This window comes from Centruroides sculpturatus, unplaced genomic scaffold (genome assembly GCF_000671375.1).
Source record: "Centruroides sculpturatus isolate CEXI.00-Female unplaced genomic scaffold, Cexi_2.0 scaffold225, whole genome shotgun sequence".
Taxonomy (NCBI): domain Eukaryota; kingdom Metazoa; phylum Arthropoda; class Arachnida; order Scorpiones; family Buthidae; genus Centruroides; species Centruroides sculpturatus.
Window position 1 is genome coordinate 665,436 of NW_019384500.1, and position 52,311 is coordinate 717,746.

At 31.4% G+C, this 52,311-nt stretch overlaps 1 protein-coding gene across 3 annotated transcripts; it reads right to left on the reverse strand.

Moving 5' to 3' along the window:
* Positions 1-12,676: 12,676 nt before the first annotated feature.
* Positions 12,677-49,020, reverse strand: LOC111622033 (SHC-transforming protein 1-like). Of its 3 annotated transcripts, none has more exons than XM_023364332.1 (10): positions 48,608-49,016; positions 46,133-46,203; positions 45,965-46,025; positions 40,457-40,576; positions 40,324-40,377; positions 28,913-29,091; positions 28,682-28,805; positions 28,519-28,606; positions 16,576-16,835; positions 12,677-13,349 (listed from the first exon to the last, which is right to left on the reverse strand). In XM_023364332.1, the coding sequence occupies exons 1-10, from the start codon at positions 48,821-48,823 to the stop codon at positions 13,215-13,217; spliced, it is 1,308 nt and encodes a 435-aa protein (XP_023220100.1). In that variant the 5' UTR covers positions 48,824-49,016; the 3' UTR covers positions 12,677-13,214. The 3 variants fall into 3 exon arrangements, with proteins under 3 accessions (XP_023220100.1, XP_023220102.1, XP_023220101.1); XM_023364334.1 differs by lacking the exon at positions 48,608-49,016 and adding an exon at positions 47,370-47,532; XM_023364333.1 differs by lacking the exon at positions 12,677-13,349 and adding an exon at positions 13,878-14,600 and having other exon boundaries at positions 48,608-49,020.
* Between the last annotated feature and the right edge of the window lie 3,291 nt (positions 49,021-52,311).

The window sequence follows — 52,311 nt, forward strand, 5'->3', positions numbered from 1 at the left end:
TAGTTTAAAATTATTCTAGAAACATTTCACAACAAAAACTTCGTTCTTATCTAGCTTTTATTCTTCTCGGATGTAGAAAATGAAGTAACGGTAGCCAACTACAGCTTTCCGCACTCAATATTGGCCCAACGATTCATCATACAAATACATGACAATATGTGACGTCACATTTGAAAATATCAAAAATTCCCATTTTACCCCAAATCACTCTATATGTTGCAGTCAAAACCAGTTTTTAGTTAGGACGTGTTTTAACTAGTTAAAACTAGTTTATACTGGATGTCTTTGATATAACCCGTTTTGTCTAGTTAAAACTAGAATTTACTGCTAGTCAAAAATGAATTTGAGTTAAAACTAGTTTTAACTAGACAAAACGGGTTTTAACAAAGATATTCAGTATAAACTAGTTTTAACTAGTTAAAATGCATTCTAACTAAAAATGGGTTTTGACTGCAACATATATATATATATTACATGTAACATTAGACACTCAAAAATCGAAAGCAATAGTGATTAAATCACCTTTTCCCTATACCCTATATAAAGAATTCGCCACCAGCGGTGGCGAACCTTTTTTAGCCCACTTGCCATATAGTAAGCATATTTATCTTTAAAGATGTTTATCCGTGCCAAAGTTTTAGCGTTTGAATAACGATATTTAAAGAAATTGAACGAGTATGTTTTAATTAGTTAGAATAAATGTAAAGAAGCTGATTGAAAAAGACAGATGATAAAATCTTATACTTTACGTGCCAGATGATTTCTCCTTACGTGTCACTTTAGGCACGCGTGCAATCGATATAGGGCAGGGATGGCGAACCTATCATTGATCATAATTTTTTTTTAAAAGAAACCATCTAAGGAAAAAAAAAACATTTCTGCGTAAATGCAAAGAATAGATAACACTCCACATTTTTGTGTTGTTAAGAATTTTTTTAAAGTAAAGCTGCGCAGAACTTACTATTATCCAGTCATTAATGCACTTCACGTACTGTACTTGTTATTTTTAATTAAAGGTAGTTTAACATTAGCAAAAAACTATCCGATTTTTGTGCACTTATCTTACCTCATACAAATTGCTAGGCGATAGCCAATTGTCTCTGTCCTTCAACAGCTTTGTGGTGGCTTACGTGTAATCCGTGGCGTAACGTAGTGGGTGCCGCACTTTTAGGGGACGGCAAAATTTCACAATAAATAATATTAACTTGTAAAAATTTGAACCATTTCATTTCATAATTTTGTCGCACCTACGATTCGGACCGATTGAAATGAGCACGGAATTTTTCATTACTTATTCTGTGACGAAACTGAATTTTAGTTTTTTAAATTGAGATACCTAAATAAGGGGCGGAGGAAAATTTCGCCGCCCCTGGCGGCTGACACCCACGCTACGCCACTGCGTGTAATATTTTTTTTTATAAATCATTTATTGAAAAAAAAAAGCAAGGATGTTCGAAAAATTACACCTATTTGATAACTACAAATCAAAAAAATCCCTGTATCAATTTTTATTAGTCGCTCGTAACTCGAAATTCTAACTAACCAACCTTCATCCACCCTTCCATTCATAACAAGTTTCATTTGGCCCACCAGTGGCCGAGCGGACTTCGTCCCCGCACTTTGAGTGGACCAGTCCCTGAACACGAGTTCGGTCGTGAGTTCGCGCCGTGCTCGGGGGGGCTGGTAGTGTGGAGTTTTCCGGGTTTTCTCCTCATCGATGACGCCTGAATAGGGGCGATTTTTCCATAAAAGTCCTCTTGGAAGGCATTCTTTTCCCCCGTACGCGTATTGGCCATTGTATAAGGCCAGCTCTTCGGTCGCCTAGCAATCAAAACCACAAGCTATTTGGAGTATAGTGCCTAACTGTGCCGAAAACTCCATATTAACACTCCTTCCAAAGAAAGAAAAGAAAGTTTCATTTTTCTTTGTCGTTCTGCCCATGTCGTCTTTTGATGAATTAATAATTAAGCAATGTACAGTACAAGTAGTTACGTTTGGTCATAATTTTTGTGTGTCATTTAAAGTGTCCCAAATGAAGTTTAGAAACTGAGTTATGTGAATGGGAAGACAGAAGATATTTAAGATGGCTTAAACTGCCATCTGATACAGTGGATGATACCTTGCTAATAATATCATTTGATATAGAACTTCATATGTGGGAAGAAGTTCCTAAAAAATAGTAACTGTATATAAAAGAGACCTTCTACTGTGCTTAGCAGAAGAATAAACCAAAATTTTGTAATTGAGTACTTTTATAATGTGGTGAAATATTACATTGTTATTTGTAACTGATCTACAAGTCTTTGTTTTATTGTGTGTTTTTATGTTTGTTCAGGAAAGTTGCATAGAACCTTTTATTATTTTCAAACCTGGTGTTTAAATTTAAAAATAAGATGAATACGGTAGTATTGTTCTTAAGTTTTGAGATAAGATTTGTATAAAATGAAAAATTTTAAATAAGCTCCACAGTAGATACACTTGTTGAGCTGTCTTTTCCAATTGTTGCATCACAACTGAAAACTCATCTTTTGTAATAATCTTCAGTTGGTTGGTTACAATGGGTTCAATTTCAAAAATCTCATCAGACCTTTGGCTTTTCAACTGCAGTTTTAATCTTGGAAATAAAAAAATGTGTGAGATAAGTAGAGTGGGTGATCTAATGTTATGACTTGTTTTTGAGCCAAGAATTGTTTTCCATTTAAAATGAAACATATGCAAAGTTTTCGTTTCTTTAAATCCTCAGTTAAAATGCAGAGAACTACAATTTTTAATTCTTCTGTAACATATGGGAAGTGATTCAGCAATCATTATAATTAAGGTGACCGACTATTTTACAATGAAAAGGAGGACACAAATAAATTGAAGGAAAAAATATTGTAATAAAAGAAACATTTTATTCATTACAACAATAATACACTATAATAATATCTGCTGCATGTATATGTGCCATGTAATATTTCAGTAAGAAGTAAACAAAGCCACTTTCATGTGGCATGCTCTCTCAAAGTCTTTTGTGCGGAGCACATGCGTCTCATAATCACATCTTGCCGCACTGTACCAAGCCTTGATGAATCATCACGTTAAATACAAACACATCACATACAATGGATTGGCTTGGCATCAATCGAATATGGAGATTTACAGTCTTCAAATATTGAAAAGAAGGACATGTAGGAGGACACTTTTCGAGGGAGGACAGAACTTAAAAAAGGAGGACAATTGGTCATCTTATTATAATCAATTCTGCAACAGTAGAAATGTCTGTCTGACTTGTTTGGTGTCCGCTACACCCATCATCCTTTATGGATTCTCTCCCTTAACAAAATTTAGCATATCATCAGAAGACATTGTCTGGTCTTAATGCTTATTTGCTATAAGTCTTTTCCACCATATCCAAAGTTTTTGTAGATGATAAACCAGCTTTAAAACAAAATTTGATAATAACACATTGCTCTTCTTTCAAATTTATACACACTCAAAAAACATTTTACAAAACTGTTGACAATGGTTATGAGAATATAGTTTAGATTGAAATGACTAGATCAGTGATTCTCAAACTTTTTCGATCCACCGCCCCCTTTGTTCCATAAAGTTATACCCAACGCCCCCTAACTCATTTTCTCTTGTGTGAGAAAAGGATTGGAAATATTCTTAGGAAAACTTTTCTATGAATCTCACACTTTGTGCCCTTACTGTACATTGTTCTCATCATCTGGAAACCATTAAATGCAATGTTTCCTCTGATCAGCCCCAATTTTACCTTTGGTCACCATTCAATACCCTGCCTCCAGCTCCCCCTAGATCTATTCATCGCCCAGAAGGGGGCGTTATCGCCCACTTTGAGAAACGCTGGACTAGATAGTGCTACTAGTATGACCATAGAAAAAATGAATCATGTATTTGAGGAGTGTGGCGTCCTTAAAGTATATGGTTCTAGGGGTTATCATCATCAAGATAAATTTTGGTCAAAATTTGTCTTGGTGGGAGATGGTCAAAATTTGCAAAATATTGGGTTATGTGGTTTGTGAACATTTGCTAAGTCTAACTTTGCTTCTAGCTAAGTCTAGCTTTGCTACAATTAAGTTCAAAAGTGTTTCGGAAAGTAATTTTAATCTATCATATTATTTGACATTTCCTACAATAGATTGTGGGGAAGTACTTGATCTTTAGAGTATTCCCCCATGCAGGAACAAAGAAAAAAACTTTGAAGAAGTAAATCCCGCACTCTACAACTCCAATGCAAGGAACTTAAAGTTTATTTCAGTCCTTCCAATCACTTCTCTGTCCATTTGCTATAACAGTCTGACACTATGACAAAGGAAACAAACTCATGACTCCCATCTACACATCTCTCTTCACTTTCTCTTTCAAAAAGTCCTGCTTCCTCCCTTGAGCATGCATGATATCTCTCCTTGATCCGGGTTCTTCGGTTGTCATCAAACCCTAGAGGGTTTATAGACTACCTTAGCTACAACAATGCCCATCCAGACAAAAAGCTGGTTATATGACAGAATTATCATTATTAAACTTCTAATAAGTAACCCTAGTGAAAATATCATTTGAAATTATCTCATCTGTTCTCATTTATGGAGACATTTTCTACATTTTTGATTTTCACACCTTTGACATTTATGTCCAGAAGATTTTGAAAATTAGCAAAAAAATGATTTTCAAGATAAGATTTCTGCTTTCTATATAAACTGTTTAACAATGCTTATATTTTATTATTATTTTTTAAATAGTAGAATAGACATGATGAACTTCAATTAACAAAGTTATTCATATCATTCTCAAAGAAATTTTATTTGTTCCTAATTAAGACTTAGCAAATGCTATCAATTGACTATATGATTATCATTTAAAATCAATTGGACACCATTACAGAAATCTTAAGTGAAAAACATCTGAAATGACATATCACTTGTAATCAAGTGACAATGTGTCTTGTCATTTGACTCTTCAAAAATCACTTCAGACCGTTATCATTTGAAAATGATGAAATATTTTTACTACAAAATCACTGGATTCTTTATATAATACCATATTTCCTCAATTCTAAGATGCATTTACTTATTTTTACTTGTCTGAAAAAGTGAGACATCTCATGAAATTGGTTGGACTGCAAATTATATTTGCAGTTCAACTAATTTCATGAGATGTCTCTATGTCCATGCTTTTCTTCAGATACAATAATTTTACATTTTAATTCTGCATCATGTTGTTTATTTGCAGTCCAAGTGTGACAAAATGCTGTGTTATAACACCAATAACATGTTTTTGGCCATACTGTTCAACACTCATATCAGTTCTAATGAACTTTGCTGTTAAGAAGCATTTAATTTAGATTTCTTTTTAGTGTGTATAATACTTCCAAGACAACATGATGCAGAATTAAAATGTAAAATTATTGTATATGCAGAAGAGCATGGACATAGAGCTACCAAGTATTATTTCATAGCATTTCTATTTTCTTACTCAATACAACTTACCGTATTAGCCCGAATATAACGCGACCCCAAATTTAACGCGACTCCAAAATTTTCATAAAGATATTTAGAAAAAAATAATACTCATAAAAGAATTCAAAGAAAGTAAAATTCAATTAGATAAGCATTTATTTAGGTAATTATAGCTAATAACACAGGCAACCTCTGTAGGAAAATGTCCTTGTTTATATTACATTCCATTACTTAAACCCCGAATTTAGCGCAAGTCGAGTTTTTAACGGAAAATAAATGGTCGAAAAATATCGCGTTATATTCGGGCTAATACGGTATATTGATAAAATATGCAAATATAAAATGTTATTTACTCTAATTTCAGAAAATATCACAGATAATATACAGTGGGTGATCGGTTAACGAACATAATCCGTTCCAAGACTTTGTTCGCTATCCGAACTGTTCGTTAACCGATCACCCACTGTAATTAAAATTAAACATTGTCCTAAACTTCAGCTATTTTTATTTTCTGTATTTTAAGTTAATTTAAATTAGATTAAAACTGAGGTTATCTATATATATAAAATTGCTTGTCCTGACTGACTCACTGACTGATTCATCATCGCCCAGAGCAAACCGCTGAACCTAAAGAGGTGAAATTTGGTACACAGTTCGGGTATGTCATGAAAACGCACACTAAGTAGGGATTTTTCTAAATTCCCTCGCGGGGGGAGAGGGAGAGCATTAAGTCTTAACCGGAAAAACGACTTCTACTGTACTGTTTTAGATGCGATTTTTTGTTTTTATCTGCGTTTTAGTAGGGTATAACATGGGAATGCACACTAAAAAGGAATTTTTCGAAATTTCCCTTCAGGGGGAGAGGGAGAGTATTAAGTCTTAACCAGAAGAACGGCTTATAATGTACTATTTTAGATGCGATTTTTTGTTTTTAACTACATTTTAGTAGGGTATGCCATGGCAATGCACATTTAGAAGGAATTTTTCAAAATTCCCCAGTGGGGGCGAGGGAGAGCATTAAGACTTAACCGGAAGAACGGCTTCTACTGTACTATTTTACATACGATTTTTTGTTAAGTTTAGTCTTCATTGAGTACTTAGGCGTATCAAATTGATAACATTTCAGACATTGTTATAAATGTTTTTATATATTTCGATTTTTTAANTTCATTCAGCATACCGACTTCATAGAACGTGCAAAGTGCAGTAGAAACTTTATACGTATCTCATTTCCGGCTGTAGGTTCCTTATATCAAAACGTTCAAAATTTCATCCTCTACAATCCCCAAATTTTTAAAACGTCATTCTGATACACCCTGTGTATGTATATACATATATTACAAACTTATTTCATTAGTAAAAGTGCATAGTTGCAAAATAATTCATTTTTATTGTTTGGGCTACAAACAGTTCAAATCCGCTACTTTTGGAGCACAACCACGCTACTTTTTAACCATCAGATCTGGCAACGCTGAACCAGCTTTCGGATAAACGACGCTCTACTGTATAGCTAATAACACAGGAAACCTCTGTAGGAAAATGTCCTTGTTTATATTACATTCCATTACTTAAACCCCGAATTTAGCGCGAGTCGATTTTTTAACGGAAAATAAATGGTCGAAAAATATCGCGTTATATTCGGGCTAATACGGTAATAAAATTATTATTTAAAAATTTTTCCTGCATAGAAAATTTTAAAACAGTTGTCTTAGAATCCAGGAAATATGGAATTTTTTAAAACTAACTGTTTATTTATTATTCATATATGAGATCTTCATTTAATTTTCCATTAGTAATTTTTATTATGTTTTAATACCAATAACTATTAGCTGCTAAATATGTGCACAAACCTTTTAAACTGGCCAAATTATTTCATTTCTACATTAGATCATTAAACTTTATACGTTCATGTATCACTCATCATCATTGGTACTTTTTTTTAATTTACTGTTCAATAAATGAAACAAAATCTGTCATAACACAATAAACAAAATATTTATTATCAAACATACAACAATTTTTAAAAAACATAAATAAAATTATAAACAAAAAGAGATGTGACACATCAATCAAAATACTGTATGATATACTTTAAATAAAATAGACATTTTTTTTAGATTACTGTTTAAAATTTAAATATAAAAGTTATGATATATTTAAATTATAATTATCATTTTAAATTTTTTTCTTTCTTAAAATCATTCATGCAATTTTTTAATTATTTATACAGGGTGGCCCAAAAGTCAGTTAAGATATATTTTAAGACTATTTTAAGAATGGTTAAAATCAGTTTGGAACAGCTGCATGATGTTATTCATGATTAAATTAAACTTCATTGGAAATAACTGAATTACAGCTAACATGCAGCTGTTTCAAACTAATGTTCACTATTCTTAAAATGTCTTAAAATATGTCTTGATTGCATGACCTTTGAGCCATCCTTTACATCATTTATTGTATACAGATTATGAAATTATATATTTATATTTACATAAAACTAATATTAAAGCTTTTGCTGCGTAATTTTGTAAAAGCAGAAAAATCTTAATGATTTTTTAGATAGTCTTGGCATCAGATGAAATTATTAAAAAAAATGCAAGCTTTGTACTTTCTTTTTGTTAAAAACTGTTATGACTTTCTTTCAATTAAAAAAATTAATAATACTTGTATTATTACCATAATTGAATTTTTATACTGTCAAACTGTTTCACAGTTGATATGTAGCTTAATTTGTTTTAATGTAATGAAAATAGCCAAGTAAACTTATATACAAAAACTTATTTATGTAAGTAAAAATAGCACAAATTTTTGCTGTTTTTAATTATCTAAAATAATATTTCAATAAAAATGTACTGCAGAAAATACTTAAACATGCTTTTCTAATATAGTTTAAAACCTAGTGAGAAATATAATCTTTCATTTTAAATCGTTATATAAATTTGTACACTTCCTATATTAAGGAAGAAAGATGTGGAATTGTATCAATATTTCTATACCATTAATTTTTTAAACAATACTTTCATGATTATTTTAAATGATTCTATGAAAAAAATATATATTTTTTTATTAATTTTACATTCATATTTCATTATTTCTATACTATACATATTTCAATATTATAAATTTAACAATCCATTCTAACTCAGCTCTTATTTTAACTAAATATAAAAACACCTTACCACTGGGGACGAGTAATAACACCAGGTAATATGTACTGTACAACAATATTGGACAGTTGACAATCTTAAATAGTATTGTATTAATTTTTTTGGGAGATAGTTTATTATTATTATAATAATTTAGAATTTTAAATTTAAATAGTCGTTAAATATATTCTTGTTTGAAATTTGAAAAGAAATGTTTGATGATGTTCCGAATTCAAACACAATTTACTTGAAGAGGGCTCATAAATAGAGCTGAAAAGCATTAGTAAAGAAAATTTAAATACCTCATTGGTAAGGTGTTTTTATATTTATTATAAATTTATATTAAGGTTTAATTAAGATATTTAAACATAAATCAAATTTACAATATAAAAATTTGGAAATCAGTTTTTGTATTATAAAAATTAATCATTATTTTACTGTGAATCTACTTTGCATTTATTTAATTTCTTACACTTACATTAAACATGATTATCATGTAAATTTTATGTAGTTCTTGATGGAATATACACAGTATTTTGTCCAACTCTAGTTAAAACTCCCTGTAAAATAGTGATAAATGAGGATTGTGAAAATATTTTATACTGATTCTATAAAAACTTTTGTGAATGAATTAATCAATTTAATTTTAAATGATACAGCTTTTATAACAGCTCATCAAACAAGAAATTTGATTAGACCTAAGGACTTTTATTCCTATAAAATTCAAGAAAATAATTAACACTACTTTTAAAATCTTATTAAAAAATCTTTTGCTTCAATCTGGACTAGATTTCAATTGAAAATCCACAAATAGAGATAATGGAAAAACAATCTCTGTAAAATGAATTATCAAGAAATTAATACTAAAAAAAAATTAAAAATGCATGTACATTCTTCCTTCTATGAAGAAGTCCTATCTGAAGAATTCTTCAGACATGTCTCCAATGTGTAGGGATGAAAGCATTTACACTTTAATTTTCTTCATATTTAATTAATTTCTTTAGAATTTATTTTGCTATTATTAGGAGTGGTTTTTTACAAGTTACTAAAGCTGATGAAATGTCCAGCTTTGAACATTCTTACAGAGAACAGAAAGCTTTATTACACAAATATCTAATTAATAATTATATTACGATACGAATACAAGACAAAGTATTACCAAACAATAAAAATAGCATTACTATATTACCAATATGATTTTAAATTATACAATTATTCTTTAAATGAAAATTATTATTTCTTTTCAGTTCCTTTATAAATATGTAATATATAAATTGTGTAATGTTTTGTAATATGTAATTTGTTGTAAAATCTATACTTTGAGTGCTTAAAAAATTTAAAATGTATGTATGTATGTATGTATGTATGTTAAATTGATAAAACTTTATCAATTAATTTGTTAATAGGAGAGTTTTAAAAAGTATCAATAATACAAATGAAAATTTGATGTTTAACAGACATTACTTTGAGAATGTTAGAGTAGAAAAATATTTTTATATTGATCAAATATATTTAAATTTCGCAGATTTTTCAAAGTGATAACAATGTGAATATATTTATTATTAACTTCAACAAACAGATATGTTATAATTAAACGAAATGTTTAAAAGATAAATTTTGTTATATAATAATGAATGAGGTTGAGGCCGAAGTTTTAAATGCGAAAACGTGTACGTTGGATGTTCAGCGCTGCTTTCCTGTAAGCCTAGAAGTTTGACAATGGTGTTTAGATAGTCAGTGGAATCGTGCTCGACATTCCAAACACCATTGTCAAACTTCTAGGCTTACAGGAAAGTGGCGCTGAACGTCCAACATTCGCATTTAAAACTTTGGCCTCAACCTTGCTATTAAATCCAGAATTTACTTTTATGTAACTAAATTTTGATATTTATAAATATGGACTATTCAGTTAAAAAATATAGTAAACAAATAATTCCAATAAAAACATTCAACAAAATTTAATTTCCAAAAGCAGATATATACTTGTACATGTAATGACATTCTTTTTAATAATGAACTTGATTTTTATGTGGTTTTTGATAATAAAATTAAACCACATATAAAAAATAGACGAAGACATTTTATTCTACAAAATTACTACCACATAATCTATAACCAGTGGTGGATTACCCAATAGACACACTAGGCATGTGCCTAGGACCTCATCATCTTGAGGAGCCTCAAAAATTCATAGAAAAAAGATAATATGCCTCTAAAGATTTAGTGAACACTTAAAAAGCATATATTATAAATTAAAAAAAATTGTCATTATTTAAAGATTTTACTGTCTTTTTAATATAAAAAGAACACTTTTACATAAAGGGCCTTGTAACAAAATTGCAACTAGGGTCTCAAAGGAACATAATCCGTTACTGTCTATAACCTTTTCCCAAAGAAATTCAAATTTGTAAATACAGTAGAACCTCGAAAACTCGGCTCTCGATAACCCGGCACTCCGGATAACTCGGCCACACCCTGGCAGGGCAAAAAAATCCTTAGTTAATTAATTTTCAATATAGACAGCTTTATAAAAGTATAAAAGCTCTCATAAAGTATTTTTCTGAGGTCTGTCTTATCGGGTAAATTACTGTACACAGTGTATTCATGAATTTTCATTTTCATGTAGTAAAGGCTCTATGCCTTCATAAAGGACGTACTTTTCCTTTGTTTAAGGATATTTGGGCAGTTTATTTTCTGTTATATTCTCAAGTAAACAATACATACAAGTAGAGTGCAGTATTTTTTGAGGAAACACTCATACTTATTTTTTTTAACCGCATTCCCAATAACCCGGCATTTTCACAAACTCGGCCACCCTTCGGTCCACATTAGGCCGAGTTTTCGAGGTTCTACTGTACTACCCAATTGTTAGAAATGAAGCAAATACTCAATTCAGTTTCCAGTGCTTTTCAGTTTTGAAATTGTTGCAGCTGTCTGTTTAAGAATGTTCATATTGTTGTAGACTTAAATAAAGCTATCCTATCTCTTGCTATTTTCATAAGCATCAAAAATAAATTTTGCTTAGGGTCTTGCAAATTCTAGGGTCATCTCTATATTGGAATGAGCATTATCCTGAAGGAGCACAATAAATTTGCAAAAAACAAGTGCATGCTGTTTTTGCTACAGGCATGTAATACCACTAATACATCTATGACTCATTGAAGTTGTGATAGAGCTGCTTGGCCACTAATCAGTCAATCATAATAGATATCATCATCTGTAATCTATCAGACACACAATAAAATTTTCTATTGGTGTACATTGGACTTTGGTATGTGTGGGGAAGCTTTACTGGACAACAACAATGATGTAAAAGTTGTTATAGATAATCCATTTTTATCTCATCTTTTGAGATGAGATAAAAATGGATTATCTATAAAAACCTACTGACAAATGACTCATTCTTGTAGCATAGAAACAGAGACAAGCAGGTTTTAAGCTGTTAAGAGATTTTTGTCAGCTGTCAATTCACTATGGAATTCATTTGCTCAACTTCCAGACTTTCACAAGAGGATGCAAATGAATGGTTTCATTTGCATAAAACCTTTCTGCATACTCTTGGCTCTCCTGAAATTATAACATTGAAAAACTGTACTAATTTATTTGATTACCTGATATATGAAAGTCCAAGATTGGCAAATAATGCATCCAATATATTGCAGTTTATGTAAATTGTTTATGAAAGTTGTTATAAGAGCTTTATAACTAATATATAAGACTTATTTTAAATATTCACTTAATAAGCTTTGTTTTGAGACAAAAAAAAAAATACAAAAATTGCATTACAGCAATCTTAGTTTTTCCTTTACAAAGAATAATGTGTCAATATATATATATATATATGTATGTATGTATGTTAAATTGATAAAACTTTATCAATTAATTTGTTAATAGGAGAGTTTTAAAAAGTATCAATAATACAAATGAAAATTTGATGTTTAACAGACATTACTTTGAGAATGTTAGAGTAGAAAAATATTTTTATATTGATCAAATATATTTAAATTTCGCAGATTTTTCAAAGTGATAACAATGNATTTAAGATCACTCAAAAAATTATTATTTTTATGACATTAAGAAAGTAAGATTATTTCAATAGTTAAGAAAGAGTTGTCAATAAGGTCATTTATTCATTATTTTTCATAGTTTTCTTTCTACAAGCTAATTCATTCTGAAACTATAGCTTAAAAATTTTAGAAAAAAATAACATTAAAAGAAAAATTCTATGAGAATATGTCAGTTTACAGTGACTAGTGACTAGATACTATGTGATATATATATGAGGTGCAACTAGACTCTCCATATCAAGATTTTGGACATATTTAGGAAGTAAAATGATAAGTGTTATTATTTTACGACATTTAATAACAACAAAAGGAACTTTTATTATTATTAAATGTTGTTCTTATCAATTTTCTATTCCGATCATAAAATAATAATTTTGAAACTAAAATGGCAATCTCCACAATTCCCAAATTGTTCTACAAGTATGTATAACAAAGGGATTTGGACTTTTTCTAGTTGAACTTTCTGAACATATACAATATATATTCAAATTGTAATAATAATTATAGAATATAATTGAATTATGAACAGCAATGAAATTCTGTCAATACGATGGCCTCCTGGGAACATGGTGATTTAATATGATCAGGCTGTTAGAAGAAATAATAGGATGTTTACTACCACTATGGTAATTAATTAAATGACTGACACTTTTAAAAGTTTTATCTTTAGTTTGAACCTGGAAAAAATATATATAATATTTCAATATCATTTTATAAACAAATTAAAACAAATTTAATAATAAAATTAATACGTATTGCTATTATTATGAACTCTAAGTTATTACTTAGAGTATAATAATAAGAATATTGAAACAAATAGTAATCCACATTATACTTGGATATAACATTATATAGCATCCTATATTATATATAAACACACACATAATAGTAAATAATTTTGTGAGGAAAAATATATGTTGATAGGAATTTGCACACAAGTATTCATTATCATCTCACAGCATTAAAAATATATTTGATTACAAAATTTTTAAAGTTTTTATATAATTTTTTTTTTTATAGATAACAAAATTGGGTTAGTTGAAGACTTTTCAGTGATAATTTCTATATTTAATATTTTTAATAATATAAAACTGTTTATCAGATAACATACAAGCTTATAATGTATTATTTAAGATCACCCAAAAATTATTATTTTTATGACATTAAGAAAGTAAGATTATTTCAATAGTTAAGAAAGAGTTGTCAATAAGTGTCATTTACTATTGAGTTGAGAATTTATAATAGTTAGTTACATTTTCCTTTAATTCATTTTAGATAATCAGAAGTTATTATATTGAACTTAAATTTTCAAGTTTAAAAATTATGCTAATTAGCAGACAATAAAATTACAATAACATACACCAGTTCTCAATTTACAAACTCCCTTCAAAAACCAAAAGATGTGTGCAGATCTCTAGATATAAAGACAGTCAATTGTCCTGAATTTTGATAGTTTGTTCTCTTGAGACTTGTCAATGCAGATTTTTCGACATTTGCACAATCTTAGTATTTCTGTATTTGTCTGATTGATCTGATGGAGTCATATACTGGTATATCTAAACATGTTGCACAATTTGTTCTACTTTGCCTGCATTTTCAAGACACACTCACAGCTTATTTTGATGTCTTATTTGTTGTTTGCCATACCTTCATATTACAACAAGAAATTAAATTAACAATGTATGTTGGAAGTGAATTTCATGTTTAAATAAAACTTTTCATTGTATATTTTATTTTAAATTTTACTTCTGTTTTGTTGTTTGTTCCTAAAAACACTTTCCTAAAATATGTGTGACATCTGTCAATCAAACACGCTGTTCTTTGTGTCATGCTCCTTTGTGTGTATTTTATTCTACATTTAAACAATAAATTAGTGCAGTGGTGTGCCATCTATGGAAGCTGTGAAAGCACTGCTTCCCTTGTATTTTCTAAAAAATAAATACATATTGTGTGATTATTTTCATATTTTAATGATCTTTGAATTACTTAAAATTAATATTTTATTATAACCACATTATTTATTATATTACAAATTTATGTACATGTGAAAAACAATGATAAGATTTGAATATAAATTTGTATAAGCATATTTCCAATGGAAAGTGCTACCAATGGAAAGTGCTTCCATTGGAAATATGCTTATACGAATTGTATTGTCTGTGTTGTCAAATATGGAACAGCTTCCATGGCGAAAATATTTGAATCGTGTAAAGCAGCCAGATTATACACATTCGCACACGTGCTTTACAGAGCACCAACCTCATGCAGTTTAGCTCATGGATGCTTCCATGAGCTAAACTGCATGATATATCGTATAATGCTTCCAATGATTCTATCCAGGGCTGGCACAGCTTCCCTATCATCAAATGTCACCACACACCACTGGATTAGTGACCAGGAGCACTTGTACATTGAGGCATGTGCCTCCCCCTTTTTTTGTCTGGGTTGCTCTTCCTTTTCCTAATCCCCTAGGGGGATTAGGAAGAGCAACCCAGACAAACAACAGAAAATTTGTGACTTGTAGTCTATTCTGCAAATATAAAAGAAACTAATGAACAATATTTGTCAATTACCTCATGCAACTTTGTCATATGTTGACCAAAACCACATTCCTTGTTTTCAAGGCCAAGTTAGTTCTGAGTGCAACCAGTGCTGCCTTGTAGGAGCACTGATCCGACATTGAATTAGAGTTTGAAGCTTCTTGCATAATGTATGATTTCCTTTTTATAACTTGTCCTCCTTTTTTATAGTCTGTGGGTGCCAGTGTTAGTGACTAATAAGAACAACTTCATTTACTATATATTGATATTATTTATCTGATCCACAGTACATCAATATATTATACATTGCCTTTTATCAAATGTAGGTGATAACTAATGCTATCAATTTTTTGCAGTTGAAAACTTGTATCAACATCATACTAGTCAAATATTCTAGTTATTGGGAGTTTGGTCGCGGGTTCGCACCGTGCTCAGACGGGCTGGCCACATGGAATTTTCCGGGTTTTCTCCATGTTTGTAACACCTGAATAGGGGGGGCAGTTTCCCTTACAAGACCTCCCGGAAGGCATTTCCCTTCACATAACATCAAGCCCCAGAGAAGGTAATGGGAAACAACTCTGGATGTAACTTTCCCTAGAAACATCTTGGCACATTACTAACTACTTACTAATCTATGCCAGGTGTTGCTGACGTCAGGATTCTAATATGGCATACAAAGAAGAAGAATAACTTTCTCAGACATGCCACAACTTTGTTTAGCAATGATAGCATTCCTTAAATCTTCTGAAACAGCTTTTCCGCTGGTCCTCGTAGACAAAATGCAAAAGTTCGTAAATAAAACTAAAAAAGCACCTTATATCATTCACAAGATTACTTCAGGCTAACATGAGGCTAAAATAATCAGTTGTTTCAGAAATACTGCGATTGTAACATTATTTAAATGCAAATTATCGGATGGTCTATGTTTATTGACATGGATGACGTAGTGGTCTATGTTTCTTGATGCCTGTCACTTAAGTTTAACTGGCGCAATTTTGTTAAACTTGAAAGATATCAAGTTGATATTTAGCAAAAATAAAGATTAATTACTGTATATTTATTATATAGTTTATAATATAGTTATGTAAATTATGTAAAACATTCATGCAACGAATCAAAGCTACTTTTTTCTGAACTATTCATTGGATGACATGTTAACTGTGGCCTGAGTGGTGACTACTGTAGTTATAATTTGATATCACTTCATACCATACAGGCCTACTCATTTAAAATTATTTCATCAATCAATAACAATCAATATCATTTCAAACTCTGTGATCAAAAATTATTTCAGAATTGATATAAATTGATATTAAATCTTATTTTAAGATAATTCAGAATTAAATAACCATTTGAAACTTACATTTCCTGAAGGATCCACTAATAATAAATGTCTACAAACTCCATCTTGTCGACTTGTCAGAATATATTGGCCTGGAGTTACTTGAGACTCTCGTACTAGAAAATCTCCATTTTCTATTACTAATTCTTCACTTTGTCTTCTATTAATCATACCATGAAACCATTCTTCATATATTAAATATTTCTGTTGTTGATGTAGACTGGGACTGTATTTTCGAAAAGGAAGAGGTGGAGGATTGCAAGAACTACCACCTGACAATTCTAAAAACATATTAACTATTATTTGTTTATAATTTAAAAAATATCTTCATTAAAAAGAAACAAAAATGATTTTATTTGAAAAGAAGTTGATTTAGCTGTAGAATATATTATGGCATTGTTTCTAATTTGTGTGATCACAAGTGCATTCCTATTTTGGGCATAGATATTTGTTATCAGGTTTTAATGGGAAATCATTAGTTTGATGTTGCATACAGGGGCGGACTGGCCCTAAAATTTTTGTGTGGAAAAAATTATTACCGGCCCAGCCCATAAATAAATAAATGTCTTTTTTTTCTATTTATATTTAAATATATTCAAAATACAACCTTGACAAAAATTACAATAAGCACAAGTCTACAACATTAATTTTTTAGTTAGAAGTTTGCTTTGTTGAGCAATAATATTAATGACATCATCAAATTCTATTTCATTTAAAATATCCTTCTCTGCTGACATTAACATGAAGACTTCTAGATTTTCTTGCGAGATCTTGATCTTAGTCGGCTTTTAATGAATTTTAACGTAGAAAAACTCTGTTCACAGGACACTTGTGTTACAGACATAGATAGTAAATATTTATATGCTTGACCAAGTATAGAATAAGTGCCACTTAACATGTTATATCTGAATAATATATTATAACAACAAATAGGGCAATTTTTGCAAGCTTTGCAGTAGGAGGATGAAATTGAATCTTTATCATTTTCTACTTGATCATCAGTAGAATGTTCATTTTCGTTTAATTTTATAAAAGTTTCACTGACATTTTCCTTTAAAATATTCCATGATGATTTAAAATGTTGCAATTCTGAAATAATATTGTGTTTGAATCGCTTCTGGATTAAATTGTATTAAAATACTGCTTAATGTTTGAAATGCATTTTCAGGAGTATTTTCAAAAAAATTTTTTGGATCAAAACATTATAAAGTAATTAGTTTTTTGTAAAACGATTTTCCATGCTTTGAATTGCAGTATCTAGTACGTGATTGTAATTACTTATTTCATACCTCTTGAATGAATCTCTTACTGGTTCGTCCATAGTTTCTCCACTGTCCATTTGCTTTCTTTTGCATATTCTAATATCCAGTAATGTATGTTCAACTTTGCCATCACATTGCATTTCATCTAGTTTATTATTTACATAATTAACAAACACATCAGCAGAGTTCTTTACAATGTTAAATTTTCATGAGATATCCTTTAATAATTTGATTGCATTCATAACAATACAATGAGCTTTGATGAAATCTATGCTTCTTTCTTGCAAATAATTTGAAATCGGTGTTGTAATATCAAATATTTGTAAGAAAAGTTCAGCTGTTAGAACTTTCATATTTTATTAAGGAATCTAGAAAAGATTTTGCTTTTATTCTTATGTTTGGTTGAATGTTTATTGATGTAGCAAAATACTGTAATGTTAATATTAATTCAATATATAAGCCATCTTTAGGATTAGCAAAATTACCAAACACTTTTTTCAAGACTACATCCTTGGTCCACCATTGCGTTTCTCCTATAATATTTAATTTTTTAAGCCTAGTATCTTTACTAAAAGAAATCCATATATTCATTCGAATGTATGATTCTCAAATGAAAATTGCTATTAAATTTAATAGTCTAAATAATGAAACTATAGCAATTGATGACTGAGTAATGTCAGAAATAACTAAATTCAAAACATGGGCGTAGCACCATACATGAACATGCTCCGGGATAGCTTCTAGCATATGAGCAGAAAACTCATGATATTTCCCCTGCATATTACTAGCACCATCAGTAGAATTTCCGATACATTTGGTAATGTCCAAATTATTTTTTCCTAGTATTTTTTTCATAATATTGTAAAAGCTTCACCAGTTGATGATTCCACACTGACAATGGCTAAAAGTCTCTCATTTATGTATTTATTTATGTATCTCACTATAATTGCACATTGATCTTGAACACTTATATCTTGTGTAGTGTCAATCTAAATACTATACATTGCAGCATCATTTATTTCTTTAGAAATTTTGTTTTTAATTAGTTTCAATATTGCTTCAAGTATATAGTTTACAGTAGTTTTTGATAAAAATGTAACTAAGTTGCCATGTCCTTGTGTTCTCTTATCTAAATTTGACCAGTGAATTTTTTTACTCTCCTTAATGCAACTATCCAAATGCTTCTTCAAAACATTGTCATATTTGCTCAAAAGTAATATCATTTCTAAAAAGTTTCCGTGATCTACATTGTCATCATCCAATATAGAAAGACCCTCATTTCATTTGCTTCTATAACTTAACCCTCTTTTGCCAATCAATTTAATAATACAGTAGAGCCTCGAAAACTCGGCCTAATGTGGACTGAAGGGTGGCCGAGTTTGTGAAAATGCCAGGTTATCAGGAATTGCGTTAAAAAAATAAGTACAAGTGTGGAGTCCTCAGAAAATACTGTACTATACTTGTATGTATTGTTTGCTTGAGAATACAACAAAGAATAAACTGCCCAAATATCCTTAAACAAAGGAAAAGTACATACTTTATGAAGACAGAGCCATTACTACGTAAAAATGAAAATTAATGAATACACAGTGTACAGTAATTTACCTGATAAGACAGACCCCAGAAAAATACTTTATGAGGCATAAAGCTGTCTATAATGAAAATTAATTAACTAAGGATTTTTTTGCCCTGCCAGGGTGTGGCCGAGTTATCCGGAGTGCCGAGTTTTCGAGGCTCTACTGTATCAATTATTCATTTTACAACATTACGATTAAAAAGTATTTTTTCATTTCATATGGATTTCAATTGTATAGTAATGCTTGAACAGTTTTTCATGCACATGAAATGGTGAACAGCATTTTCATCATGAAACTTGCTTTTCTCATGCCTTTTGACATATTGATGAACATAATGCCAATTACTAAAACCTTTGATAAAAAATATTGCCTTCTGAATCTCTTCCATATGCTAAGCAGATTGAACAGTACAACTTGTTATTTTCTTCACAAAATGTTAACCATTTACGATTTTGACAATCTATTTTTCTATTATAAATTTTAGTATTAAACAGTGTTTCGGATGATACATGAAGAAATCATCTATATTACTGTAATGCGGCTTTATAAAAATGTATTAGACTTGTTGCCCTCTAGAATTGGAATACTGACTTCCATTGCTTGCAAAATTTCTTTATTTTTCTCTTTCTCAAATTTGTTTTGATCAGTTTGTGCATTATCGACATTATCTGTGTCGGTTGAAGTTGTAGATATATTATTTTCAATTTCTTGAATACTAATATTTTCATTTATATTTCCCCACTCATTCACATCGTCATTGTTAGACATATTTTCAGACTGGCATTTTAAGTTTTTATTAAACATTTGTTGTATACTGTAGCACTGCCCAGCTACTAACTCCAAATCATGTTTTCTTTTTAGTCTCAACTTTTCTTGACCTCCCTTTGCTTTTTTTCCATCACACTGTGGTTCCATTCTGCAAATTAAAAATTATAAGGAATCGAACCAAACCATTTATATACCAAATATATTTTGTTATAACCTATAACCTACTTTTTACTAACCTGAAAGGAAAAAATAACTTTTTTAAAATTTATTATCAAATTTGTAAAATCCTAGTTGTCCAAACCTATAAAATAGACTATTTGTAATATAAAGAAAATAATTATTAAAAACATTTTCTACTTACATCAAATAAATAAAATAATTGTAATTAGCAGTTCATAGCAGTTTAAACCATTATGAAAGCCAGAGAAGAGAGAATTCAGAATTCACTCTTACTGTTTTTGCATTATACCAGGGATGGGCAACCTTTTTCTAAGGGCCACATTTGAAACTTTCAAATTGAAACGAGCCACACATAAGAAGAAAAAAAAAATACAGGTAAATCACAAATGTTTATTCATATATTCATAAATTAGCATAGGTATACTGGAATTGATGTGAATGTAATATATGCCATCGATCTTATAATGGTTACATTGAGCTTTTATTGTAAAACCACATGCAAATCTCAAGGTCAGTCCAGCATTGAAAGTAATACAAAGTTGAAACGTTCTCATATATGGTTTTTTTATTTATTACTAGTTCCAGTTCTAAGTGAACTGTTTTTAAAATATTAATAATTTTCTAGTTCAAACATTCTTAATTTTAATTTTGGAAATTAATAGTAACATTATTATTAAACAGAAATTCTAACTTCGATATTTAAAATTCAAAATTCCACATTAAAAAATCTATTTCCATAAAATTTCAAATATTTAACATACCTTTTTCTATAATTCAGATAAACCACAGTACACTAATAGTAAAAATTTTCAAAAAAACCAAAAAAATGAATGCAACAATACAAAAATTGGTAAAACTTTACAGCTCTATATGAAACGTCCGATGAACTCAGATTAAATTACCAGATATTCCTTGCAAATAGAGTTGGCCCTTGGGTTGTTTTATTTTTGCATCTTTAAGGTGTGATAAATTGTTTACGAACGTACATATACTCCCTTGGGCTTCATTTAGCCTTGCAAAAGGGTCAAGCACGTATGGACAGTCTACAAAAGTATATGTGCATTTGTAAACAATTCTATCACCCCTTAAAGACGCAAAAATAAACCAACCCAAGGGCTACAAATGAAATTTTTGAAATAAAACTAAACAAAATAGTATATTATGTACTGTACATGTTTAGAAAAATGGCCCAAATTGTATACGGCCCATGTGAAATTTTCCACATGACCAGTCCGCCTCTGGTTGCGTATAAAAAAATTCTTCTAATTATTAATTAATTAACATTTCTGCACAATGATTCAGATATCTGAAAGCTTCACAGCTCATTTTTATTATTTCCAATAAAAAAGTTAAGATACTTTCTTAATTCAAAGTATCTCCAGATCTAAAAAGAAATTGATAGAAATTAAGTTATTATATATTAGTTTCTAAATTGGGACTATATTTTCAGAATAATAATATAAAATTTAAAATTTCTGTTGAAATTTTCATATTATACCTTGTAGTCATATTATTTTGTTCTTAAAATTCTCAAATAGAATTTATTGTAAATGTTCTTACTATTATTATATTGATGAAACATTCAATATATAAGATAAGATAATAAAGAAATATTTTGTTTAAGTTCACACAATGACTATATGCAGATTTATACCATAAAATTTTACAGGGTAACCCAAAAAACAGTAACCAAAGATTATTGTTCATATATGTATTGTAAGTGTTATGCATACAAAAAAGCAGTGTATGTAGTTGAAATCTAATGTTTATTTATCCTGTACAATAAAATTACCCTGTATCTCAATATGTAGTCGGTTCAAACACCATTATTCTCTAGGAATTATCACATCACAGATTCCAAAAATATTAGCCAATCAACAACTTTAATTTACCCAGATGCATTTTGGAAATTACAATATTTCCTTCCTCAGTGGGCTTTCTTTCAAACAAGCCAAACAAAGCACAAACATTTTTTTGACACTCTATTAAATATACAATAAATACAATAAATTTATAAATTGCAATCATATTTTTCATAGCTTTATTTTTACACTTATTTCATTACATGTTTTAGCTGTAGGCCCTCCATAGACAAATCATTGTCTTCAATAAGAATAGTTATCACATTTGACAGGCCATTGTGTGGTTGCAGCTTTCCGTCATATATATATTTTTTTTTTGGCTATTTTTCTGCAGTGGGGAAAAAGGGTTAGCAACCTGTCAAGTGCACAGGAGATGTATTTAAGACGACATTGACTGGTTATGAGGCTTTTGTTTTTTCCTCTTCAGGAGATTGGTGAATTGTACGGAGCATTGGTTAAGTCGAGGACAGTTTTCAGGTATATGAGGCACAGTACAAATCAGAATCAAGATCCATCAACAATTTATGTCTTAGATTCTTTTTTCGTGGATCTCACACAATATTTAGTGCCCTTCAAGTGATGTGTGTCACTGAATATCTATAAGGAAACATTGCCATACATTGTGAAATATTCTTCTCTACTTTGTTCCTGCAACGAATTGGATTACGGCATGTGAACTATCTGTGACTATAGTATTGTAACGGTGAGGGCAAGATTCTAGGACAAATGTAGCAAATTTTCGTCCCCCCAAATTGTAGAGCCCCCTGTGTGAGCATAAAAGTCAAAAGGACCATGCCCGTACGGGCGACCCTTTGCGAGATATAGCCCTCCAAAGATGCGCCTACATCATATCCGGTCACGTGACTCCAAGCCCAAAAGGAATGGCGTCACATGGCCGAAATTTTTTTTTTGGTTTTTCCCCGTCTCAGTGTTGAAAAAAAAGTGTGCGCTCCCCTTCCTTAGCCCCCAGTGTGCATCTCCCCCCTCCTGTCCACACCGCTGCCGCCGTCTCCCCCTTGCACACGGCTGGCAGGCCGAGTCTATTGCAGCCTTCCGGAGTCACCATCTGTTGCCTGTAAATACAAATGTCTATTATTATTACACCTCTTACCTCAGCCCAGGCTCAAACCCCGGTCCCGGCCAGCACTAATCCACTTCTCTCTGCACCGGCCCGCTAAGTCACTCTGCCAGAAACACTTCGGAACTCATACTTGAGCCATGCTAGGCCAAGGAGTGCACTGCGCATGACGGACCCTCCAGGCAGCCCCACTTGGCCGCACAGATGCAGCGCGCCACGCCATGTGGCCTCCCTCGGGCGTGAAGTGGAAGCAGGCCCATCGCGCGGCCAATGGCCGGTCGGCCGCGGGTCACGTGACCATGGCACCGCCCCCGAGGTTTTATAAGCCTGTAGGCTGCCTTAGGGCCTTTGTACCCAGTGTTGTCTTAGGCAAAACTATGCCGTTCACATGTGATGTGTCAGCATCTCCCGTTTTGGATCCCGCCGACATATTTCAACACATGAAATGCTACACATTTAGTCACTACCTCCCCACCGAAGAGGCCGCCCAGAAATTTTGCCATCTTGTGGGGCTCGTGCCACATCCTGACCTAACTGGTACCGTGTCGCTGTGCCCTAAGTGCGGAGGTAAGCATCACTTGATTCCTGCATGTACAGGAACAGCGAATATTCGTGGTAAAGCGTTTCGCTACTTTTCTAAGCCATTTCTATGTGTTTGTCTTCATTTTCAGGCAATATGCGCAAGGTACCGGCTCCACCTGAAAGGTTCGGATTCTACTACCGCTGCGAAAAACTGAACGAACAGAAAACAGTTAGACGACGGACAGGTAGCACTGTCCGGAGGGCCCTGTGCACCGGTAGCCTGTCTTCTACCCAAAATACATTTTTCGAAAGAGCAAAGCTTTCAGCTACAGAAGTATGATATTGCAGTCAATCGCGAAAAACTCTCACAAAAGCGGCGGTTTCCCAGTCCAGTATTTTTTGGTTAGCATTCTCTCTGTTAGCTGCTGTATACCAACGTTAGCAGTCGATGTAATCACTGGAAACTTCTACTTTGTAATTAGTTGCTATTTATTTACAGTGATTTTTAGCTAAGGCATGCGAATAAGAACAGTTTGATTTTGTTAAAATAATGGTACAGTTGCTGGAGCCCTGCTAACCGGAAAGTATTGTCTTTCCTGTATCACACTACGTTCAGCGTTTCTGTAATTTGATCGTGATGATGCCTTTTGTGTACAAGATGTATTTTCTCTGTATTTTACAGGCACTGAGGCTGATTTATTCGTGGGTCAAGCAGGAGCCAGTCACCATCACCGTGAATGAACGTGAGGTGGCCCTCGCGACAGCGGTAGATTGGTACAACTTCTGTCTTGAAGTTGCGGAGGTTATCGTCTCCCAAAAGCACGTTTCTGACTTTGCACGGTTCTGAAAAGTCAGAAAATGTCTATATTCATGTGCTTTCGTTTTCAGATCAATGAGACCTTCACCAGGAGGCAAAAATACAACCATGGCCGCATAGGTGTAGGCACCCAAATTACTATATTTGGTGCCTACTGTCAGGAAATGAGAGAGCTGATGTACTGGCATGTAAGTGGTAGCGAAACATTATTTTCTTTTATTTTTTTGTTATCGAGGAAGGTTCCCTGTCCGGCAGACATTGGCGCATTTTACAGGAATTGTGTTATATTTTCTCGTATTCTTTCAGGTGGAGAACAAAAGCAGATGAGTTCTGTGGAGCCACATGATCAAATACATCGCTCCAAAATTGATCATAGTTTCTGACAGCGCGGCCAGTATCGCGGTTGTACGGCTTTGGGCTTCTCCCAACATAAGATCATCAATCACAGCCGGCGGGGCCCTGGGAGGTGAGAAGGATTAAAGTGTGCTATGTGTTAATTGAAAGGTATGGACGGGCGTTATGGAGACGCGACATTTATCTTTTTCCTGTGCAGATTCGTCGACATGGATGATCCAGAGGCCCACACTCAGAACATCGAGTGTAGAAATCACTGGCTGAAGAAGTCCATCAAGTCACTCCGCACCTTCCCAGGACCTAGCCAAGGCGGGGACCAGCGGCCTCACCCCGTCCTCACCTACACAACATCAGGATCAGGCTAGGCGTCGCCAGGTAGCGAGAGGGCGTCGTGGGAGATGCAAGAGGAGATGCTGTTGAAGATGAGTGCATGATCTGTTTTCTTTCCGTTGTCAGTTAGAATGAGTTAGAGATAGCAAAATAGAAGTGTGCTTGGTATAGAGCGGCGGCAGCGGAGAAAGTGTTGCCAAATTAGCGGCAATAATCAGGCTTTTCTTTGGTCTTTGCTGATGGAAGTGTCATTAGAATACAGCTTGCTGCCTGTTAGACACATGATAGGCTTAGCAGAGAGAGAGAGAGAGAGAGAGCAAGGCGCGACTACCCATGGCGCTCCCCGGAAGTGGCGGTCGAAAGGTGGCAATCCTCATGTTTAGGGAGGTTTTGGGAGTGTCTAGTAAGTTCTAAAAAACGGCAAAAAAATGCCATGGTTTCGAGATTTAGTTCCGAAAATTTTCACTTTTGAATTTTACCCCATTTTTGAGGGTCTCAAATTTTCCACATAGTCATTTTCAGGGGCCTATACCTCACAAAGGGTTGCCCGTATGGGCATGGTTCCATTGACTTTTTTCTTCCTATCGATATGCTCTACAGTTCACTTCCAGTCTCAATATGCTATATTTGTTCTTGATTTCTGCACAGTGAGAACTTTAAGTGTGCATAGAATTGTATCTTGTGAACATAGATATAATTGTACAATTACATATATTTTTGTGGTGTATATAAACTTACTGTTAATTTGCCTCTTTGTGTCGCTTCCCCATGTGGTAATTCACCTACACCTACAATTAGTGTGAATATTAAGTCTTGCAATTTTCCACACCATCATGCACACCTCAACAGAATAACAATATAATTTACTTTTGACAATAAGAACGTTTTTCTTCTTAAAGAATTCACAATTGACATTGGGAACGTTGATGCAAAAGGAAAAATAACAAAAAAATTATTTTTTTTTTTCACTTCATGTGACTCGAGTTGTTGAGGGTATGGAGTAGTGAAATGTACATAGTCTGTGTTGATATGCTGAATTGAAGAAACGAAAAGAGGAGGGATGATAATAGTGATATTGGATGGTTGCCTGACAGCTGGTTGCAATGTGCATATTTATTGGAGAGGGACATGTGAAAAAAGGATACTCCTACAGAATTTATTTTTCAAAAAGGAGTGTATTTTGATGAAAATTGTATGAAGGAATGTATTTTGTTGAAAATTGTTTGGATATAGTTTATATATATTAATTTCAGGTTTTTTAATCATGTTTTTTATAATAATAATGTAAAAAATGGAAGAATATATTTAAATAATGTTTTTTATGTAACGTAAAAAAATAAGGAAAACTTTAATAAGTAAAATTTTTAATAGTGTTATGTGTCTGTTGAAAGAGTTGCTAAGTTTATTTGTTGAATAAACATAGGCTAGTATATGATAAGTTTGTTGTTGGTTGTGTTTGAACCAAATGTTTAATTAAATAAAAATAGATTAAGAGATAAAAGAATTCTGTTTCAATATTAAATTATTTTTCAAAGTTTGAATAAAATTTAATCTATTTCAAAGATTTAATCTATTTTTACTTGAAATATTTAATGATTACATCTTAATAAGTTATAGGTAATAAAATATACTACCTGTCTGGAATGCTGACAGTTTTTGGTACTTTCTTTATATAAAATCATATAAATTATGATGATTAAATATAATTAATGATATCAAGAAACTATGCAAAATATAAAATATGAATTTCATGACAAGGGAATGTGGATGAAAGTTTATCATCATTTAATTTTAAATATAAAAAAGAACAATATAATTTTTTTAATGTGTGATAATTTATTATTGGATTTTAATAAAAACTAAATGTTAAACAATTAATCTCATGAATAATAATCAGCCAACAACACACACTCATTGCCATAAAAATTAGCACACCAAGGAGGAGTTGTCATATTGCTGCAAAACTTTGCATGAAGATAAGCAGTTATGGTAATGATTAGAGTTATAGTGTGATGGCTCAGTGCATACTGCCAACAGAAGGCATTAAAGTGCATCCCTCTTGGTTTATAGAAAAAGTACGCAAAGGCATCCTGCAGAGGGACACTGTATCACTAGAGTTGTCTTTACGTCACAATTGAAGGCCGTATGAACAACTAACAGAGTTTGAGAGGGGAAGGATCACCAGGTTAAGAGAAATTGGATGATCATCTCGCCAAATAGCTTGCCAATTAGGCTGTTCTAACAACACTATGAGGAAGTGTTGGGACCAGTGGACAAGAGAAAGCTCACACAAACAGCACAGGCTCAGGATGTCCTTGGCAGACCACTAACCGAGAGGATTGCCTGGTCCTCCAACAAGCATGCACACAGCCAACCATATCATCTGCCATCCAGACACAGGTGGCGTCATCATTATAAGCCCCTGTATCTGTCCGTACCATTTTGAGGCACCTGGGTGAGGAACATTTGGTTTCATGGCAGCTATTACATGTGTTGTCATTGACAGCCACCCACAATCGCCTCCATTTGGAGTGGTATCACTCCTAATAGGAGTGGACTACAACAGAATGGAATTGGGTTGTCTACAGTGACAAATCCAGATTCAGTTTGGGTACTGACGATGGCCGTGTTTGGAGACTCCATGGTGGATGCCTCAATCCTGCCTATGCTTTGGAGTGGCACATTGCCTCCACAGCTGGTCTAGGGCACTAGCACATATGACATATGATCCAAGGGACCATGACAGCCCAGCAGTATGCTAGTGACATCCTGCAGCCACATGTGTTGCTTTGCAAAGCAGGGCTCCCAAGAGCCATTTTCCAACAGGACAATGATCAAACCATACACAGCAAGGGTGTCACAGGACTGCCTCTGCCACATTGCGACACTTCCCTGGCCTGCCCAATCACCTAAAAGTGGCCAACAGGTTAGAACCTCCTTTTATTTGTAGTTTTTCCTGCAATAAATGATCCTTTCATTTTGTATGCACTTATCACCATTACACTCACACATGTACAATTCTGTTTGATCCAACAACTCCTTGGTGTGCTAACTTTTATGGCAATGAGTGTATCTTACTGTTCCTGAGATTTATTTCCTGAAGATAATCAATGCAGTCTCAGTTTATAAATAAATTTTATAAACTATTATTATTTTATAATACCTTTTTAAACTGTAACTGGAAATTAAAACAGTTTGATGTTATCAAACTTACCAGATGTAAAAAACAGGCTTTCATGTGAAATATCAGAAGAGTCTGTTGTACAAACTTCTTTGATATTTGTTAATTCACTATTGCTTCTCTGTTCAAATAAAATTGTTTTAAATTAAAATTTTTTTAATATGATAAACATTTTAATTACCATAGTTTTCTTTACCTGGTCACGTCTATAAGATCTAGGAAATGCAGTTGGGAATATATCAGGTGGTACTTTTCCAGGTAAATCATTATAATAGTCAGGATCATTATTCAATGAACTTTTAAATATCAATTTTTCAAGTCTAAAATAAGAATGAATGTTTAATTTAAAAATTATTCTTGATGCTAATCTAAATGTATTTACTAGAATAATTAAAATATAGAGAAGAAATAGTATAAATTTTATTACCTGTCTGGAATGCTGACAGTTCTTGGTACTTTCTTTATAAATTGCTTAAATCTAAGTTCAAATGCTTGTCCAATGGCTGTTATTACCTTTTGTGTAATTCCTTGTTCACACTGAAGAACATAACAAGCTCGAACATTATAATGATCTTTAGCTACATATGCAATAAAGTCTACAGTTTCCTATAAGAAAAACAGAACATATGAATATTTCTCACTAAAGTTTAGCATTGATCATAATTGCAATCTGTATTCATATTAATTTTCAAGTTTTTTACTGTAATGCTATATATTGTTTATATAATACAGTAGAGCGTCGATTATCCAAATCAATTGGGGACTGGGGTTGCTCGGAAAATTGATATTTCGGATAACCAATTATGATGAAAAAATATATTAACCTATCCCATGTTGAAATTTTTCTCCGTTGCGTGTCACTTCACGTTGAATTTTCGTCGATGTTAAGCCTAACGAAGACTATTGTATCGTTAAAAATTATTTTTTTATTTTTTACAAACAAAATAAATATATTGAAAAATATAAAAACAATAAAAAATTATACTTCAGAAGTTAATTTAGTATCAAAAACGTAAAATATTTGAGTAGCCCAAGACATAGCCAAAGATTGCAGCGCCACAGCACTGGCGAAAATTTAAATTTGCCGACTGGAATTCTTTCAGATAATTGACGTTTCAGATAATTGACTTTCGGATAATAGACGCTCTACTGTACCTATTTATTTATAAAATAAAAATCTTAGATTTTAACATAATCAATTTGTAACACACATACAATTGAAGAATATTTTGTACCAGGTATGTACTGGTACGTCCACCACACATTTTATTTCACCAAGTAAGTTTTTATTATTTTATTTTTAATTGTACCTTATATTGTGGCTAGCGATTTAAAATGTAATTGTGATATTAAGAATACATTTAGAGAAGTCTACGGTTTTTACTGGCTTATCGAACAAATGATACGAATGGACCCTAGACCATCACTGATGCGCAATTAACTGATTGCCCCTAAAAGTTGGTTTTTGTAAGAAACACAGCTTCCCTATCATCAAATGTCACGGCACACTACTGCACGACAATAAGATAAATGACGCCCAATTTGGCTTTAGAGCTCAACGAGCCACTGATGATGCAATAAACAAAGTGATACAGGACATAAGAGAAGTGCTACAGGAGACCAAGTATGCTGTGGCTATAAGCTTGGACATTAAAGGAGCTTTTGATAGTGCATGGTAGCAGATTATTCTACATCAATTAAAGATAAATCATTGTCCAAGGAACTTGTACAAACTAGCAAAGGACTATTTTATGAGAGAAAGAGACAAGGTATATTTCAAATTACATCAATGTTGAAAAGACACTGGAAAGAGGATGCCCGCAGGTCTCGAAGTCCAGGCCAAGTTTTTGGATAATCCAATTTGACATCATTATACATAAAATATTAAGGAGAGGGATTAGATGTACAGCATATGCCGATGATATCATGATGGTTTGCCTAGGACATTCTCATAGGCACATTGAGATAGAATGCGGATGCCTACTGAAAGATATTGACCAGTGGGGAAAAGAGAACAAACTGCTCTTCAATCTGAAGAAACCAAATCGAAGATATTTGCTAAGAACTTTTCATCGATCCTACAAAAAAGGCCTCCAATCATTAAAATGGGAAGTGAAAAGATTGAAGTAGTAAAACACATGAAATACCTGGGCGTGACCATAGACAATAGGTTGAGCTGGAATGAGCATATAAAACAATTGAAGATGAAAAGCAATATTATATTCAATAAGCTAGCCCAGGTTGCCAACAGCACCTGGGGGGCTAAAAACAGAAGCTATGAAAGCGATATATGACAGTATGTTTATACCGATTATGACCTATGCAGCATTGGCCTGGAGTGGAAAGGCCAACAATACTATTCAAAAGAAGTGTCTTCAGCAGGCACAAAGGACAGTGTTTCTAAGGCTGATGAGATGCTTTAGAACTACTTCTACAGAGGCACTAATGGTTCTAGCAGGCAAGACACCTATCGAAGTACTGATTGAGGAAAGGGCCAAGAGGTATTGGCTAAAGAAAAATGGGGAAAATAACATGATAGATCTACCTATAGATCTAAGTAATTTTAAATGAGATGTTCCTGTCAAGAATCTGCCCCATCCAGCCAAGAGTGGTGGTGTTAATGTAATGGCTAGTGATGAAACGAATATTCGGTTACTATTCGGTATTCAGCCTATTTTTCACTATTCGACCGAATACCGAATATTTAATCACTATTCGGCCGAATACCAAATACCTAAAAACAGGAGTTATAAACAACAAAAACACAGTAAATTAATCATTTTGGTATTTAGAGTTAATGTTATAGAGTTAGTGTTGTATTTATTTATAACTTGTAACATGCACAAAACAAAAAAGAAAATAATATTAGTCACATGTATTCACAATTTATAATTACAAAGATCAGCACACGTACACGTCTATCGTTGGAGAATCCTCGCACATCTGAGGGTCTGACCCTTCCTATCCTTCTTTTTAAGCACTCGTCTTTGCTTTTTCCTTTCTCTTTCCTCTATCGCTCTAATCCATGTATGCCTGTGCATACATCACAATACGCGCTCACGATACTTTCGATTCATCACTTTTCCATCGTAGAGTTCCCATTTTACAATTACGTGACTCAGCCTGGTGATAACGGAGAAAAGAGACAGATAGGACGTAGATGTAAGTCACAGTTATGATTTCACAGATTCGAGACAGCTTGATAGCCCAAACGGCCCCAGGCTTTCGCCCGTGCACGCTAAGTGACTTTCATTACAAGCATTTAGCTTTCCGAAGTCTATGACAACAATTGTTTGGCATTGACGGCCGCGAATTTTGCGCCAATAAGCTGCTTCGACTCGTTCGATTATGTTATCGACTCAATTTCATATTTATTTTCACATTTTCACTTTGCGGTCCTTCTCTGTTCTTTCTCTGTTATTTACACGTGTAGGACATTTCATTGTTATCCACATTTGATATCATCACTTATCACATACTGCCACGATGCTCATGTCTGTCCGCTTCAACTGTCAAGAATTAACGCGATTGTCGAAGCGTAGTGACAGCAGGCTAATAGAGAGCAGGGTCCTTGCCATAATGCGGTTTGCGCGCCAATTTTCATACATGTGATAACCGAGCCGAATAGTTTGGCCGAATATACGATTCGTTACAACACTAGTAATGGCTGATAACCCAATTAGGACGAATATATACACAGATGGCTCCAGGTCAGAATCTGGGACCAGGGCCAGTTATGTTGTTTATGAATGCAATGAAGAAATTCATAATGACAAGTTTACGTTGGAGTTGTATTGCTCCAATTATCAGGCCGAGCTATTGGCCATTGATAAGGCAGTGGAATGGTGCATAGAAAACCAAAGGAAAGAAGGAGTCTGTATTAATACAGACAGTTGGAGTGCTCTACAAACCCTAACTGATAGAAGATCCACACATCAGCAAGTGTTCAGGATACAGACTAAGTTAAGGGAAAATGGTTTGATTGAGAAAATTCAATTCAAATGGGTCAGAGCACACACTGGTATGATAGGAAATGAAAGATCTGATCAATTGGCTAAAGAGGCAACAAACGGGAATGATAAGGTGTTTCACACTATCCTGAAATGTTGGGGAAAGAAGACACTTAGGGCTCAAACAATAGAAAAGCGGCAAGATATGTGGACAAATAGCATGAAAGGCTGTAAGACCTTTGAATTCCTTCCAAATGTAGAGGAAAGACTCTCCCATCTCAAATGGTTCAGGAACTTTCTCCTGAACCATTTGAGATGGGAGAGTCCATTCTTAAACATAATTAAACATAATTAAAGTCCATACTTAAAGTACCTAAAGCCCCATTATGTGTTAACAGTGTGGGGAAGACTGATCTCTGATGATAATTCCCAATGGGGGAAAAACTTCGATTACTGAATTCCCAACCATTATCTGAATGCAATATGGCTGGGACACCAAATGTTAAAAATATTTGAAGGTGATATGCTAGTTCTTCAGCTGTCTTAATTTTTAAAGGTCATAACTGGACAAACTTTGTTAACTGGTCTAAATGTTCTTGATATACCATTATGAACTTGTAATCACCATCCCTGTGAGCTATCTACTGCAGGTCTATCAGATCAATTTGACAACTTGAGTTTAACTCCAAACTGACCATTGGTTTCACAACAATACCTTTTTAGGTGCACTATGTTTCATTTGACATTGTTTACATAAATTTAAATACAACATTGCAACTTCATATGTAATATTTTTGTATTTAACTTGCAATTCTTAAAGCATACATGTTCTTCCTCCATGGCCTTTCTGAGTTTTGGATAGTATACTGAGCAATTCATTATTGGTAACATAATGCTGTATATTTGTTTCTCCTGGTTTTAATGGCACAATTAACTTCTCTTTATGATTAATTTTTAAAATGTCAAAACATTTTAATCATCTGTAATCCAAAGGTGTACTGCACTTAGTTTTAGCAGAAATCACTTCAGAAAGCATATAAACAATTGTCTTCTCATTTACTCACAATTAATAATGCACATAACTTTTCAAAAAAAAAAAAAAAAAAAATTACGGTTCACTGCAGGAGCCATTCAATATAAATTATGGCATTGGATTTTAAAATAAAAGTTAAGCAAACATTGCACGCACCAGCAAACCTTGCATAAGACTGACAAACAGAAGTGTTCAAGAGTATAACAAATAATGTCATGTGATCTCAATCGTGGCAGAGGATTTGGTAAGAGAGAACAAATGATTTGGCATTTTTTTGCTTCTCTCTAGCTGACACAGCTAGAGAGAAGCAAAAAAATGCCAAATCATTTGTTCTTGGCTTGTCATTTCAACTTCCACCAAAGCTTAACTGTGCTTGTCAACATATACTGGCAATCAGGGCCAGATCATCGCATAGACAAATGAGACAAATGTCTAGGGCCTGGTTTTCAGAAGGGCCCGATCAAACTGTCTATTTCGAAAAGATTTGTAAATAAGATAGTTTTCTTTTCTGTTGAACAACAATATATAATAAACAAATAAACAAAAATATATTGCTTTATATATGGTTATTGTGAATTCTAAAATCTAAAGAAAATGTCCCGAACTTTTTGTATAGCGCACCTCCAGTTTGTTATTTTTTAATCCGCTTGGAGGTGTTGTGTTCGTGGAAACTCCCCGAGTAACCACCTTCAACCTGTTTGTTGATATCTTGTTTTGGTGATTAGCTACGGCTGTTTATGTGAAGTGGTGTTTATAGGGTTCGGCGAAAATTCGGATCCGCGTAAATCAGCTCTTTGAAAGAACAGAGTTGTTCTGTGAAATTCTGTGTGAAACTCAGAAAATCCTTCATGGAAACTTTCCACGGGTGGGTGAAACAGTCCCCGCCCCAAAACAGCTCGACAAGTTCGCTCAAATGTTAAGGTGATATTGACTGTTTTTTCGATGCAAAGGAGGTCATGCATCACGAATACCTACCTACAGGCCAGACAGTCAACACAGAGTACTACCTGGTGTTATGAAACGCCTAAGAGACAAAATCAGGTGAGAACAGCCCGAACTTTGGAGGAGCAGCAAATGATTTTTTCACCACGACAATGCGCCAGTTCATTTGTCCCTCAGAACACGAGTTTTTGGACAAAAACAAGACCGCTGGTCTTCCCCACCCACCCGACCTGGCCCCATGCGACTTTTTCCTATTCTCCAACAAACTGAAAAGCACGCTCAAATAAAAAAAAGATTTACCACCATTCCAGCAATAGAAAAAAAAAAAAAAAAAAACGATAGAGGAGCTTATGAGCATTCCGGAAAAAGCATTCCAAGATGTTTCAAAAAGTGGAAACACCGTTGAAATAAGTGTATATGTTGCGGAGGAGACTACTTTGAAGGGGACTCTGACAAATAAATTGTATGTGAAGTATTTTTTTTCTTTTTTTTGTAATAAATAAAGTTCGGGAACTTTTTGAACCCTTTTATTCTTATGTTTCTTCTTATTGAAAGTAAAACTCCCAATAATTTAGAATATTCTTTATAGTGATAAGAATAATATTAACTATATGTATTCTTAAATCCTGTGAAATATTGTTAAATAATTTTGCTTTTATTTTTTATAAAGCAGCTGCAGTGTCCATATGAAATTTAATAGAAATAATAGTAACAAGATTTATTAATTGAAAGAGCCAGGAGGGGACCCGGAAGAAGAAAATGTCTAGGGCCCCAAAGTGGGTTAATCCGGCCCTGCTGGCAATGGTTCGAATGTATAATAATATAACCAAATATTCGGTCTTTCACCAATGTATTTGGTATGTGTCGACATTCACTGGAGAATATTGACATTCTCTAATTTCGGTCTTTTACAGTAACATATATCTATACTACTATATAAAGAGACAACGTATTTTTCGTTTGTGACCACTAACCGTGAAAACTACTGAACCAATCGTTACCAAATTTTAAATGTAGCATCTTTATGACCCACGGAATGTTTACCACTAATCAAACCTGCAGATTTTTTATTAATTAAATTAAACTACAATGGATTTTTCATCTAGGGTTAAGGCTTTTATATCCAACAGATGGCGCTACATGTATGACGCCCTAAGTTTTCTTTTCTGTGAGGATGAACTAAAGCAGATCATCTTTTATCTATCTATATAAATAAAAATGTAATGTTCGTTCGTTCCTACCAATTCCTTTGAAATATTCACACAACGCTGCATTCGAATACGCACGTGTTTTTATATAATATACATGTCGAAATTCCCCTCCACTGGAGGGAAATGAACAGGATTAAGGCTTACCGTAAAGAACTCTGCTACTATTTCTACTATTTTAGATGCGTTTTTTTGCGTTTTAATAGGGTATGTCAACAGAATATACACTAAAAAGGGATTTTTCGATATCCCCCCGCGAGGGAGAGGGACAGAATTAAGGCTTACCGTGAAGAACTTGGCTTCTATTATACTATTTTAGATGCGGGTTTTTGCGTTTTTGATTGCGTTTTACTAGGGTACGCCAAGAGAATGTAAACTAAGAAGAAATTTTTCGAAAAATTCCCCCCACACGGGGAAAGTTTTATACATTTATAATAGATACATTTTGAGCCACAACAACACGTGGCGGGGTCTGCTAGTATATATATATATATATCAAAATTATAGCCAAAAGATTATAGGAATTTTATTTTTGTATTTTAACAAACTTGCTGAATGGTTAATCATATTGAAACTTGGTTATTCAACAATGGTTATTCATATTGATGAATAAGCATAAAAGAACACAACACTAAATTCTGGTCTTATTTTAAACTTTTCTATGAATTAATGTTTCATAAGTTAAATGTGTTTCAAATTTTATAGAAATTTATTTAATTTTTAACTAAAAAATTATTTGTATTTCAATAATTTTAATTAAATTGTTATAATACTATCAATAGTTCTACTTTTCTGGAACATAATCAGCAATATTAAATACTAGTGCTTTTAAGGTTCCTCAGTTCATTTTCAGAAGTTTGTATCAAGTGTTGACTGTAAATGTAGTTGGCATGTGATATGAATCCCTGAAGATGAGCTGAGTAAGTTTGAAAGTACTAGGTACTATTTAAAATAGTTGACTGTATTTATAAAGAATTGAAAGTTAATATTATATCATTTATCAGAGTTATCAACTGTCTGCTTGCTAATTTGTTTTTACAGTGTGGTGTCGACTATGTTCAGCGTTTGTCCACTTTTTTGCCATGCTTCCAGTTATCAATCTACAAAAGTATTGTTTTGTTTTATACTTTGAAAAAATTTTTATTGTTAAAACAAATTTTTTGAGTTTATAGTTGGACTGTTTTCTTTCAAACCTGCAAGTTTCACTACAAATTATGCCAAATTGCTTACTGTTAACTTCCTTATGTGGAAATCCGTATTTTAAAAATTCTGTGACGTATTTCCTTTTTCTTACAATTGTTATTTTTTGCATAATTTTTTTCATATATTAGAATGACATTGTTAATAAACATAAATCTACTAACTCTACTTTGTTTTTGTTGATTGAGGTTGGCAATCAGATGAGTATTGTCTATTTTTTCCTTTGCTGTCAAGAAAGTCAAAGAAAAAATATAGACTTTAAATATTTTTTAAGCAGAGGAATAATATCTATGAAAAAGTAATACACGATCATGTAAAAAGAATTGATGATCCCACTTGGAGTCACAACTATATTTGGAAATGCTGTTGTTATATTAACACATTAATGTATAAGTACAACAAGGTACAAGAAAAGGTATGCTAAAATAAAATAAATTGCTAAATAATCTTTTGATTTCTGTAATAATTAGTAGAAAAAACTCTGTTGATGATATTAAAATAGATTTTAATAAATAAGCAAAATATATAACTTAACAAAATATGTTAATACTTTCAAAAATATACAAACTTGTCATCATCAAGTAAATCAAATGCAGAATGGCAGAGAACAAAATTTGAAAATGCTGAAATAAAAAAATTGTTCTCTGCAATTCTGCATTCGATTTGCCTGATGGCAAGCTTCTTTTATTATTGTATTGCCAAAAGTACTCTGACAACATAGCTGACGGTTTTTTTTATTAATCATTATTATTATTGTTATTGATGTATATAATGTCACAATCATATACTTATCATTTCTGTGTGCCTTGCACTATAGAATACCATCAAAATTGTCAAAATCACTACATTTTGATTAAAATTTTGGTTGCCAGCTTTTTTGGGCAAATGTCAACTGTTTTTTTTTTCTATGACAGGTTCCACAACAATACCAAGTTTTTTCAAAATTACAGATTGAGAGCTCTGATTTATAATATAAGAAAATGAAATAAAAGTTAGGAAATTTTTGTTGACACATCATCATATGATAAAAATAGTAAAGTAATTTACAGTAAAGATGTTTATATGATGATGATATTTTAAATTTGAGTTAGTCATAATTGATATAAATTAGTTAATATAAGTTGTTGTTGTGATGATGACTTCATTTTATTTGAACTGTTATATTTTACCAGGAAAAATGAATAATTTTTATCAAGAAATTATTGTATAGATTTATTATTGTATATAATCTGTTTATACAGTTTTTGTATCACTAAATGATATACAATATTTCTATAAATAAAGCCAAAGACACAGCATATACTACTATATACCCTCCACTATAACCTTGATGATTATAAAAAAAATCAACTAAAATGATTATATAAAAATCAACTATATCAAATTTTATAAATTGAAATTCTTTTTAAATAACTGTCACAAAACTTTCCATATTTTCTTTTATGATAATCATATGGTGATATACTGAGTTAATTAACTTCTTTTATTATAAAATAATTATAAATATTAGTTTTCTTATTAAAACTATTTCTTAGTTTTCTAATATTTGAAACATCTTATATATGTAATCTATAAATACTTTCTTTGTTTCTGAAGGTCATAATGGATGGAACAGACTGACTGAAATGTTTTCATATTTCAGAAATGTATAATCTTAGTTTTTATCATCAGTCTGATAATGATGATAAATCCAAAATGATATATCTAAATTATAATATTATTCCCAGTAGTGTAGCATGGGTGTCAGCCGCCCGGGAAAAAGGAAAATTTTGCCGCCCCCTTATTTAGGTATCTCAATTTAAAAGACTAAAATTCAGTTTCGTCACAGAATAAGTAATGAAAAATTCTGTGCTAGTGTTGCCACCTTTTTAAAATTGCTGACTCGGATGACAGGTGAGGTTTGTTTGAACAGAAGTTCCTGACGCATGCGTAATGTCATCTTGCAATACAAAGAATAATGTGCAGTGCATGCCAATTCTAAATCAGTTACAGTTAGGGACTAGGGAGACTTGGGTAGGAGTAACGTAAGTAACCTAGATGACTTAGCTCTATTGGATATTGGAGATGTGTATGAATATGAATTGTACAGGCAGGAAAAAAAAGAAAAAAAGGTCAACAGGTTGTGCACAATATTCCCAGACAAAATTAATAGTTCACCCGGACAGTGAGTCAATTCCCAGACTGTTCAGGTGAAAACCGGATGGGTGGTAACACTATTCCATGTTCATTTCAATCGGTCCGAATCGTAGGTGCGACAAAAATATGAAATAAAATGGTTCAAATTTTTACAAGATATTATTATTATTTATTGTGAAATTTTGCTGTCCCCTAAAAATGCCGCCCGCACTACACTACGCCACTGATTATTCCTTTTAGTTTAACATTGGCCATTGTGAGCTTCCAAAAATGAAGAAATAAATTACAAATTGAATTAATGTAAGTGTTTATTAGTAGGGACATATATAATAAAATTCACTCTATTGGAATGAAACTTAAGTACTTTCAAGTTTCATTGTTGGTCTTCAGAGATATAAATTATTTTCAAAAACATTAAATATTATACATTATCTTTGTTATTGAAAATAATTCATATTTATTAAGTTGAGCCAGCAAGGCCTGAAAGTAATCATGTTTAACAAATTCACTTCAATAAAGTATATTTTATAATTAATTTAAATTTGTTATTGGATATACTGTATTTCAAAAAACTGGGTACTTAATTATATAACACTCACCAAATAAACCATCGCCAGTTCATAACCAAAACAGAAAAATTCTTTCTACGAATGTTTTCATCTATATGTAATAGGCATCCTCAGGTATTGACAATATCGAACTAACGGCTAGTAGAATAGAATGTTTTTGAAAGTTCCGTTTAACTTCGTAATTCGAATATGTTGCATTAAAATTGAAAATATGTAAAATATTTAAAACATATCCGAATAAATAATCAATTGATTTCATGTAGATCATGACGTAAATATCCTCCGTAATTTAAATATTTGAATTAGATCCCAATGATTGAAACACGCATCAAAGATATTTTAAATTATGGAGGATATTTATGTCATGATCTACATGAAATCAATTGATTATTTATTCGGATGTTTTAAATATTTTACAAATTTTCAATTTTAATGCAACATATTCGAATTATGAAGTTAAACGGAACTTTCAAAAACATTCTATTCTACTAGCCGTTAGTTCGATATCATCAATACCTGGGGATGTCTATTACATATAGATGAAAACGTTCGTAGAAAGAATTTTTCTGTTTGGTTATGAACTGGTGATGGTTTATTTGGTGAGTGTTATATAATTTGTTATTGGAGTTTATGTATGTTTGACACTTTCTTGTTCAAATGAATAAATCATTGAGTGAATATTTTGTAACTCTGAATCAATAGTATAATAATTGTGGTGTTCAGCAAATTAAAACTATAATTGGCATTCAAAAATAACATTAAAATAATTGTTAGAATTGGTATCAATAGAGAGAACTTACTGAATCACCTCCTGAAGCAAAAGATATATTGGACATTTCATGAGATGCAATAAGCTATAAATATAAAATTATTTCTAAATTAAAACAAAATATGTTATTTTGAAAAATATAAATTGTAACTGTAAAATGTTACCTCTCCAGAATCTTCAAGGATCAGATTTAGAAAAGTACTAGTAATGATAAGAATGACATTTTTTTTACTATGTTCTATGTTTGGTGTTTTTGCTAATATATGGTTTAATTGTTTCCATGTCTGAAAAATAAAATTTTAAAAATCAAGAAATAATTATTATTATTAAAATTTAATGAAATAATATTTAAGAAATTTAATCAAAGCATAATTTCAGAAATCAAGATTTATTAAAACAATTAACTGTTTCAACAAACAAATATTTTATAGTTTAATTAATACTTTTTTTTTATTCTCTCTGCCCTGTAGGCACTAAGAGGGCCATTTTTTTCCATACCCATTGTGGATTCGCCCAGGTCTACAATGGGGAAGCCAGGTGGTGAGGGATGGGGCCCAACATATCCAGGATAGACCACCCATAAAAAAATTCCTTGGGTTGCTCTCCCAGATCCTGGGTCTCCCAGGACAGTAAGCTGTCATCTTAACTGCCCTGGCCATCTGGCCTATAAAATACATCAGTGTTAGTGAATGCAATTGTAAAATACTGAATTTAAAATTATATATAGCAAAGAGTAAATTTCACATTTTATTCTCTTCTTCTGTCTTAATAATGATTAAATTTAATGAAGTAAGCAATGCACCTTTAACAATGGATAAGGTTTGGGAGATGCTGACAATTTTTACACAGTTAATGGATTATCCTCGGGTATGGACTGATAATACATAGTTCAGATGGTATGACCATTAACTAGGTTGAAAATGTTAGCATTTCTCTAACCTTACTTACTGATAAAAGTGCCTTGCTTATTCATTAGATCAGATTAATTATAGTGATTAGTTCAACTTTGTACTGATTATATCTGAAATTATAACTACCATATTTTCATGTAGATTGTGGGTAAAAGACAACATGCACCCTTTCTTAACTATATGGTGGGAGGATTATATACAAAGTTTAAATTGCAATTACAAACTAACACCCATAGAGCAATGACTATTCCTGCAAATGCTAGGTGTATAGTGGGGTGGGTAAATTTTGCAAAGGTTTAATTTTCATTTTAGCAATTTTCTGCAATGTATATGCCATCACAAGTTAAACACACAAACATACAGTACCTTTAGTCTTTTTCAGAAGTTGAAAAAATATATTTTACTAGCTGGAAGGACCTGCTTTGCTAGGTTGTTATTTGTATGTAATATAGTTTTTTTTTATATATATAAGACTGTTTTTCTAAGTAATCTAAAATCTAGCTGCAAGGACCCACTTCGCTGGGCAAAAAGTAACAATAGTGAAGATTAAGATAATTACATTATAGCCAATCTTACCCGTTTTCACAGAATGCATGAATTAGGTCCCGTTTCCAGACTAATTAGAGAATTTTTACATGAGTCTAAAAATATGTTCGATTTCCCGTAAAAACACAAAAAACCGCCTGTAAATCTTGCATGCTGCTTTATATTAACACTTCCTTTGCTACTCAACACTTCCATTGTTGACACTTCCATTGTTACACATCTTCGAAGTCAACCACTTTCAACCCCATATCTCCCATACCCTTATAGCACAGAATGCAAGCATTAGGTCCCCCATTTCCAGACTAATTAGAGAATTTTTACATCCAGTCAAACGAACTATTTTCAATTTGATCAATTTTCTGGAACATTTACAATCGTTCTATAATCGAACCAATTCAAATTTAAAACAGCTCAAACATTTTTAAAATCGAAATAGAAAATCTTCGAACTCAACCACTTTAAGCCCCCATATCTCCTGTGCCCTTATAGCTATCGAGACGCAACCACCATAGTGCACGAATAGAGACTTGGGGCTACTACCACATACAAATACCGTTCATGTGCGATGTGTAGTTTTAACTAAAAAGTGAAATATAGGGACACACACGTCCATTTATATATATATATAAATGGACACACACGTCCATTTATATATAACTATGCATCGCACATGAATGGTGTTTGTATGTGGTAGTAGCCCCAAGTCTCCATTCGTGCACTATGGTGGTTGCGTCTCGATAGCTATAAGGGTGCGGGAGATATNGCATTAGACTCTCAATTTAATGGACTAATTGGGGGAAGGGGTGTCTACTATTGCCAAAAATCTATTAAATCAAATATGTTTTAAAAACATATATTAAGTAATAACAAACTTAAAATGTGTAAGATGTGTGTTAAAATGTTATTATAATGTATAAGTATGAATAAAATATTATGATATACATTGAATAATTTATACTAATTCATTCATTGATCCAAGCACTCTATTTATAAATAAAAAAGGCTTCAAGTTTCTCTTATAGGACAGAAAGTTTTTGTCCATTAAATCTAAAGTCTGTTAAATTGAGGATCTACTCAGGACCATGCCAACAGATCAGATAGAGGCAATTGTCTTAGCTGCCAAATTGGTAGGGACACTAAAAAAATAACAAAATATTTATAGAAATATAAGTACATTGGCACTGTTCTTAGGCTTGCCTCAGATGCCAAAATTATATGGAATGGTTCTGGGTCTACTGTACATTTATTTTACAATTTAAAATTTTTCTAACTATTTAACTTAATGTATAATATCCAACATGTAAATTCTGACATATAAACAAAGAACCTAAGTTCCAAATACAGAAATACATCCAGCTTCAGATAAAAATTGAATCATGTTCTTTGCTAAATACTTGTATTATACTTTAATCATTAAAGCCACTAGGATAATTTTATTTTCTCTTCTAGCATCATTCTTAATCTCAAATGAATAGACAGAATAATTTTATTCATATTATGTGTTTCCCATAATCACTAATGTTTTTGTTCATATCTCTCTTATCATCAGTAGAATTAATCGATGCATCTTTAAAAGTGGATGAAGTGTAAAGAAAACTAATGTTTTTGACCCAGTTAACAGGCCATCTTCAGATGTAAACAGTTGAAAGTGTTGCCAGTGTCAGAAGGAAGATGGAATAGATGCTGATAGAGTAAACAAGGAGGCAGTAGGCTGTAATGGCAGCAATTGATGTGAAACACTAAGGAGAAATTGCCAAGCAGGGGAAAGGGTGTCCTTCTCTATTTCATCTTCCTTTCTTCCAACATTGGCATTCCACTTTCAACTGTCTGCATTTGAAGTTGACTTGTTAGTGGATCAAAAACATTAGCATTCTATAACTCACTGTTAATTAAAGGTACAGTACATTGATTAATTCAGTTAAGTACAGTAACCGCAGTGGCTAGTTCATCCTTATTTATCTTCAGTATTTAGATCTACTTTTTAAAAATTTTTGAATTTATATAAATTATATGAAACTTTTATATTTGACTTTAATATCATTTTAATAAATTTAAACTTTTTTAAAAAATGTATTGTTACTGTTGGATATTTATTCAATGAAAACTTAATGTTACCTTTATAACATCTGTTATTAATATTTTTAAAATCATTCAGATATATATTTTCTATTGTGAAAATTCTATAAATATTGTCTATCATAATAAATAATTGTTTTTGAATATATGATGTATTATATGATTTTATATAATATTATGTTTTTTATTATGCTTTATTTATAAACAAAATGACAAAATGTACAACAAAAGAGGCCCACAATACACACAAGGACTACTTGTTTCAGAATCTTGGTATATACAGCTAATTATCTTATAGTATCTTATAAAAGTACTACTGTGTAAAATTAATGAATTAACTAAAATTTAAGAAATTGTTATAATCTATAACAAGGTTGGCCAAACCTTGTAATAGGAGCTGTACAATGCCTATCAGAAATACAGGAGAGCATGCAATCTTTGTTGGAATGCCCATTGGAGAGCTGCATTATCTGTTTAGACTTTATTATACCTAATACAGTTAAAATACTATAGTTACCAATGTTTTATAGTAAATATCACTGTTACTTTACTTTATTGCTACTTTATGACTAACTAGGTAAACAATCATTTAACTCTCTTGTCTTTATGAACGAACCATAAACTTTCAGTCAGTCCCCTGTTTGAAGTTAAGTTGTGAGTTATACTTACAGTCCTTGTGTATATAACACTATGTAATAGTCAGAAAACTTACAAAAATATTAGGCTATATCTGTGTAAATAGTATACACCAAGTTTATACAAAGAAATTATATAAGTATATTGATGCTGCAATAAGGATCTTGAAGGGATAATTATATGCAGTTAGTTTGGCAATGGTGAATCTATAACATTAATATTAATCATGTACTTTTTACATCAGATTAAATAGACTGATTGTTATCTTAATTAGGCTTTAAATGTTTAATATTAGAGTTGAGAAATATCAAAATTAATTTTGAAATTTCCAGTGTTCAAAAATAAACAAATCTTAAAATGTGTCAATATCTAACACCAGTTCCAGCCAAAACCATTCAGCTGAGTCTACATTTGTGTAAATGAATAAACTAATGATCTGGCTGAACTAATAAACACTTTCAGTATAAAGTCAGAATAAATATAAACGATAGCCTATATATTCTTCGTACTCTATCTGTAATAAGTTTACTAAAAATACACTGAATATACTATCAATATGTACTGTTTCACAATGTTTATGTAAACTTGGATAAGTTGAACTCCCATTCAAAAATGTTAGCATTTTCTCTACTTTTATAACAAGTAGAAAACTACAGTTTAACACGCTGTTGAAATATGTTTTTAACAAATTTCATTTACTCAAAATTAATCATTTTATAATTTAGACAAATGGTGGAGAATTTGCAGTCTTCAGACTTTAGTTCCCTCTGGTAAAATGTAAAATGGTATAACTAATTACACTATCATCAATTTTGTGTTATAAATGTTTCCTGTTATTTTTTTCAATAATACAGGTACTGTATATATATTTGTGCATGTATGCTGAATGTATACAAATTCAAGAGAAAAATTCACATAAAAAGGCGTTAAAGAACATTTTAAGAAACGTTTTAATATTCTGCGAGGGCTTTGGATATATTTATAAATATCGTCTTCAGGCAGAACCGGAATCAAATAGGTTTTCGAATAAGTTTTTAAATTAAAGAATATATACAATTATGAAACCTGCAAAACAGTAGTCTATGCGGCTTTATGATATCCCTCGGAATGGAATACTGTCTTCCAAATTTTAAGAAAAATTTCCAAACCCTAATTTAAAACTAATAGATTAGGCCTATTATATAAATTTGAAAATACGTGAAAAAATAACCTATTGATAATGGAAAATAATTTAATCTCCTTTTTAATATTCACACTTCAAGAAAAAGTTTGTTTAGCAATCGAAACTAGTTAACGATTTTGTTTTCTCTACTTAAATGTTCCCCCCCCCAGATAAGCGGGAGGAAACAAAATTGATAATAAATTTCTGTTGTTTCTTCATACATTAAGCTATAACATAGCTTAATGTATTTTGAGATCATTTTGAGAAAATTTATTTTGAGCTTTTGAGATCAATACATTTATATTAAACAAATATAAGCTGGATTTATAAATGAAACTAACCTTTTTTCTTTTATTTACATTCTTTATTCCTATCTTCTCGCATATTCTATTAATACATTCCCTACAAAAAATAAATAAATAGATAACAACAAAATAAATATCACACAATTTATTATTTTTCATAGATTTATATATTTGTTAAATATAGAAATAATGGATTATATTTACTTGGCAAGTTCGGATCTTGTAATAAAATCGAATTCCTTCATCGATTTCTTCACTTCAATGCATCCCATATACTTAAAAATTTATTAAACAATCGTTAAACCATAACCAATTAAAATTTAAATTAAATTTTATATATCCTAATTAAAATTTTACAAATTCCCCGGAGAAAATTTTGAATATTTAGAATAAATTTCGAAATTATTCCAGATGTTTCGGAACATGCATTATTAGCATAAATCGACATTCATTATTAATATATTATACTAATATCAAACATTTAAATATACGAATAAAGAAGAATAACCAATTTTTCGGCAATTTGGATCCATTATTTGCTCATTATTTATAAGCCGCATCATAACAAAAACAAGTATATTTTAATGGCCTTGGATCGTAATTTATATATTTTATAAATAAAGAAAAAGTTTCGAAATCCAATTAAAATTCTATTTTGGGATTAGAGATTACTCAAAATATAGAAACAAGCAGTTTAAAATATCTACTCGAACCTTATAACGTATTTTAAATTATTATTATTTATTTGTATACTTGTAGAATTTTGTGTTTTTATGACTCGCTTTACGACGGTTTCTCAAGCCAATTAAGTCGTAAAAGCGGGATTTTTTTACGTGTTTAACGTATTACATCGACACTGCTAAGTTCATATTACAGTAGTATTTTCCCTATACTTTTAGTATAATATTTTACTTTAAAATGTTAACAAGCGTAAAATCATTAAGAATTTAGTTTCTCATTTATACAATACATTAAACTAAACAGAAAAAGAAACTAGAATTATTACTAATTATTTTAATAAGATAGTGTCAAAAGTTTTATAAAGCAATGAACGTTAACAATCATTTAATTGGAATTTATGAATGAGTGTCAAACTCACGAATTAAGATTGCATATAATAGAAAGAAAATAAAGATGTTTAAGTTATAAAAATTGAAAAAATAAATCTTCAAAAGATATAAATATGATAATATAAGAGTAATTATAACTTTATTGCTTGTTATAAGTAAATTAGAACAATTAGGAAACACGTCATTGTCTTCTGAACTATTTTCAAAAACTCTGTATGCAATAAATCTATCAATTTCGCATGATAAAGTAAAGGATAAAATGATAAATATTATTCCTAAAATCTAAAAACAGGTTGTGTTCTTAAATAAATTTTTTTTTTTTTTTTTGTAAATATTACTTTTTATACAGAAAATAACAAATTTATACATACAAAAAGGTTAAATTAAATAAGTGGCTAGATCCAAGTCTAATCTAATATTATCAAGTTCATCACTTTGCATATAATTATCACAAAAGCTGCATAATTTGCAAAAATTCTGACATTATTTCAAATTATTAACAGAAATGATCAATTTTTTTAGTTTTTTAATAGAATATTCTATTACATCATTATGAGGAGAAAAATTACAATCAACAATCCTTAAGCCAATTAAGAAATTTGAGTTTAATTATAACGCGTGTTTAATTTAATTGAACATAATTTTATGTAAATAAGTTAAGCAAATACCGTCTTCTTATATAAATACTGTAGTATTTAAAACAGTTCAGAAGGCAGAAAAATATGATAGCTCGTGTCATTGATAACCGATAATTTTACAAAAATAATCAACATAAAAAAAAATTATGTCGTAAACAGTAGTAAAATAAGAGCTATAAATAGATAAGAGTTCATTAATTAAAAAATGAATTTGTGTAAGAGGATTACGTAATTAATAAGTGATTTTATTTGAAGTGATTCGATAATTAAATACGAAAGTTCTAAACTCGAGATAAAAATGATTTTGCAGATCTTCCTTTTGTGTACTTCTACTTCGTATATTAATCATAATTAATTAGATCTTATCTTTTTTCTAAAAATAGGACGTACGTTTAAAAAAAATCGGAATTTTCACTATTTAATTGAAGACATTTGATCTATATACTCTCATTTATAATGAAAAAAGTGACTCACGCCTTTCTAGGAGAGTCTCTGTTAATTGTAAGTTCTATCTTTTTTTTTATTTTTTAAATTATATAAATATTCGTATTCTTCTTTTTTTTTTATTTTTTGGGACGAATTTACTCGAGTTTAAGCAGGAAACTTCAATAAAAATCTACGTCAAATCGGCTTATGACGTAGTAACTTTTAGGTAAAAATGCCAGAAATTTGGCATTTTTTACCTAAAAATGTTGCATCTTTAAATAAGCGGGAAGAAACTTAATTTTTCACTTCCTGATCACTTTAAGATTTTTTAAATACAAAATAATATAATTTTATAAATAGTTTCGGTTTAAATTCATAAAATTAGAAGTAAGATTTATACGAAGATATAAACAGGAAATATCATCCAACGCTGATTAATTCTACACAATGATAAAAATATTTCCTGTCATCCTAAACTTCCCTATAAACCAATGATTAAATAACGAAAATTTAAATTTAGTTTAAAATAATTTATTAAAGCTTACCTTAACGTTATACTTCACACCTGACATGGATAAATTCGGTGGCTCTACTGATTTCTTTCTGACATCTTCAATTTTTGTACATTCTTTTCTATTAGAGGAAGGGCTGGCGGATTTCGATCTTCTCATCCATTCGAGTAAAAACGGTTTCTTTACCCCGATTTGCCCATATTCGTCGTCTCTCAAGTAATGATAACCGAACGGGAAACAACTCACCATTTTCAATCGACGTAGTACGTTGTGGTAGTCTTTTCATTCATGCGCGGCAGAGGCAGAGCACGTGGGCGTTTCATACGTTTATTCACATCTTCGGTTGCTAAGCGACCAATCTCATCCAGTTACGTCACGTTTTTTGTTCTTAGTAAAGTATTATTCGCTTATTAAAATGTTTTTTCGCCCTCTTTCCCCCCTCACGCTTTCACGGAATTTATTAACTGTTTGCCAGAACAATTATCTTCAAAATTATTTACTTTTCGCGTAAAGAAATGTTTCATAACCAATCGTTTCATTCATAATTACGCAGTAGCGTAGGCTGGACGTACAGTACAGTACAAAGGGATTAATTCGTGTTTATCCGTGATGTTAAAATTTTATTTCTTTAAAAAAAATAAAAGAAATTCCAAGACGACGGTGATATTTAGGAGTTGTGAATTAAGCTTAAGTTTCTCTCTCTCTCTCCCACTCTTTATTATTTAATAAACAAACGCCTACTATTCGACAATCTCCTATCTTGTTTGATGAATGATCGATCTCAATGTATAGATTTACAACAGATTATCACGGATAATCGAAAAACGATCGTTTATATAGCGAGTGACTCATTCGATAGAATGTTGCCATTAGATAAGTTTTATAGCAATTTAAAGTAATTTTAACACACGTTTTAAACCACTTTTATTTTTAAAAATCAAATATTTTCTGTCTTTTAACCGAAATCGTCCTTTCTATCCGGATATGGTGGCTTTTTTTTTATTTCCCGTTTGTCTTCCTTCCTTTTAGATAAAAAAAAAAAAAAAGTCGGTCCGATGACTTATGCTCTTACAAGCAACCTAGATAAAAATCGGATCCATCCGTTTGTCTGTCTGTCTGTGAACAAAGGGAATATGGAGACTATTGAATTATCGACAAAGCGAATAATGTTCGAAAAAATGCCGGAAAAACGCATTTTGTGAGGTCAACGGTGACGCAATTAAAGCCAACTTTTAGGGGAAATGTATAATCGTTAAAGTTTATGAATTATTGTTCTGTAAGAGCTTATAATAAAATTAATATTAGTAAAACTTTATTGTTTTAAGAGTTAGAAATAGGGAAAATTTTCTTAAGGAATAAAGTCATAAACTAATTTGAACAGTCAATCAAATCAGTGTATAAACAAATTCAAGTGTAGAACAATCTCATGCACTTACTTTGATATAGTTTCTATGTTATTTCAAATATTTTAATATTTGAACAGGATAAGCAATGCTTAAATATAAATTCAGCACAAGAAAACGTAAATTACCATATGTAATATACAAATATTAAATGATATCAAGTATAGGAGGAAGAGAACTAGCCAAACTATTTGCTCTGTGCCTTAGACACACACAGGAACTCCAACAATTTAGTGTTTCACACAAAAAAATATGATATAAAAGTGATAATAAATTAAAATTTCCTTTGATAAGTCTGGAAAATCTGTTTTGTCTTAGTCATATGTTTTTGAGGCCTTTTAAGAAGGGTGGGGGATTCATATCTATGTCTTCATCTTTCTCAAGCTTTTTACTGTTTATCATATGTATTATATGTACAGTACATCATAAATTTATAAAGTGATTATATATTTTTAAAAACAAAGTATTATATTTAATTTGATTTTTAAAGCAATTATTATTAAAAATTTATCTGATTTTATGTAAAGATTTTCCCTATAGGGGAAAATCCAGAACAAAAGCCATAATTAATAATAAATACCAGTGCATGCTAATTTTTTAACACACAGACTGGCTGCAATATTTTTCAATTAATATAAGAATAAATTCTTAAATTAATAAAGTGCTGTTTTTTATAGCATATAAAATATAATATTCCTAATGTATTGACATAAGTTGTATTACAGTTATAGTATACACAGAATGTAATAAATAATACAGGATGTGCATACAAATACAATTACTTTCTATATTGAAGGATTAAGTCAAATTTTCCTCAGTTCATGTACTAAATTATCATCAAATATATTTGTTAATTCATAAAATGCAAGTTTTTAAATAAAACTAATTGATTAATATTTTGCTAATAACGTAAATAGATTCAAAAGGGAGAAGTTATTGCACATACAAAAATAAAATTCATAATTTTGATTTAAAATTAAAATAACCAGTTCACTCTTGATTTAGAAGTAAAAATGAGAAAATTGTTTATGATCTTGATGATTATTATTATTTTAAAAATTTATAAAGACAAGGTGAAATTTTTTTAAAATCACGATTTTATCTTGCACTTTAATAACTTTCCTGTATGCAAGCTATTTTGAAAGTAGAATTACCAACCATGTCATTTTCGCCTGGAGACTCCAGTTTTGGCGACATTTATCCATTCTCCAATTTTACTAGTAATTTCACCAGGAATATCAATGTTTTACTTATTATTCTTTATTCTTTAATATTAAAACTTAAAATCGACTTGTTAATTATTCTGTAACATTCACTTTATGAATATCGGAACTGCCCACAATCTTCTTACGGAGTTAAGTTGCCAACGCGTCATTTAGGACGGCCAATGTTTGTGTTGTTCAACTGTAAATTTGAATTAATTTACATTTTAAAAGTTAAATAATAGTTTGAAAGTGTTTGAAAGAAACTAGGAGTTCAAGCACCATAAACAGTAAAAGAAGAAATAATAGTCTGTAAGTTTATTTGGCGTAAGTACTGTAATTGTTTTTGTAAGTAATATTTTGACGAACTCTGATAGGGCAGTGAAAATTCAAACATAAAATTTAAAATAAAATGAGGTTATGTTCAAGTTAAAAATATTTTGATTGTTAGAAATGATTAATTTGTTATTCATATTCATTAGCATAAAAAACATTGATGAATAATAAAAACCATAATTCAATGTGTGAAATAAGCAATCTCCCCCTCAAAAATTAGAAGCAGTTGTGAGATAAACACATTAAATTGTATTTTTCTTTTTTTACTTTGAAAATTTATCAGCACAAAAATTAGTATCACGAAAATGCTAATTAACGTTCCATATCATCTTTCCTAATAACATAAAAAACCGAAATTGTTGAAAATAGTCACGCACTTATCGTACGAAGTATGAGTAGCCACTTCATTAATGAGGACTCGTTCGATTATTTTTACAAAATACAAAAATTATTCTAATACAAAAGATTCCAATTTTACAGTTATACATATTAATATCTTCAATGGATGCTTCAGGAAAATCCTCGATGAAGCCACAAAAGATTAATGGAAGCTGCAAAGAGATTAAAGTTCTTTTAAATCCAAAGCATCCTTTAATCAAAAATAATTTATTCTCATCAGTATAGATGCTTAGAAATGGATCAAGTTGAGTAAAGAGGCGTTACTATAAGGATCGGAAGACGCCCTGTAGGTAACTAACATCCTTGAGGACAGAAGGACAAGCTGTCGTGCTGTTGTATACCTGTCACCGTCTAGAAACAGGTGTCACCTAAATGTCGACTGTGTTAGAATAAACGG

Excerpts from the sequence above, each read along its gene's own strand:
- LOC111622033 (XM_023364332.1), bottom strand. The coding sequence starts at position 48,823 with ATGGTGAGTTGTTTCCCGTTCGGTTATCATTACTTGAGAGACGACGAA. Across the intron at positions 40,378-40,456 it reads TCCTTGAAGATTCTGGAGAG|CTTATTGCATCTCATGAAAT; the intron begins GTAACATTTTAC and ends TTATATTTATAG. Across the intron at positions 28,806-28,912 it reads ACTGTCAGCATTCCAGACAG|ACTTGAAAAATTGATATTTA; the intron begins GTAATAAAATTT and ends TTCTTATTTTAG.